The following is a 72,089-nucleotide window of genomic DNA, read 5'->3' on the forward strand; positions in this document are numbered from 1 at the left end:
CGAAAAATTCATTTGAGGTAAACTCCCCACCTCTGTCAGACCTGAGGCACTTAATTTTGTAACCTGATTCATTTTCAACCAAGGCTTTGAAGGATTTGAATTTCTCGAATGCTTCGTCTTTGTGCTTCATAAGTCCTAACCAAACAAACCTGGAGAAATTCTCAATGAATAATATCAAGTATTCTTCTCCTCGAGGTGTCCTTTTCCTAAATGGACCACATACATCTATATGGACTAGCTCAAGAGGCATGCTAGCTGATCCTTCCTTCTCTGGAAAGTTAGTTCTGGTTTGCTTTCCAAACTGACATGATTTGCATATGGTGTTGTCTGGAATTTTGATATCTGGAAGACCACGAACAGCCTGATATTTGCATGCTTTCCTTATTTGTGAAAAGCTTAGATGCCCCAACCTCTGGTGCCATAACCAGTGTTCATCATCCTTGCTCAAATAGCATTGTTGTTGTCCTTCTTCAAATATGTATAGATTATTTGGAGTTCTTCTACCTTTGATCATTGTTTCACCTGTATCAAGATCACGAACACGACATCCGTTTGACCTAAATATCACCTCGGTTCCTTGATCACACATCTGGTTGACACTTAGAAGATTATGCTTCAATCCATCAACATACAAAACATTTCCAGCTTTGACATTTTCTTTTAACTGAGCAGTGCCTTTTCGTTTTATAGCTGCAGGAGTATCATTTCCAAAAGAAACTTTCTTTCCCTTTTCTAAAGCAGAATATGATTCAAGTTTTTCTTTATCACCTGTCATATGTTTCGAACATCCACTGTCAATGTACCATAGATTTTCTTGTCCTTCTGCATAAAATGCTATCCCACATCTTTCTGCTTGTGGTTCCTTTATTCTCCATGTTTTGGTGCTTGAGGCTTGTTCCTTTGTCTGCTGAAACCTGCTCCTGCATTCAGAATCTTCATGACCAACTTTATTGCAAATAGAACATTCAACTTCATTTTCAGGAGCCGAAAAGTTGTTATAGGTCCTTTTTGTAATCCCGATCATACTTCTTTGTTTTTGAGCTTCTCTAGTCATGATTGTTTTATATGCAACACATTGAGCTGCTTTGTGACCAAAGTTATGGCAAGAGAAACATTGCCCATTGAAGAAACTTCTACGATTATCAAATCTACAGGCCAAATGATTGTAATTTCTATTGTCATCCATTATTGAAGCAAATTGAGAATATTTTACCTGTGGCTGGCTGTAGCTTTTGTTCATCCTTAAGACAGATTGCCCCTGGTTTACCTGATAGTCTTTGTTCATTCTTGATGTAATTCATCCCTGCTTTACCTGGTGATCTCCATTGTGCTTTTGCTCATTCCTTCTTGTTGCATCAAGATAACTCTTTGAGGTGGATGCTTAAGATGTTTCTCCATTATACCCCAGACCTGTCTTGTTTAGCGGAGAATGCTGTACATTGATGACCTCATCCAGAGTTTCAGATCCTTTGACAAACTTAATATTAATAGCCTTTGTTTTCTCAATTTCTTTTCTAAGGCCAACAATTTCACCTTCTAACTTTTCAAGATATTTTTCTTTTTCATCAATTTGAAATTGTAGAGTATCAATGATCATATTCTTTTCTTCTATACATGTCTTAAGTCTAGAAATCTCATCATAAAAACTATCCACATCTATAGCATCCATGTAATCATCATCTTCAAATGCCATTAAAAGTTTATATTCATTACCTCATTCATCTTCATCACTATTTGATAGACCATCACTGTCTTCATGAGTGTAGTAGCTTTTCTTATTTGCATTCTGTTTCTTGTTCCATCTAGCAGGTTCCTTTCCTTTGTCAATCTTATCCTTATGAGGACATTTGGCAGCATAATGACCTATTCTTCCACAAGCAAAACATTTAAAAGGTAGCTTACCTCTGAACCTTCCAGTACCCCGTTGAAGATTTATGACAAAATTTGATTCTTCTTCTTATTCTGGCACGTGACTTGATTCATAGTAGTCTCCTTTGCCTGAAGCCTTAAAAGCAGCTTCTCTCCTGTCTAATGGACCTCCTTTTCTCATTTCATAAGCAGTTAGAATTCCGTGTAGCTGAGACATAGTAGGCGTTCGTAGATTTTCCTTTTCTTCTATTGCAGATACTTTAGATTCAAACTTGGGGGACAATGATCTTAGGACTTTTTCAACCACAACAGCCTCTTTTATTTCTTCACCCAAGTTTTTCATACAATTAACAATCTCATCTACCCGAAGGAAATAGTTAGCCACACTTTCATCATTATACATTCTGAGATTCTCATACTGAATCCTGAGGGTTTGAAGTTTTGCACGTTTTACCTGTTCATCTCCTTCGTAGCTCAAAACAATCTTGTCCCATATTTCTTTTGCGGATTTATACTGCATAACCTTCACGAATTCAGATTGAGATAGACATCCTAGAAGAGTATTAACCGCCTTTGCATTTGTTTCATATGTCTTCTTCTCAGCTGAATCTGTAGGAGTAGCTGATGGAAAAGTATACCCTGTTTCTATAATGTCCCATACTTCTGTACCCAAATATTGAAGATAGGCAGTAACTCTTGCCTTCCAATATATGAAGTTTGTCCCATCAAAAATCGGTGGCCTGATTGATGCTTTCCTCTCGTAGTTGCTCATGATGTTAGATCTTCCTTCAAGCGATCAAGCTTATTCAGAATGACCTGCTCTGATACCAATTGTTGGAAATAATACTGAGAGGGGGGGTGAATCAGTATTATCAAATTCTTTTCAATATATCTTCCTTATTTATACTTTGAATAATTCTTCAAATATTGATCATTACTTTGTATGTCAGTATCATAAAATAATGAACAGGAACAAGAAAAGAAAATAGTCACACAAAAGAACACCAGATATAAGGTGGAAACCCAATGTGGGTGAAAACCACCTACTGCAATATGTCTCTATCTTCTTTTAATAAGAAACTCCTTTTACAATGATTTTGTACTGGTGCAGTCCTTTACCAGTACGCAGGCTACAACCTGCAGAGAGCTACAATCCTCTTAGCTCTTGTACTAGCCAAGATACTAGTACGTAGGTGTTGGCCTACTGAAGGCTACAACCTTCTCTTTCTTCTAGGGACCACGTTTCATAAATTTTCAGACTGGATCCATGAACATCAATCAATCATCAAGTATATCTGCATCAAACAATCTCCTTTTCCCAATTAGCACTGAATCAAGTAAACACTTCTCTGACAGTTGTACCCAGAAAACATTAATAGTAACCACACACCAAATTCTGAACCCAGAATATTGCATCAATAGACAGAGGCAGCTAGATCATAATTTAAAGATATACGCTACTTCAACAACCTAAAACCTGCGTGCAGATCTATAAAGGATAATTCCTTCTTTCAAATATTCAGACACTAATTAACCCAGATTGTCAGATTTATAGATCAAGCATGCGCCTCATATAACAGATCAAAATCATGCAAAGATACTATTATTCAAGCATAAAGATTATGACCCATCAAAAGAAATTATCCTTCTTTATGCGCTAAGGTTCCTCCTTCATTCAGATCCAGATCTGCACCATAACCCAATCACAAATATTTCAGATCTAGCACTTATTAGATATTCAATTCATTCGATGATACTTTTCCAAATGATCTCCTTCCTCTTTTATAGTCTTAGGCCTTCCACAATACCACGGTCCAAAACCATAGGATCAAAAAACTGTTGGACTAATACCATGAACCAACCATGAAAGTGCGTGAGATCAACACTTTTGGATGCAATACCACGGGCCAAAACCATAGGATCAAAAACTGTCGAACTAATACCATGAACCAACCATGAAAGTGCGTGAGATCAACACTTTTGGATGCAATACCACGGGCCAAAACCATAGGATCAAAAACTGTCGAACCAATACCATGAACCAACCATGAAAGTGCGTGAGATCAAACCTTTTTTCTACATGAAATAAACTTTTCTCTGCATAAAAGTGCGTGAACTTTTCTCTCCATGAAATAAACTTTTCTCTTCATAAAAGTGCGTGAACTTTTCTCTACATGAAATAAACTTTTGTCTGCATAAAAGTGCGTGAACCTTTCTCTACATGAAATAAACTTTTCTCTGCATAAAAGTGCGTGAACTTTTCTCTACATGAAATAAACTTTTCTCTGCATAAAAGTGCGTGAACGTTTCTCTACATGAAATAAACCTTTCTCTGCATGAAAGTGTGTGAACTTTGCTGCACTGTAATTTATCATCTTAGATTAGTGGGTTGCCATCAAGTACAACATATGTATCATAATGCCAACACAAGGCTCTCCATCTTCTATCGCTTCCGAGGTACCGGTTGTTAGTGATACTGTCCCTGTTATTCCGAGTATCCAACAGCTTAACTCTTGCACTCCGAAAGACGATTTTTATCATATTCATTCGAACCCCATCTGGGAGCCTTCTGAAGAAGATTTCCCCATTACTCCTTCTAGTGTTTCGGTCCCGATGTCTTCCTCTGACATGGATGAGACGAACCCCGTCTCTAGTGAAGAGACCTTTATGGCAAGTGGTGAAATCCCTATACCTACGGAAACTTCACCCTTCTGTGTCACCCCTCTTGGTATCACATTGCCTTTACGCTACAATGCTTTGGCTGATATCATGAGTTCTAGATCTCCCCTTACAAGTTCCATGTGGTCTCGTACCGTCACTCCAACCTCAGAACCTTTTACGCCTCAGATTCACAATGTGACTGTCACATTTGTCCCGACTATTCCGACTGTTTGTGTGGCTTCTTTAGCCCTCGTTGTCAGTGTCATCACTACATCTTCAGTCGTGACCACTGTTGCTAGACCTTCAGCTGGGCCTCCAAGTAGTGGTCCATTAGCATCAACATCTGGGGTTGTCATTCCCACCCATAGTGCCCCGCCTTCTTCTGGTTTCATTCCAGCAGCGGGGCATATGATCAGTGTTTGCAAGCTCTTCAGAATCTGGATCCACAGAATCTCTTTCATTACTATGATTCTTGAGGAGCCCATATTTATCACCCTGGACCCATAGCATCTCAACCTATGGTTGAGGTTTCGGTTCCGTTATTTGTTGCTTGGGGCCCCACCAGTTATCACGGTTGCCAAGCACAACCTTCAAATTTTCAAGGTCCACCCTATCAAGGTTAGCCATCTTATGGGCAACTGTCTCACAAACAACTGTATTACAGGCAACCTTATCCTGGACAGCCTGTTGGCCCACAAGGACAACCCTTTCAGGGAAAACCTTCGACCTTCAGTGGTTCCTCTTTTACTTACTTTGGGTAACCTTCTGGCAACTCAGGACAACCTTAAATCCAACAAGGCCAACCTGGCACCTAGCAAGGTCCCCTCTCTGGACAAGTAGGTCAGCCTCAAATTCAACAAGGCCAACCCACTGTCCAGCCTGGTCAACCTTTTGGACAAGTTGGTCAACCTCAAATCCAGCAAGGCCAACCAACTCTTCAGCCTGCTCAACCATCTGGTCAGTCAGGTCAGCGTTTGGTTCTGCAAGGTCAACCTGTTACCTAGCAAGCTCAAATTTCTGGGAAAATGGGCCAACCTTAGTCTCAACCAGGCCAACCTTATAGCTAGATGGCTCAGCCTCAATTTTCGCAAGGACATCCATCTAGACCCACTCAACTGAGCGCTCAAATGTTCGTTGCTTCTAAAGCTCCACTCGGTTTTCAGGCCCAGTCTGGGCTCTAGACCCAATCCAATCTTCAAACTCAAGTTGGTTTTCAAGCCTAACCTACTTATCAAATGTAGGCTAGACCCCAGGCACAGTTTGGAGCCCGGCCACTTTATGGTTTCTAGTAGCCCCAAGGGCAAACTCAAATTGCCGCATACCAAAATTATCAACAGCCTCAGGTTAACCCTTATCAGAATTTTCAGCAACCATACGTTGCTCCTGTTGGTCAGGTTGGTAATCAAAACCAGGGTCAACCATCCAGTTACAATTATAATCCCTCTGGACAAAATCCTTACAGACAAAACCCTTATGGGCCAAATCCGTCCAGTCAAAATCAATGGGGGCAACCTGGAACTGGATGGAATTATGGTGGTGTTTCTTACCCGTAGCCTCAAATGTCCTTCAACCTTGAATTACCCTTTTTGGTGACATTGGAATTACCGAATGTGTCTAAACTGACAAATAATCCCATTCTTCATAATCCGTATTGGCCACTGGTTCCAACTAAGATTCGCGGTGATTCTCCCAAATTCGATGGTAAGTCTGGAGAAGATCCCCAAGCTCATGTCATGACCTATCACCTATGGTGTTCATTGAATTCATGGCTTGACGATTCAATCTAGCTCTGTCTATTCCAACAGACTCTCACTAGCTTTACAACAAAATGGTATATTGAGCTAGCTCGCGAAAATTTCCAGGACTTTAACTCACTTGCTATGGCATTTTTAACTCATTTTTAGTTGTCTATTCGATATGAAATGGGCACACATCTCCTGACATCCTTGAAACAGGACATGGCCATGCATATCTCCGATCATATCCATGAATGGAGGAGGCGACATCATTTAATTAAGTTCTGGATCCCCGATCAGCTTTTGACTAACTAGTTTACAACCTCGTTCGTCGATCCGATAGCCCAAGACATTGCTATGGGGGCATGTGTAACTGAAGAGCAGGCCATCACATGTGCTCAGTATCTTGACTTGGTTTACTCCTAGTCCGGTATGCTATATGATTATCTGTCAGATGCTCTGTGACCTGGGACTTCCAAAGCTCCGTCAACACCATCCATTGATGGTGTCATCAGTTCCGTTAACGCATCCTCTAGAAAATATTCTGCAAGCCCTACAAAGCAAAAGTCTAATGCTCCAAATGAAAATGCTTCTTAGGCCTCACCCAATTCTAGTAAAACTTCCAAAGTTAATGTTGTCCAGTCCACCATGGTGGACAAAACTTCGAAAGGTAAGAAGAAGGGAAAGGGAAAGAATAAAGCCGATCAACCAAAGCAGGATCCCCCTAAGACTCCAGTGGAGGAAGGTTCCAAGCGCAAGCCTAAGTATCCTTGTCTCATCTGAGACGAGGATCACTATACCGAAGACTGCCCTAGGCGATCAAAGTTAGTCGTTTTCTAAAAGGCACCCCTGTGACTCCTGCTATGCTCAAAGAGCCTTTTCGCTCGTAGCAGACTCAAATGGTGGCTGATCCATCTCAATCCTCTTCCACCTTTGGTTCTCAAGTCTTTATGGCTGGGACGATTCCCATCCATATTAGTACACAGTCAAAATAATACCCTTTGTCCACAGGAAAGGAAACTGAGGTCCCGTCCAGTACTCCTTCATCCAGTACTGGTCCGCTCCATATCGAACGACCTAATACTGAGTCAGTCATCCAACCTCCTCCTAAAGGAGTGCTCCGGAAGTCTTCCTACAACCCTAATTCTTGTGCTGCACAGCACTATAGCATCGTTGAGGACTTAGCCAAGGCTTCTTCAACTATGTCCGCATTGGAAGTCCTCCAGAGCTGTCCCTCCCATAGGAAGTCCATGCTATCGGCCATCGGTGGCATTGACCTGGCCGACTCAGACTTGATCACTTTTGACCAGGATAATCATGTACCGAGACTACCTCACTAAATCGCCTTCCTTATTCAAGTCATCATCAATTCTAAGAATATTCACCACACTGTCATTGATGAAGGCGCTTCCACTTGCATCATGTTTGTTGCTTGTTGGAAGGCTATTGGTTCTCCGACCCTGAGTCAGTCTCCCAATACCTTGGAAGCCTTCGATGGGAGAGATTCCTGTCCTTATGGTATCCTCCCATGTTTACCTATTACCCTGGAGGGGAAGACAGTTGAAGTGGAGGTTGAGGTTTTCGATGCGAACTTAACTTACAACCTCCTCTTAGGATGAAGCTGGACATATGCCATGTGTACTGTGGCTTCATCTCTATTTCGTGTCCTTTGTTTTCGGAAAATTGTCACGGTAGACCAGTTGTCCTTCTTCGTTTCTTCCTCTTCCGATGGCAACGTGCCTTTTGTGGAGCATATCTCTATTCCATATGAGAGTGTGGGTGCTAGGCTTTTTAAAGATCCCGCCCTTATGGGTGTTTTTTCACTCCCACCTCCAAACATTGCTCCCATCAATATGATCTTTTTTCGTCCTGATCCTTGGGTCCTTCCTCCCATTGATCAGGTAGAATCTTGGGGCGATGTCATGCCGTTGAGTCCTACTGAGCTCAACTATGTCGAAATTATTTCTACATCGGCTTCATCTTTTGTACCTGCCCCTTCGAGCAGGGCTCTCGACACGTATATACAATCCCCTTGGCTTGGAGATAATGCTTCTTCATATCCCTTATAGGAAATCTTTCCTACTGATGAAGCGATTATCGAGACTATGTCTTTCGAGGAACCTCCTTGGTCTGATCATCACCATCGTTCTTCGTTTCTCCCTAGCCACGGGGCTATGATTACTTGTCTTGAGCAGTTTGCTTCCTGTATCCCCTCCCAACCCCTTCAGACACCTATTGAAATCCATCAAGTTTTCTCTGAAGGCAATATGGGGAACATTACGCAAACCGTACCTATTGACATCTCTATTAAACCAAGGGTTGTCATGAATATTCACATCAGAGTAGCCTGTACTCTGGACGAGATTCAACTTTATACTGATCTTTTTCAAGAATTTCATGATGTTTTTGCTTGGTCGTACGAAGATATGCCCAGCATTGATCCTAGCATCATGGTGCATGAGGTACCTACATATCCGGGTGCTAAACCTATTCGACAGTGTCTATGCCCTGTGCACCCCCGAAAGGGTGTAGCTATTAAAGCAGAAGTTGAAAAACTTCTTAAAGTTAGGTTTATTTACCCTATCCCACTTACAGATTGGGTTTCTAATATTGTCCTTGTAAACAAGAAACAGGACACTATTAGGGTATGTGTTGATTATTGCGACATTAATCATGCCTATCCCAAAGATAACTACCCCACGCCTTTCATTGACCAACTCATTGATGATTGTGCTGGAAGTGAGATTTATTCATTTATGGATGGCTTTTTTGGTTATAACTAGATCAATATATCATTAGCGGATCAACACAAGACCGCATTTATCTGCCCGTGGGGTACCTTCGCCTATAAGAAGCTCCCTTTCGGACTTAAAAATGCCGGTGCTACTTTCCAACGTGCAATGTCTTATGCATTTCATGATATTCGACATATTGTATAGCCTTATCTGAATGACCTTCCGACTCATTCAGCAAAGCAACATGAACATCCAATCACCTTCGTGAAATTTTTCTTTGCTGTCGACACTACTGTATCCGTATTAACCCGCATAAATGTGTCTTCTGCGTTGAATCTAGTAGACTTCTCGAGTTTGTCATCTCCAAAGAGAGCATCTGCCTACATCCCCTCAAGGTTGAAGCCATTTTCGATCTTCCTCCCCCTGCTTCGTTGCAGCAATTGCAGAGTTTGTAGGGTAAAGCGAATTTTTTACGCCATTTTATTTCGAACTATGCTGAAGTTGCCAAAGGCTATACGTGGTTATTGAAGCGGGATACCTCCTTTGTCTGGGATGCCGCTGCATAAGAGTCATTCGAGAAACTCAAGGCACTCCTTGTTTCTGCTCCATTGTTATGTCTGCCTGATTATCACGGCGACTATACTCTTTATTTAGCCGCCGCTGATATCACCATCAACATGGTTCTTGTCCAAGACAATGATGATGGTATTGAGCATGTTGTCTATTATCTTAATCGCAACCTACTTGACATGGAAACTCGATATGCCTATGTTGAGAAGTTGGCATTGGCAGCCGTTCATGCCGTCCAACGTTTCCGCCACTATATACTATTGTGCACAACGACGGTGATTTCTAACTGCAACCCAATGATGTACATCTTGTCACGTTAGTTACTGGGGGGAAATACTTAAAGTGGATTGTCATCCTTCAAGAGTTCGACTTGGAGTTTACTACGGCCAAGTCTAAAAAATCCCTCATTTTTGTTGAGTTTCTCTACTCGCTACCATCTACAATCGCACCCTCTCGATTAGAGGACCATATTACGGACGAGTCTCTATTTTTGATTAGCACCCTCGATCCCTGGTATGGGGATATTATTGTCTACCTTCAGACGTCCTCCTTTCATCCTGATTTGTCCAAGGATGCTCGACGATGTATTTGCCATCATTCTCAGCCTTATCACATTATTGGGGACACCCTGTACCGTCTCGGTGTTAACTCTGTTCTCCGCCGTTGTCTAATGTTCAAGGAAGCAGAACGAGTTTTGAATGACTGCCACTCTGGTGCCTGCGGCAGTCATATGTCTGGGTATGCTACTACTCAAAAGATCCTCTGCGTTGGTTATTTTTGGCCGTCTATTTTTAAGGATTGCATCCTTGCCGTCCGCTCTTGTCATGGGTGCCAAATCTACCAATGGAAGATGTGTGCACAACTTGCTCCTTTACACCCTGTCATTACCGTCGGCCCTTTTGCCAAATGGAACATTGACTATATGACCTGTAACCCTCACTCGACCAGGGGGCATGGGTATATCATCGTTGCCATCGATTATTTCATGAAATGGGCCGAGGTGATGCCTACGCTATCTAATGACGGTAAGATAGTGGCTCAATTTTTAATCAATCGTGTAATTTCTCGATTCAGAGTCCCTCAGGATATTGTCACTGATCATGGTTCTCATTTTTGTAATCATATGTTGACTAAGTTAACAACCCAGCTGGGCTTGCATCATTATAGTTCGACGCCATATTATCCTCAGGCCAATGGCTAGGTAGAAGTTGTCAACAAGGTTTTGGTCGCAATGCTTCAACGCACAATTGGCATGCACAAGTCCAACTGCCATTTGATATTGTTTTCTACCTTATGGGCCTGCCAAACTTCAGCGAAGGATGCCACTGGCTTCACCCCATTCCAATTGGTTTACAATATAGAGGCTACCCTTCTGATTGAATGTGAGATCCCTTCTCTTAAATTAGATGTCGAATTGCTCCCAAACACTACTCCGGTAGAAGAACGTCTTCTTTACCTAGAGTGGTTAGACGAGACCCATCAGCTAGCCTCTTTAGTCGTTGAAGTGCAGAAGAAGAGAGTGAAAACAACCTTCAACCAAACTGTCAACCCTCGTTCTTTCATTGAAGGAGACTTAGTCTTGCTCTATGATCAAGCAAATGATAAGCTAGGGGCAAGCAAATTTGAGCCTATGTGGCATGGGCCTTACATTGTGAAGTGTGTTTTGCAAAAGGGGTCCTACGAGCTGATCGATTATGAAGGGAATCCTCTAGATAAGCCCCGAAATGGGCTTTATTTGAAAAAATATTATGCATGAATTCCATGCATTTTGCTATGTACATACGTGTGTTTTCAATGTGTGTTTACATGTATGGCTTGGTGTGTAGGCATGATTGCTGCTTATTGTGTCTTTTTACTTCTTGTGCAGATGTCTGGGACACCTTACATTGGTTTCATTGATGGTGCCTGTCATAGTACCCGAAACCTTTCCTCTGTGGCATGGGTGATCTACGATCCTCACGGTGAGTTAGTAGACCTTCATGGTGTTTGTCTGGGTTGCATCGCAAACAATGTCGTTGAATATAGCACTGTCATTGAATTACTGACCGAGGCTATTAACCTCGATATTCGTGCATTGGTTGTGAATCTGGATTCTCAACTTGTTGTCCACCAACTTAACGGGCGTTATTCCATCAGAGATCATCGAATTTTAAGGTTGTATTTATGTGTCAAATTATTGGAAATAAATTTTGATTTTATGACATATCAACACATTCCAAGAAAATTAAACACATTAACTGATGCATTAGCAAATCATGTATTAGACAAACATTTACGGAACATGTAATCAAAACATTGTATAGAAGCATTTAGACAAAATAATAAACCATAGATAGCATATATCATGTGGCGCACCGAGGTGCTAAAAAAATAAGTGTGTATGTAAAAAAATAGAGTCTGTGTTCCCATACATCCGAGACACATGTCTCTCAAAAATAATAGAAAGTAAACCCTTGGTGTCTATAGTGGTGGGTTCTGCTCTCTATAGCAGACCACTACCCACCCATGCAACTCGTCTCAAGAGCCTATGCATCCTAGGTGTCACACTGACTGTATGTCTCTGATACTCTACTGGGACCTCCTCGATCTCCCTATAGTCTAGGATCCCATCGGTCAAGCCCTCAAGGTTACGGGCTATCTCCTCCTTTGTGTTCCCGCATGGGAGAATCAAAGCCAGCTCTCTGTTGCCCTGTCGGTCCCATCGTGCCTCAGGAGCCACTCCCATGGGTCTCTCCGGTCCCACATCTGCAAGTAACATAGAGACGTCATTAAGACATATGCATGAGAAAATCCAAAAACATCATAAAAAACAAAACACATAAATAGTGTGGTGTTTGATCAAGTGTTTTACCTCCCTCATCCCACTACTCACCAGCTGGAAGCAGCATATTGGGGTCTCCATAGAAATCTGTGCCTGCATACAGCCAATCCTTGACGATGACCTTTTGATGGTCCAGCCACTCTCAGAACAGCACTCCCCATGATACTGGGTGACCACCACCCCCTCGTGGCATAACATGTGCCCATCGGGTGATACGAGTCTCCCGTGGTCTAGGCACATACAGGTCCATATCCTGTAGCTGAAGTGATGGCACCTACTCCAGCATGAGCGGTATCAGGATGGATCCATATCCAAACTGTTTGGTCTCCCCTCGTCGGCACTTAGTAAGCTACCTCTTCATGTTAATGGACACTGCTTCGGCCCAGTTATACATGGTCGGAGTGAGGAAATCAAGGGCCAGCCGAAGATGAGTCTTTTTTGCCTCATGTTGTGCTTGAGAGCCCGCTACTCTCGTAACCATAAACAGTACTGAGCGAAGGGTCAAATCCCCCATTGTTGGGATTTGTGGTTTCCCGCTAGTAGATGATTTGCGTGCCCCTGGGCACACCCGCGCTATCAGCATATCAAGGGTCTCATCAGCAACCCGTGTACCCTCTAAGATCGGTCTCTCACCGTGACGAGACAAACCAGTCAAAAAATATATGTCCGTCGCATCAAATTCAATGTCCTTGCCACGGATGATGAACTTCCCCTCCGTCGGGTTCCATGAGTGGATCAGCAGCTCAAGCAAGTCAGGCTGTGCCCGAAGGTGTGGTGTAAGGAAAAATTTCAGCAATCCACAATCACATAGGACTCTTCTGCACTCAGGATTGTTAAGTGCCTATTCATCATTGTCATCGTGGGTTCTCTCTTGCCATACGAATGCCATTTTTCCCTGCGTTGAAGGAAAAAATAATTAAGATCTTTTCCATAAGCTAAAATGCACAATTTATAAAAAATTCAATCTTTACGGCGCCGTCGCGGCTGTTTTTCAAACAGCAACGATGGCTCGAGATCAGAGTTCATTTTTTCCTCTATCATCGCGATAGTACACCTGTTTCTAGCGACGATCCCAACGGTGGTGTGTGTTAGCATGCTCATTCATCGCTAACCCGTGGTGGATTTCCGAGACCACCGAGCGGCGGATTTGGAACTAAAAATCCACCCAAAACCACCTATGGAACATGAAATTGACTGAAAAAACAATTGAAATGTAGCGCAAAAGATGTTCTACTTACTTGGTAAGAGTCTTGGGTGAGATGGTTGATCGCTGATGCCGGAATCGAGCTCGAAACTTCACGCAGGTTTGCACACAAAATCACCAAAGGTAAGAAACTCAAAGGGTAAATGTAAAAGTGAATTACCATGGCCCCTTTTTATAGTGTTTTTTCCAAAAAAATAAATTTTTGCACTATAGGGTTATCATTTTTATCATTTATTTTAGGGTTTTTTGAGTTTTTTAACTTAATTTCCATATATATAATGTATTTGTATCGAATGGATCTTATGATGTGGTGTTTTTGTGCAGAAATAGGGATGTGGGGTACATGTCATGATCTGTATACACTTGGTCCATATTTTCAAAAAGTCCTCTTTAAGCTCTTTTCTGACTCAAAAGATGAAAATATTGATGAGTTTTCCCTTTTAACTCATTAAACGAAACAAAAGGCGGTCCACTTTGAGCTCTTTTCTGACTATATAAACATGAAAAGATCGCCGGACTTTTATCGTTTCAAGTTCGATATTGGTTATGAAACAACGTGTCTTTGATCACTTTTTTACTTTTTCAGATTGGGGCCACTAATTACGAAAAGTACTCCTTGGTCGTAATGGTCACGCAGTTCTCTCGAGTATTATTTTATACTTTTTCAGGCTCGAGAAACACAAAATTACGAAAAAGGACCCCCCTGAAGTTTTCTTTTCCGTGTCTTTTTCAAACTCTCTAAACATAAGACTCTGAGTTTTCCCTATGTCAGACTCGTTAAACCCTGACGACATTGGACTCGTCACCATGATGAGACTCGAACTTCTCCTCCCTAGGGCTTGTTAAAATATTACTAGGTTGGATTCGTCCGAAGTTCGAACTTATATTACAAGCATATGCTATCCCCTTCAAGCTTGTTTCAAAAATAATTGGGGTACTCGCTAGCAATGGTGGGGGAAAATTTGGAAGTCATCATTGGTTATTTACAGTAGCTAGTCACTCTTGAACATCGACACTTTTGCTTCTTGTCGGGTTGGGATATCTTTTCATCGTCATTTGGCCTTCTGGGGTTGTTGGGTTTCCATTTTGCCTCATTCCAGCTGATCCATGTTGTCTCCATCAGACCTCCGATCCCTTGGTACCAAAATGCTGCCATGTTACGGAGTCGTGTCGCCAATATGTTCAAGAGTATAATCCTTCTACAGTTCACACCCTTACCTCCTCCTCTGATACTCTGTTTCACCATCTACCACTTGTTCCTTATCTCGCGTCATTGATGGGGGATACATTATGGCCCTCCTACGACAGATCGTCTCCTGTCGACGCTACCTCGTTATCCAGGAGATTGGTCTAGAGATCCCCTTCAGTACCTTAGAGCTTGCATGCCTCAATGGCAAGTTCTTCACGTCTGATGACAGACTTTCATCATTGGTCTTCGATTGGGTGATTCCATAAGTGTTCGACTTCAGTTCATTTTTCACACTTAGTGGATTGTACTGGACAGTACCTTGAGAGCCATTAGCATTATTGGTGGTTTCTCTCGCACTTGTTAACAGTTTTCATCATTGACCGGTAATCAAGCAACTTTCTATCATGCTCGACTTCAGCACATTTGTTCGCATGCTAGAATTTATACTATGATCGGTTTGGTTTCAAGACCCCAGACTAGGATTACATATGTTCGGGTTGCGTGGATTGGTTCATGATTACATACATGACTCTTTGATGGATGGCTGTGACCATACCTTTATCATTATCATGGTCTTACCAACTGGGTGGCTGCGTCCATACCACAGACCAAGTTTCATATGTCTTTTGGATGGCTGTGCCCATACCTAGACTACATGTATTTCACTATCAGAGATATCCGTTGTACTTGTGCCTACAGGTTCTTCATGGTGGTGCTCTAGCTCAGACAGTTTCGTAAAGCATTTCACCCCTCCCACTCTCTCGGGCTTCATGCTTTAGGGGGCATCTGTTACATAGTAATTTGTCACTGTCCTCATCTCAGTCCCTTTGCTGTGTCATGTACCAAATAGACATGTTCATATCTTCCCACTCATGAAAGAAGATTAAGCAAATGCTCTCTGATGCTGCAAGTTGACCCTAATTCCCTAAGTTTCTGCCTCGTCGCGAGTAAACCCTTAATATACGTGACGATCCATGGTCATAAATAGTCTCATCATGACACCGTCATAGGTGTACATCTGTTTCCTGCGACAGTTGAAATTTAAGGCCCGGTGCAAGGTTATTAGCTATCTATCGCGACGATTGGTCTGCATGCATTGCCTCCTTACGATGTCGTCGCGGAAACTTAGTTCACGGCTAGTGACGATCCAGATTGGGCGAATTTGTTCCAACAATTAGCCTTTTGGATGTCTCTAGACTTGGTTGTTGGGTCAGTTTGGGTCGCCCTTCCTCCTCTAGGAAGGTGGTTCCATCTTTTGTGCAACCTTCCTTGAGGATAAGCTCCCTCTCCCTCATTTTATGGGGACTCCTTCTCCTATAAAATCACTCACCATTGCTATGATCTGCTAGTTCTTTTGGTTGGACAGTGCTGCTAGTGCTTTTGAGTTTGGTAGATAGCTTTGGTGTGAGTGTGACGAGTGTGGGATTGCTAATAGTTTTATGAGAGGTTGTGGAGTGCCCTAACTTTGTACAAAAGCTTGTGAATGAGAGAGAGATATTGTCTATTTGGGAGACCCATTCTTGAGAGTGAATGCTTGGAGAAACATACTGGCTAGACCCTCCGAGAAGGCTTGCGATGTCAATACTTGGTTGTAAGCTTTGTTCTTGATTCATTATTAATACAATCAATGATAATTTCCTATATCTTGTGTACAATTTACTTGATAGCTTATGATTTCTTGACTTTATAAGTAAATAGATCATTGTTGTTTCTTTGTTATGTGCTCTGTTGTTTTCTTGTGGTGTTTTAGGTTGATTGCTCATTGAGGAGAAAGAAATGGAAGCTAGAACAACGCAATGGAACTTCATCAACCACCGGTTTGAGGTAGGCCTCGAATGATGATTATTTAAAGGAATCATTTGTTTTTTTGTCTTTGCTGTGACTAGATCCACTCTAGGGCTAGAGGGGTTGCCTCTATCCGCAGAGGGAACACTTTCCTACTTCACACCCATCTAGTAAACTTTCCTCTTTCTAGAGTGTAATTCTACAATATAATTAAAAATTAAAGGATAAGACGTCTCATAAAGAGCTGACTTACCATGTTCATAGGGAAGTAATAAACTGACATGACCAATACTGCATATCAAAACAGGGTAATGGCTTGAGACTATTTTAATAAAGATAGAAGGATTCTCATCACGAGCCAACTTGTTCAGTTGAGTTACTACTCGTGAATGGCATTGTCAATTTCGGCCACCAAACCAAGACAATGGCCTTTAAGTAGAAAAAATGAACATTTTTAAAAGAAAAAATAAAGTGTTTAGAAAAGAAAGAAAAAGAGTAAGTATATGAATTTGAATTTATCTCTAAAAATTTCACTCTTATCTGGATGGGATACTGAATCATTGCTAGTTAAAAGGTAACCCTATTGAGGATATGGATGTGTACTGGCAGCAGAGGCTCTACCTGTGACAAATGAGTACATATAAAAGATAATTTTCAAGAGCCCCATACTTTATCTTTAAAACCATGTAAAGACTGATGTACACAAAGGAATTTTCATTTTGAAGAGGATAATCAAATGGATGATAATTAGGTGTATTTTGTTTTCTTATTCAAATAAATGTTACTTATCTTTTATTTCATGTATTTCCTATTTTCTGAACTACCTTTATTTTGGAAGTTTTAGAAATTTCAAAAAACTATCGGAGATAGCTAGTTCTTCCAGCGAATTGCCAATTATTGTGCTATTCAACAACACCCCCCCACCCCTCCCGCCACCCAAATTTATTGATTTAATAGTTAATATTCTATTAATAAATGGGGACCCTTTATTAAAAACCCTCCAAGAAAAATTTAGCATTTATGTGCTTTCTTTCAAATTTTTAGAAATTAATCAAGATATCAAGTCAAATCCCTTTAAGACTAGCAACTCTCACTTTTTTCGTATATCGCTGGACCAAGTATGTCAAAGGTTAATTAACAACCAAAATCCACGAATTGCTATGGAAGGGATCACCACATTTAACTTAGGATATTATTAGACTTTTCATTCAAAGCTAAGGCTTAAGGTATTCATTGTAAAATGAAGCACTTATCGCAATCGCATATCAGCTTTCACAAAAGACGCAACTCACAAAGCATGTCGTAATATGTGAAATACGATATTGTGGTAGAGCAAGCCAACACTTATCGCATTGTGAAACTTTACTTAAAAGCTAATCTTATGAACTGCAAGATTTTGCGAAGTGTGATCGAACTGAGAGCCGATAAAAAAAATATTATAAACTATAAGTTATGCCTGGCACTTAGTAAAAAGCACTTTATGAAGTAATTTTTCTTTTAGGAAAAGTACACTCTAAACGATAAAGAATATGTCACTTATCTCGGATCCTACAGAATTCTAAACAGCTCTAGAAAAAACGCACAACCAAAATGCGATAATGCGATTTGCATATTGAGATAATCTTACTGCAATCTCAAAATCAGAATTTTTGTAGTTTAAACTCACCACTGTAAAAGTTTTTCCCTTCCCCTTTCTGATGTGGTAGTTTAATGAGTAATGAAGGCAATGATCAGGGACCTTAGTGGGCAGTTAATAAGTTTAATGGCACTTATGTTGAGAGCAGCTTGATGTGATTCGGTATCTTTTCCTCTGCATTTTGAATAAAAGCTCCTTTCTTGTCACCTTTTGAGGTTAATTATATCATTTAATTCTCCCTATAATTCTCATTTCTGTTTATCTGATAACTTCCATTTGGTCCATTTTAGGAAACCTCCATAGAGAACATCGTTAGAAAGAATCACAAAGAAGGGAAAGGCGACTGCATCTGATAAATCAAACATGGTATCGCTTTTTTCTGATACCACATGCAGCAAGGATGGAGGAAGCACAACATGGGAGGCCATGCATAAGTTGTTAGAAGAATAGAAGCCCAAGCCACTGGTAACAAAGGCCATGACGGATGCTCAGCAGTCATATGACGCCTCCTATTTCAAAACAACATGTTCATTCTGGCACCGAATAGCTGTGAGACCAAAGATAATACCATACATAGATATGGTCAAATGGGTAATTGATGAGGTAGACATCTCAGACAGAACCTTCAAGAATAAAATCCAACAGGTCATGGGGTCTTTCTCACCTAACAACCTACGACTAATGTACCAGTTACCATAGCTTCAAAATCTCTACAACAAACAGTTCCTTGAGCAATTCGCCAAAGAGAACGAGAACCCGTCAGACATTACGCAGACCTAGAGATCAAGCAGAGGCAAAATCAAATGGGATAAAAGTAGTATGTACTCAATGGCATCCATTTCTCGCCCTCATAGTTTCACAGAGCAATGAATGTAGGTTATTCAGTAGACCCGATAGCACAAATTTTTCCATACAATGGCTCTCGTTAATAGATGCAGTAGTTAATGCAACGATTATGAATTGGGCTCAAATTTTATCAGAAAATTCTGCAAAGACCATTGTGGAATATAGTAGGAAAAGAAGTCATTCCTTGAGGATTCCCCCGCCTTTCTTTATGATTTCTTTAGTTATGGATGCAATTTGTTTCAGTTCTCAATTTTCAAATATGGGATGGAAATAGAGTGTAAAGAACCCACTTCCCATCCATATATACCGTAAAATTTTGTGGGAATCCCAATTCCACCCCCATTTTTATAAAATATGTCAAGATCTTATGCTGCCTATTCATAAAGCAGTTTTTGATAAGGCAACCCCTAGGTTTTCTGAAGAGGCCGAAGTAGATATCTTCTTAGTAGCCAGATGGTTTGGGGAAGAAACATTCACCTACATTAGAGATTTTGGGAGCATTACTTCTCCGCATGTCCTCCCATATTATGTCCCTGCAAAATTTTTGGCCAGACAAATAGCCTACGAGACTACAGGGGAAGGTGGCTTAACCAGAGGATTAAAAGTGCAGAAGAAGGCCATTTAGCTGACCTTCCCATTACAATGTGGTGCTTTTGCACTACAGGATTATGGACATGCATTAAAGGAAGCAGAGATTATTATTTCGATAAATTAGCTACAGTTCGAGGATGGCAATACGACTCAAATGGCACTGTTATGGAATTTATTACTATGGTAAAAGTCAAACAATTCACCCATGAAAAGGATGCCTTCGATGACCTATTCCTACAAGATTAACCATTTTCACAAGTTCTATGTATGGAATCACTACTATTGACCCTGGAATATATAAATTCTTTCCGTGTGTACAGAAATAAGAGACTGTCAAAGGTCCCATTGGACCTACTGTAGATTGAACCAATAAGAGAGCCAACTCGTAGCGTATTCTTGGAGGGAAGTTCCAAAGAAAATCCAAAAGAATAAACCCAAGAGAAGTTGTCTCATGAGTCAGAGCACTCAAAGAGACAACCTAAAAATGGAGGAGGAAACACAAATAAAGAGTCTGGGAAAGACACAACTTGAAGTACATAGGAGACGGTTGAGGAAGCCTTGGCAAAGAAAAAGGCAGAGGTTGCCTCTACTTCAAATTAGTCAGGAAAAGCTCCAATCATTGACCCAAAACATGAATGGAAGCAGTTCAATAAAAAGCTCCATACAGAAACAAATCTTCAGCAAACATCTGAACTACAAACTCCCAATCAAACTCAACATAAAGAAAATCCAGAAACAACAGGGGGAGGAGCTACACGTACCTGTTAGCGCTGAGATGCAATGGTGATTTTTTTCTTTTTTGAAGCATGAAGGAAAGGCTCGGTCTACTTTACTTTTCTTAAATGGGTCCAACATGGGCCATCATTGCCCTCCTTCTTTTACGCCAGTCACACTCTACCCATCCCATTTCCTAAATTAACCTTCATACCCCGACAAAACCCTCTTTAATATTAGCCCTAAGCAAATTATCCAAAAACCCCCATAAAACCTTACCCATTTTCCTTACGCACTGTCAGCACAGCTCCTGAGGACGCCTTGTAATTCCACCTCCCTCCGTCGTTGATCTTTTCCCATCGATCTAATGGCCCACATTCCTCCCGATCAATGCATCATGCCCGATCGTTCTCCACCATTAGATCAACCCCGCCAGATCTAATGGTCAGCGCCCATATCGCGCAGACAAAAAGCACGAAAAGTACCTGCCCAATGAGGGCAGTTTTTCTCTTTCCCCGCCGCTATGTGTCATCCATTGAATGGCATCGGGCGAGTTCTGACATTTTCCGCTTACCGTCCGATGCCCACCCGATAAAAGTTGTTTCCACTTAAACTAAACCACCCCACATGTTACCGTCTACGCATCTCCACCACCCGATAACCGTCCGATCTGCCGACCGAAAGATCCAACGGCTTGGACATGTTCCGCTCCCGCCACAGCCACTAGCCTCCAAAAAGCAATCCCCACCACACATCTCCATTGATACGAAAGCCACGATTCACGATCACTCACAACCGTTCATCTGCCCATGCACTCCATACCCCACGTCCTATCTGTTACGCAAAGAAGAAGATGGATGACTCTGTCAGTCTGGCGATAGTCTGACCATGAAACTGAATTAAAAGAAGAGCATGGTTGGAAGAGAAAAGGACACAACACGACTTAGCAACTGAATTAAACAGTCATGGAACTCCACTTCCATGATCAATCTGACCACTTGGAGGATAGCACGGTACCAGAACTGATCAGGTTTTCGCAGTGGGGAAGGCAACTACTTTCAAAGACTCTATCAGATAGTTAATGGTAGTTGGTGGTCAATTAAGACCCCTCCATCCCTAAACAGCTGAGGGCCATTGTAATGATAGATTATAAATATCCAGAAGAAAGATGTAATGAGGGTTGGCAATTGTGTTTCGATTCAACTTTTGGAGACTGTAGATATTCTGTAACTTGTAGCATCTCATCTTCATTTTCAGCCATGCAAGCTTCTTTTGCTGTTAATTGCTCAATGCCCATTTCTCCTCTGTTCTAAGCTTGTGATTGAAGTGTTGTATTCATGATTTCTTCTACGTCTAATGCTAGATAACTGTCATCTTAACTCTGGATTGGACAATTGAATGTATCAGTGAGTAGGTCACTAAGGTTTCTTCTATATCTAATGCAAGATAATTGTAATCTTATCTCTACATTGATAGATTATATTTGCAAGTTTCTTTACTAGTTGCAGCTAGCCATCATACATTCTATATGCATCTGCTGGTGTGGTTAGTATTCTTCGTCTATTCACCTAATTCCCAAATTGTTGAGTAGCGGTGGTCTAAAGCCTTGTAGTCTAAGGGTGTTCATGCATGTCTGGAGTGAAAACAGAGTAGAAGTGGTTATCTGGCTTGAACCAAACCATCACCCATCCCAATAAGTTCCTAGAACCATATTGAAGATTATATGTTACCAGGCATCTCCTAGAAACAACCTAGGAGATTTTCCTGGGGCCCTAACATAATTTGCGTCATTGTCGGGGAGAGGAGATTGAAGCTCAGCTTCCCTGGGAGAACGACACAAATCCAGCTTTGATGATAGACAAAGTCTGGAAACATTTTTTATTGTAATCATCTATCTGGCGACTCTTCTAGAGGTCGAATCTCTTTGTGACTCCACATCATAGTTCTAGCTCAGTTTGTGAGGCATACACAGAGAAATCCTCAGAAGCCACCAGCTGACCTAGTACTTGACCCTAAAAAGATCATCAAAGGAGGAAAGATACCACAGAAAGGAGCATCAGGATCAGGTATACCTAAATAATCCTCTATACCTCTGCAAGAAAAGCTAGTAATAGAACAAATACATGTTGAGAGTATAGACTCTAACACTAGCAGTGAAGGAAAATTTTCAGAGATTCATAAAGCTCCTTATTCTTTAGGTTCTCCTCTTGCTTTAAGCCCGAAGGAAACCTCACCTCCTATCCCTCATATTCCTTTAGTCCTGTCAGTCACCCCTCATCTTTCTATCATCTAGACTTCCAACACTCTTCAATCCACCACAGCCATGGTGGGTCCACAAGCACTCACCAAAATGGAAAGAATCATAGCTGCTAGGTATGGACCTCTAGTACTACCCACTCCTTTGAATGTAATGCCTACTGGAGAATATCAAAAATACATGCCTAAGTTCACTGGGACTGAAGGAATTACAGCTGAAGAACACCTTGAGTCCTTTTATAACTATGCAGATAATCTAGACATTAGTGAAGATGATGTGTGGATGAAAGTTTTTGTCCAAAGCCTCAATGGAGAGGGAAGAAAATGGTTCATAGAATTTACCCCTAGATCTATAATAGATATTGAGGCCTTAGATGATGTGTTCCTAAAGCATTGGGGTGATAAGAAATATCTACTCTACTATCATACTGAGTTTGGGAACCTGAAAAGGGAAAATGGTGAGTCACTTTCTGATTTCAATAAAAGATTTAACCACATGTACAGCAAGATACCAGCTGAAGTTAAACCCACCCCTACCTCTGCTAAACTTACCTATGTCAATGCCTTCAATTCTGATTTCTGTCTACCATTGAGAGAAAGAAGATGTGCTTCTCTGGTTGAGATGCAGGATGCAACCTTGGAGGTAGAATCTAATATTATGGCTGCAGAGAATCTCAAAGGACATGCTAATCAAAGGAGACATAGGGGTGAATCTTCTTCATCTTCAGACCCCAAGATATACAAAATGACCAAGATGATAGAGTCACTAGCCTCTGAAATCTCCGAATTAAAAGTTGAGCAGCATCCAGGGAAGGGAAGAGTTCATAACACCTTTGCTCCTAGAAATCCGAATCCATATAGAAGAGAAAATGAGCAGTTGCAGATCATGCAAAGGGGCAAAGATGCTAACTAAGACCAAAGAGTGAAGACCCCTTTCCAGAATGTAGTCATGGAAGAAGAGCAGTTTGAAGAAAATGATGAGATCCATTACATGGAAGACAAAGGCAATGCTCCCTTTTTGACCTTAGCTGCCTATGAAGAGTCATTACTCAGCAGCCAGACCAACCAAGAGTCGGAATGCGAGGCTGTTCTACAAACTGAAGATCAATGAAGATATAGTCTGAGGTCAAAGATGAACAGTTCCAAGGAGACCCCTATCCAAAGGACTGTTTTTCCTGCAGAGCAGCAAGTTAACAGGCAAAAACGACTAGCAGTTGATCCCATCATTCTCAAAACTGTAGCTCAAGAGGTGAGAGGCCCTGACAAGTTCCCTTCTCCTTTCAGTTTTGAATTAGAAATCCAGAAGCTGAAAATAGCTATACCTTTGATGGAACTAGTAAAGAATGAAGCCTTTAAGAGACCCATCCTTGAAGCTCTTGAGCTTATGGCCACACAAGCATCAAACGACTATATGAATTTACAAGATGACAAACCTGCAGTTGTGCTTAGCCAAATAACTAAACCTTCTAATGACAATTCCCCATCATTCTATGTCTCCTTGACTATTCATGACAAAACCCTTCACAACCATCTGCTGGACACAGGTGCCAGCCATAATCTAATGCCAAAGGCTTTCATGGATGAGTTAGGCCTTGACATCACTAGGCCTTATCACGACTTGTTGTCTTTTGATTCCAGAAAGGTGAAATGTCTGGGGTTGATCAAAGACTTGGCCATCACCTTATCTCAGCTGCCCATGAAGAGCATGATGATGGATATTGTAGTAGCAGATGCCCCCCCAAGTTTGGCATGCTACTTTCCAGAGGATGGATTAAGAGGTTGGGTGGGACATTGCAAAATGACCTGTCCTATGCCACTATCCTAGTTTTTGGGGGAGAAAGCAGAAGGTTATATAGGGAAGACCAGTTGGAATATATCATTAGTGATGAAAAGAATCCCACTAATCATCCCATTTATGCTGTGGACACTAATTTTGGACCATGTATTGTCCAAATTGAAGAATCCCAACTGGCCTCAGTGCAGCTCAAGAAACCAGTATGCCAGGTCATGGAGAAGGAAGGGCCATACATTTGGGATATGTTCTTTGATGGAGCTTGCTCTAAGGAAGTTGCAGGAGCAAGTGTAGTGATGGTATCCCCAACACAGGAATGCATACATCTGTCTTTCAAGTCACCAAAAATATAGAAGAGTATGAGGCTTTGTTATTAGGCTTAAATGTTGCTAAAGAAATGGGAATTAGAGACATAAAGGTGTTTGGAGATGCCAGTCTCATCATTCAACAAGTAAACAAAATGTTCCAAGCAAAGCACCCCAGGCTGAAAGCATACAGAGATGAGGTATGGAGCCTCAAAGATTCTTTTAGTAGCTTCTGTATCTCATATATTCCTAGAGTCAATAATCAACTTGCCGATTCCCTTGCTGTGTCTGCTAGTATGTTTGTTCCTCCTTTACCCCCCAGATTGGCTTATAAAATCCAAGTGAAATATAGACCATCTCTGCCTGATAATGTCAAGTATTGGAAAGTTTTTGAGGATGATGATGAAGTTGATAGGTTTCTAAAAGTCATTGATGAATTCTCTAAAATGAAAATTGATCAAGATAATGAAACAGTGGAGGAAGGCCATCAGTCCCAGCTGAGAAACAAAATTGGTCAGGACAACATTGTACAATTGCCTAGTAACCATATACCTAAAGGGTTGGTGCCTCTAGAGAAGCTGTTTGACCATAATGATGTACCCTATAAGACTGCCCAAAAAGAAAATGAGTCTGCAGTCCATAGACATAACATAGGGAGTCCATACCATCCAAATTATATAAATCTGTCCACCCACTTGTCTACTGCCCAAAGTTTTGAATACTGCACCCTAATGAAGAAATTCGCTAATGTCTTTGCTTGGGAGTACAGTGACCTTAAGACTTATGAAAAAAACATCATTCAGCATAAGATCCCACTGGAGAAAGACACCATCCCTTTCAAGCAGAAGCTAAGACCCATAAGCCCTCTACTACTCCCTTTGGTTAAAAAGGAAATTAAGAAATTGTTGGCTGCCAAGATCATAGTTCCCCTAAGGTATTCAAAAAGGATAGCTAACTTGGTGGTAGTAAGAAAGAAAAATGGGGAAATCAGGCTTTGTGTTGACTTCAGAAATCTGAACAAGTGCTCTAAGAAAGACAACTACCCTCTGCCCAAGATGGAACATTTGCTGCAAAAAGTTTCAGGGGCTAAAGTCATGTCTTTCTTAGATGGATTTTCAGGTTACAATCAAGTTGTTGTACATCCAGAGGACCAAGAAAAGACTACCTTCACTACTCCTTGGGGCACTTTCATGTACTCCAAGATGCCTTTTGGACTGATGAATGCCGGGGCTACCTTTCAGAGGGCCATGGATATAGCTTTTGTGGGAGAGAAGGACAAGTTTGTCCTGATTTACCTTGATGATATAACAATTTTTTCCAGCAGTCACCAGGATCATTTGCAGCATTTGAGGAAGGTGTTTCTAAAGTGCAGAAAGTTTGGGATTTCAGTAAATCCTAAGAAGTCACAGTTTTCTCTAGAAGAAGGCAAGCTTTTAGGACATATCGTTTCTGCTGTAGGTGTTAAGATTGATCTAAAAAGGGTTCAATCAATACAGACATTGTCCATCCCAAGATCGAAAAAGGACATTCAATCTTTTCTGGGAAAGATTAACTCTGTGAGGAGGTTCATTCCAAATTTTGCAGAACTAGTGAAGCACATCACCCCCATGTTAAAGAAGGGGTCAGATATGAAATGGATAGAGGCTGCAAGGAGATGTTTTGAAGCCATCAAAAAAGCTATCATGGAAGCTCCCAACTTAGTCAGCCCAAACTACACCAAGGATTTTTATATTTTCTCTTTTGCTTCTTATGATACACTTGCAGCAGTCTTGTTGCAGAAAAATAATGAAGGTATAGAACACCCAGTGGCCTTCTTCAACAAGACTTTGAGAGATGCTGAATTAAGGTATGACCTCATTGAAAAGCAAGCCTATGCTCTCATAAAGTCTTTAAAGGCATTCTGAATTTACATTCTGCACTCCAAGGTAGTTGCCTATGTACCTTCAGCTTTAGTAAAGGATATCTTAATGCAGCCAGATGTTGATGGAAGAAGGGCCAAATGGATTGCAAAACTCATAGAGTTCAGCATAGAGGTAAAGCCCACCAAGCTTATCAAAGGCCAAGGCCTGGCTAAGCTTATGGCTAAGGAAAATTGCAGTCTACTGGACATAAATTGCATAGGTGCAGATTCAGAGGTTGAACAAGCAGAGGAGGCAACAGAAGAATGAAGGCAGAACCAGTCATTAGCTGAGAATTTGGCTTCTTGTGATTGGTATTCCAGTATAACTCATTTCTTGTTGAAGCTAGAAGTCCCTCCAGGGCTTAGCTCAAGTCAAGCCAGAACCATCAAGCTTAGAGCAGCCAAGTTTTGTATTAATAAGAACCTGCTTTATTGGAAGGACCCAGCTGGAATCCTCTTAAGATGTCTAGACAAGGAGCAATCTGTGGAAGTTATGCACCAATTCCATTCTAGCATCTGTGGGGGACATCATTATTGGAAAACCACAGCCCACAAGATCCTGAGAGCTGGGTATTATTGGCCCACTCTATTCTTTGATGTGTTTTCATTTTTGAAATCTTGTGACAAGTGCCAGAGGTTTGCAGGAAGGCAACAACTGAAATCTTTGCCCCTGAAGCCAATACATACCAGTGGCCCTTTCCAGCAGTGGGGTTTGGATTTCATAGGGGAGATTAATCCCCATTCCAGTGGCCAGCATAGATGGATTTTAGTAGCCACTGATTATTTTACCAAATGGATCGAGGCCATCCCCACTAAGAAAGTTGATCACCAGGTTGTCATGAAATTCTTAACAGAAAACATTTTCACCAGGTTTGGCTACCCAAACAAATTGGTTACAGAAAATGCAGCAGCTTTCAATCTGAAAGAATTGGTGGACATGTGTGACTCAATGGGCATTAAACTAGTGCATTCCACGTCATATTATCCTCAAGGTAATGGCCTAGCGGAATCATCCAATAAAATCCTAGTAAGGATAATCAAAAAGTTGCTGGAAGACAACAAGTGGGGCTGGGATTCCAAACTAATGTTTGTGTTGTGGGCTGACAAGGTCACCAACAAGAAGTCCACAGGGAATTCTCCATTCAAGTTGGTATATGGTACTGAGGTTGTTTTCCCAATCCAATTGATCCTCCCCATGGCCAAATTATTGCAAGAAGATCAGAACGAGGAAGGTGACATGGCAAGGAGGATGAGCGACTTGGTTGAAGTTCATCAGATCAGAGATCAACTGATTGAGAGGTCTGCAATACATCAAAGGAAAATCAAGGAAGCTGTTGACAGAAAGGCAGAGATGGACAATCTTCAGGTTGGTGACTGGGTCCTCAAATGGGATGCACTGAAGGAAAAGAAAGGCAATCATGGTAAATTTGATGCTCTATGGACAGGACCATTTGTCATCTCTCAAGTCCAGGGAAACAATACTTTCATGCTGCAAAGTTTGGAGGGAGAAACTGTTTTTGATGGCCTAGTCAATGGGCGGTTTTTGAAAGTTTATTTTGTTTAAGGCTTTCAGGCCTCAGTATTGTAAATATGTTATTTTTCAAAGTTTTAGTGTAGGCTTAGATAGACTCCATGCCCAATGGAATACTAGGTAATATTTCTAATCTTGTTTCTTATGTAAAAGGCAGTGGTCTATGGTTCTTGAAACCTCACAGGGAGGATTTCATCCCTAGAAGGAGCCAGTGTTAGCCCTGAGATGCAGTGCTGATTTTTTTTTTTTTGAAGGATGAAGGAAAGGCTCAGTCTACTTCGTTGTTCTTAAAGGGGTCCCACATGGGCCATCATTCCCCTTCTTCTTTTACCCCGCTCACACTCTACCCATCCCATTTCCTAAATTAACCTTCATACCCTGACAAAACCCTCTTTAATCTTAGCCCCAAGCGAATTAGCCAAAAACCACCATAAAACCTTACCCATTCACCTTACACACTGTCAGCACAGCTCCTAAGGGTGCCTCGTAATTCCACCTCCCTCTGTCGCTGATATTTTCCCGCCAATCCAACGGCCCACATTCCTTTCGATCAATGCATCATGCTCGATTATTCTCCACTGTTAGATCAACCCTGCCAGATCTAACGGTCAGCGCCCATATCGCACGGATAACAAGCGCAAAAAGTACCTACCCGATGAGGGCGGTTTTTCTCTTTCCTCGCCGCTACATGTCATCCATTGAATGGCATTGGGCGATTTCTGACATTTTACGCTTACCATCCGTTTCTCACTCGATAAAAGCTATTTTCACTTAAACTAAACCACCCCGCATGTTACCGTCTATGCATCTTTGTCCCCCGATAACCGTCTGATCTACCGGCCGGAAGATCCAACGGCCCAGACATGTTCCGCTCCTGCCACGACCACTAGCCTCCAAAAGGCGATCCCCACCACACATCTCCCTTGACCCGATGTCCACCATTCATGATCACTCACAACCATTCATCTGTCCATGCACTCCATACCCCACGTCATGTCTGTTACGCGAAGAAGAAGATGGCCGAATCTATCAATCTGGTGATAGCCTGACCATGAAACAGAGTTAAAAGAAGAGCATGGCTGGAAGAGAAAAGGACACAGCAAAAATCAACAACCGAATTAAACAGTCATGGAACTCCACTGCCATGATCAATCTGACCACCTAGAGGATTACACGATACCGGAACTGATCAGCTTTTCGTAGTGGAGAAAGAAACTATGTTCAAAGATGCTATCAAACAGTTAATGGTCGTTGGTGGTCAATTAAGACCCCTCCATCCCTAAATGGCTGAGGGCCATTGTAATGATAGATTATAAATAGCCGGAAGAAAGAAGTAATCAGGGTTGGAAATTGTGTTTCGGTTCAACTTCTAGAGATTGTAGATATTCTGTAACTTGCAGCGTCTCATCTTCATTTTCAGCCATGCAAGCTTATTTTGTTGTTAATTGCTCAATGGCCCATTTCTCCTCAGCTCTAAGCTTGTGCTTGAAGTGTTGTATTCATGATTTCTTCTACGTCTAATGCTAGATAATTGTCATCTTATCTCTGGATTGGACAATTGAATGTATCAGTGAGTAGGTCACTCAGGTTTCTTCTATATCTAATGCAAGATAATTGTCATCTTATCTCTGCATTGATAGATTAGATTTGTAAGTTTCTTTACTAGTTGCACCTGGCCATCACACATTCTGTATGCATCTGCTGGTGTGGTTAGTATTCTTCGTCTATTCACCTAATTCCCAAATTGTTGAGCATTGGTGGTCTAAAGCCTTGTAGTCTGATGGTGTTCATGCATGTTTGGAGTGAAAAGAGAGTAGAAGTGGTTATCTGGCTTGAACCAAACCATCACCCATCACAATAAGTTCCTAGAACCATATTGAAGATTATATGTTACCCGGCATCTCTGAGCTACAACCTAGGAGAGTTTCCTGGAGCCCTAACAGTACCCAGGACATTTAGGTTATTCCTACAATTCCTACTTCCAAAATTGTCTTAAGAATTGAGGAAATACCTTCGTTAGATATATTCTACAGTCCTACCCACAAGGCTGTAGTGAAAAGACAAAGGAAGAAAAGGAAACTAGACATCACTGCTGTTATGACTCCAGAAAATGAACCAATGGATATTGTGTGGAAGGACATGCCTATTGAGCACTCAGAGAATCTCACAAAGTTGTCGCGGTTTACAGTAGCTTATGCCACAACCACCATCAACAAGGCGACTGAAGTCTAAATGTTGTTGAAGGAAAAGGAATAGAAAATTTTGTTGCTAGAACAACAATTAGCCCAAGAAAAAACTAATCAACAAGCATAATTATAGGTAGCCCAAATTCAAAGAGAATTTGAGGAGATGAGGATGCATCACCAGGCCAGCTTAGGAGAAAATGATTCGCAAATACAAGCCATGATAAATAAATTCAAAGACAACCCACAAATTGACGAATTCATTAAAGAAGCAGTCAGCCTCAGTTCCCTATTAATGCAACAAGATGAAGTATTCTGCCAAAATATTTCGTAAATAAATCCTTACTGCGAAACCAATCATAAATTAACAAACCAAATAATTGATATGAGGCTTGAGTACGAAGAAATTCATAAAAGGGTTTATGACTTTATCACTTGGCAAGAATCAAAGGATGGAAGAAAGGTTGAGCTACCAAAGCTGGAGGAGTCTCACAAAGATATTTTGTTTATGGATTCATATTCTCAGTTGAAACAGGTAGAAAGGGCAACATCAATAGTAGTAGGACAAACAAGTAGCAAAATAGAGGCCATAAATGAAATCGTTCATGGTGCCAATTTTTTCAAAGAGTTTGTACCATGGTTTCTACCAAATGTCAAGAAACTATAGCAGCAATGGAAACAGACAGTGCAGGAAAAGGAAGAGGCTATTAAAAAACTAACCAACCTAAATTGGGAGGCGTACTAACAGTCTCTAGTAAAACCACACAACCAATGGATGACTCTGATGTGTTTAACAACCTCTACAAAGAAAATGGTGCCAGCATTGACAGATTCCATATTTGTTGGGCAGTTAAAATCTACAATCACCCAGCCGCCTCAACTCAAGCCAATGATTGATATTTGCGACCTAAGAGATCAAGTTCAAAGGAGCTAGTCATTAATTTATTTTACTTTTACTTTTAGTTTTCTCATTCTGAGGAAGGTTTTTTGAAACCTCCTCGACTATTTTTGTAATAATCTATTTTGAGACATATGTTTTAGTATTTAAACCCCTCTCATGTATTTAGAGAAGGGTCCAAAATTTTTATCAAAAACACTTTTGAAGACATTACACATCTGTACTTTTGAGGAGGTTGTGATGAAATGAATGGAACAGGATCGATTTTTCTTTAAATATCTAGAATGTTCTACTAAGATTCACTTTTGTACTTGTTGTGACCATCAACAACCCCCCCTTTTTATTAGTGCTAGTAATAACATTAATAAATGGGGACCCTTCCAAAAAATCAAATCTTAGCATTTAATGTTGCCTTTGGTTTTTAGAATAAAACAAGATATCAAAGTAGAACTTGATAAAACATGTAAATTTACCTTTTCATACTCCAAGCACATAAAATATCACAAACTATGAGTTTCCTTATAAAAAGTGCTACATGACCATAAGACCTAAGAAAAACTTTATATCAGAATGTCTCGAACATTAAGGAAAGCTTTAAAAACCCGCTTTGAAAATGATATTATCGCATCACAAAAAGGTCACAACGGGCATCCCTTATAAAAGCCACTCCTTAAAAGTGTGATCCGCGATAATGCGAGATCACAAAGCTTACAACCTCATCGCATCGCAAATTTCGATACTGCAGTGTTACTTTATATAACACAACCAAATATCGCGAAATGCAATAGCCTCTCAGAAATCGCATATCGCAGCAGCTCGACGTAACAATGGTTTTTAACGATAGTAGGTTTTGCGATATTGCGATCGATGATATTGTGAAGCAAATCGCAAAACCGCTTTTATCGTAGATCAAAGGGCTCAAAGTTCTAGGGCAATACTTTCAGGTGTTCGTTGCAAAGTTATGAACATTAAATTTTAGCTTAATGGTCCATTAGTGGTCATTTATTAAAAATGATTTGAATCAAGGTAAAGGACCATTTGATGCAAGATGATATCTTTTGATATGATTTAGAATTAAAGCTTTCCCGTCACCTTATTTTTGTCTTTCTATTGATTTTTCCTGTATTCACTATCATCCTTATCATATCCTTGCTCTCTGCTTGCAACTTTTAGGAAGAATACCCAGAGCATAATATATAAAGAAATGGGGAAGAAAAGCAAGGCTCCTATGTCTGAGAAGACAAAAATGACCCCATTATTCACAGACACTACCTGTAGTTAGGGATGCAGGGATATCTACCTGGGGAGCTATGTACCAGTTTTTAGAGGAGGAAAACCAAAGAATTATGAAAGTTACATTTACAGCAGATGGACACAGCTCTTCTAAAGCATCCCTAACTAAGCTTACATGCTCGTTTCTACACCACATTGCTGCGAGGCCAAAGATACTCCCCTATAATGATATGGCAAAATGGATTATAGATCACGCAGACATATCTGATAGAGATTTTAAGATGGCCAGTCAACAAGTCATGGGGTCATTTACTCCAAACAATTTGAGACGTATGTACCACTTCCAAGAGCCCCAGGCTAGCCACAACAAGCAATTTGTAGAAAAGTTCTCCAAGGAGAACGAAGACTTGGTAGAATGCATAAAGCACTCGTCAAACAATGACGAAAGATTGAAAAAGGATAAAAACGGTATGTATGCCACTGGATCTCTTTCTTCTCCTTACTGTTTTGCTGCTGCAATGTTATCTAGACTATTTGGGAGACCAGACATCAACAAGTTTCCATCAGAATGGTTACCTTTATTGGATGTGGCTACCAATGCCACCATAATGGATTGGGCCAAATCTTATCTAATAATTTAGCCTCTACAATTTTAGGATACAGAACTAAAAGAAGCTTTACTTCCAGGGTTTACACTCCTTTCTTTTTGAGCACCTATGTCATGGATGCTATTTGTTTTGTTTCCGATTTCCCTATTATGGGATGGAAGTGGATAGTACAAAATCCACTTCCCATTCAGGTTTATCACAAAGTATTATGGGAATCCAATTTCATCCCACATTTCTTCAAGATTTGTCATGGAGTTATGCTCCCTATTCATAAAATTCTCTACAACCGAGATGCCCCAAGGTTTTCCCCAGAGGCTGAAGTGGACATTCTCCCTGTGGAAAGGTGGTTTGGGGAAGAGTTGTTCACGTATATCAGAGTGTTTGGCAACATTACTTCACCCCATGTGCTACCTTTTTACGTCCCCGACAAACTAATGGCCAGGGAAATAGCCTATCAGACCTATGGTGTGGGGGGAATGAGCAAGGTACTGAAAGATTCTAAGAAGGCCATTTGGCCCCAATTTCCTATAGTATGCAGAGCTTTTGCATTGTTTGACTTAGGTCATGCTTTTAAAGAAGTTGATAATATGTTATGTTTGCAACTACCAAAGTTCCCTGGGAGGCAATATGATCCCTTTGGTGTTGTAAGTAATTTTACTACAATGGTTAAAATAAAAGTGTTTTCCAATGAAGAAGATCCCTTTGACGATGTCTTTCTGTAGAAGAACACTTTCAAAGAGGTTCTACATATGGCATGAATTCAGTTTGACCAAGAAAAACTCCAAAAGTTTGACATTTACAGAAAACAAAGGTTATTAAAGGTCCCGTTGGACCAATTGCTCATCGAACCAATGAGGGAGACTACTCCCAGTGTTAGCATAAGTGGAAGTTCAAAAGAGAAGTCTAAAACTAGCTCTAAAAAGGAATCAGCTGAAAAGTCCAGTGATCAGTCCAAGAGTGAACACAACAAAAGTGAGTGGTCAATTAAAGACACAGCTCAATCTATAGAAAAGCCTGAATAGCAGGCTTTGTCCCCAAAACAAGCTGAAGTTCCTAATCCCCTTACAAAGCCAACAAAGCCACTTGTAGTGGATCTAGAATGGGAATGGGAGAATTTTAATAAGTTAATCAACACTGAATAACAGAGCGCAGAGCCACTAACAAACCCAAAAGAGATAGCCACAGAAATGGTGGTAGAAGGGACTATCAATACTCAAGAAATGGAGCAATTCCTGTTGCTCCGTCATCTGAAATTGTACTAAGGATAGAGGAAATTCCTCCTCTAGACGTATTTTATACCCTTCAACATAAGGCTGTCATCAGAAGGAAAGGAAAGAAAATAAAGCTAGATGTCGTGCTCGCTCCAGAGGATGAACCTCTGGATGTTCTTTGGAAAGACCCCACTACAGACCCATTGGAAAATCTAACTAGGCTCTCTCAGATCCTAGAGCATACACTTCGACAACAATTGATAAGGCAACAGAGGTTCAGTTACTACTTAAAGAGAAAGAGGATAGGATTTTTTTTTGGAACAATAACTATAGCAAGTCAGCATCAATTAAGAAGCAGAAACATGGCTAGCAAAACTCCAACAAGATTTCCAGTAGATGCAATTGGATCATCAAAGTAGTTTGGCTAATAAAGAAGAATAGTTACAAGCTATGATAAAACTGCATAAGGATGATCCCAAAATTGGGGAGTTTATCACAGAAGCACTTACTCTAAATTCCCAGCGCCTGCAATAGGAAGAACTACTCCGCCAAAAGATCTCGCAATGGAATTCACGTTGTGAAATGAGTGACAATACTACAAATCAAGTCGTATTTATGACTTGATTAAGATTCAATCTTTAAGAAGGTTTCAGAATTCTTGAACTGGCAGAGATCTGAAGAAGGGAAAAGAGCAGAATTTCCCACAATTGATGAATCGTACAAAGAATTTTTTTTCACGAAATGGGATTCCTAGCTTAAAAAAGCAGAACAGGTGATGGAAGAGGCAGCGACAACAACGAACAGTCTCATTGAGTGCATAAATGAAAATCTGCAGAAGGCCAATTTGATAGTAGAGACTACCCCGGGCTTCCTTCCAAAGGCACAATAGCTTCAAAAAAAGTGGAAACAAACACCAGAGGAAAATGAAGAGGCGATTAAACAGGTAAATAAGTTAAACTGGGACACATACTAGCAGTACCTGGTAAAGCCACATAGTCAATGGATGACCCTGAAATGCCTCATAACCTCTGTTGAGAATATAGTGCTAGCTCTTGCCAACGCCGTATTTGCAAGACAATTAAATTCTGAAATCGGCCAACCAATTCTCTTGAAACCGATGCTGGATATTTGCAATCTAAAGGATCAGATGCAGGATTTATCATAGATACAATTTAGTTTTGTTTTATTTCATTTTTGCTTAAAATGAGGCAAGTCATTTAAAACTCCTCATCTATTTTTGTAATATTTATTTTTAGATTTCATAGAGTAGTATTTAAACCCCTCTCATGCATTTAGAGAGGGGTCCGGAGTTTTATAAAAAAAAATTCTTCAGAACATGCATTTTTCCCCCCACTGAGGAGGTTTTGATAAAATGAATGGAATGAGATTTATTTTTATATGAGTTTGATATTTGCTACTGAAATTCACTTTTGTACTCTTAGTGGATGTTGAGTGATTTGAAGATAAATCTATATTGCTACAGCTCATGAGTAGAACTTATTACCAATGGTATTTTTATCTCCTAATAATTTTTACTTATGTGCCAAGTGATAAATTATTTTTAGTTATTGATATATGAATGTTTGAATGTTTAGTTGTCATTATTTCACTTTTGTATGGTGACAACTTACTTTTTATATGCTGAGTATATGAATAACTCTTATGTGATATATTTCTCATAATTGTTTTGACTAACTGTTTATACGAAACAATCATTTTTAATGGTTTCTTTTCTTGTAGTGATTGAATGATTTTCATTATCAATTGCTGTTAGAAATTATTTTAGATTGCATAAGTAAAATTTACTCCCAGGATAGTTTAGAGTTAGCTGTTTTCTTTAATTAAAATAGATTGCATATGATAGTGGAAAGATAGATTAGATTTAGAATAAGTATTCACCGCATAAAACCCAAAAAAGAAAAACATCATCCTGTTAGCACACACACACACATCATAAACAGATTGGGAAACTAGTCCCATCATCCCCGGTCGGAGCCACTATTCCAAACAGAAAAGGAGCTGTGTTAAGGTTCGGACTGAGTGGTTATCCCCCTTGTTGTAGACCCGATGTTTCGATCCTTCAACATATTTGGCGCTAGAAGGAGGACCTGACTGTGAATGGCAAGTAAATCTACATCTTCACGCCATTATAAGAGTAAAACTCCCTCACCATCACCCTCAACTTCTCGTTCGCATTCTGAATCTTCCATCACTAAACCAAAAGTTGAAAAGAAAAATACAGAGCACATTACTGAAATCCCAAACAAGCCAGATCATTCTTCTTCAGATCCCCCTAAGTTACAAACTTTAATTCATAAGTTACAGGGAATTTCTTTATCTCAAGAGGAATCTAAGTTTTCCCAAGGTAGTGTCACTTCTCATCTGACCCCGACTCAACAACTGACTAGAGCACAAAGTGAAAAGTTAGGAATCCCACCAGTTGAGTTTCCTTTACCGAGTCGTAAGAAAGCTAGGAAAACACCAGCAGAATCTCAGAGTGAGGTTTTATCATCATTTTCATCTACCATCCCATCCATATCATCACAAGTTCATTCATCCATCCCTCAACTCCAGATCGTGGTTCACACCGGTACAGGAGCAACATCCTCCTCTACCCAACCACCTTCAACTACTGCAACACCTCCCCCTACCCATACTCCAACGATGGCAGGAAATCCTCCACCAAGGCCATGGGCCAATCCAGGAGCTGTGAGAATGCCTGCACCCTTATCGCAATTACCAGCTCATCCTGAGAAATGGCTCCCCAAGTTCAATCCTGACAATGGCCTATCTGCCGAAGAGCACATAAATAATTTCATGTTGTCCATTAATTTAAATGGAGTAACAAAAGAGGACGCAGTTGTACGATTATTCCCTTATACTTTAAAAGGAGTAGTAGGATCATGGTATTTTTCATTACCATCAGGCTCCATTAATAACTGGGATACATTTCAAGATCAGTTTTTAACAAAATTTGGAGATGACTGATCTACAACAACTTTAATCAATGACCTCTCCAATTTGAAAGCTGAACCAAGAGAACCAATTAAGGATTTCAATTCTCACTTCAACAAATTATTAAACAAAATACCAGCAGCGTCGAAGCCTAGCAACGAAGTCCAAAATGAATGGTATATTTCTGCTTTGCCTTCAAATTCAGCCATCTTTGTAGATAGGGCTGCCAAGCCAACGTTAGCTGAAAATATGAAAGAAGCGATAGCTGTAGAGAAACGTATCCTAGCTGTAGAAAAGAAAAATGTTGTAGATGAAAGAAAGTCTAAAAAGGTCTCTTTTAGAGATGATCCTAAGAAAAAACAATCAAACGACCCATTCGACCTGGAAGGGTTACAGAAAGTTTTAAAAACCATGTCTAATGAGATGGTTGATATTAAGAAACAAGTAGTAGAAACCTCTTCCAAGAAACCTTTTAAACCTTTTAGGAAAAATCCTTCAACTGATCCTAAACCACCAATATTATAACAAACGTGGAACCGGAAGGGGAAGAGGAAGAAGTTTCAAATGAGGAACAAATTGATGATGATGAAGTCATGGAACTACACGGAATGTGGGACTTCATTCTTCCAGATGAAGAAGATCAAGATGTATTGCCTATTGCTACAAGAAGTAGAAATCGACTTGATCCTCCACAATCCAGTTCTAAACAGAAAAACCCAAGCTTGACTCCTAAGGATAAAAATGCAGGTAAGAAATCATCACAAAAGGATACTCAGACAAACCCAGACCAATCTGATTCAACAACTCCATCTATAATGCTTATCATCTCTGATGAAATGGAGTATAACATTTTTGGAGACATGAACAAAACCAGGGCTAATATTACTTTTTATGAGCTCAACAAATTAAAACATCAACAAAAATTGCTCCTGAAAGAGCTGCATACAGTACCTATTACGCCTCTACCTAGCGTTGTAATTTCACAAGCTACTCATGAAATGGGAAGACCTGCGACTGGCATGTCAAATAAATTCGATCCAAATGACATTGCTTTGATTGGAGGAAGGTCAAAATCCCATACTCTGCCATCTATCCTTGCCTTTGAAGTTTTCAATAAAAATTTGCGTAACTGTTTGGTAGATTCTGGTGCTTCATCTAATATTTTGCCTACGACAGTTTGTGCAAAGTTAAATGTCCAACCTCAAAAATCTACAGTACGCATAGTGCAGCTGGATCAGTCTCAAGTCAAGGTTATCAGTGAACTTAATCAAGCAACCATAAGGCTTTCATCAAACCCAAAGGTATGTAAATTTATTGATATACCTGTCGCAGACATTCCTAAATTTTATGGACTAATCCTTAGTAGGGATTGGTCAGTGAAGCTTCACGGTTACTTTGTGATTGACTGGTCTCATATGTGGCTCCCTTACAATGGTAAACCAAATTAGATAAAGGTTGAACAAGAGAGACACCAAAAGTATATAGTGATGGAGTTAGAAGGAGAAAATGAGCCTATAGCATACAACAAAAATATAATTGGAAACTATTATGTTGATTCGTTCTTAGGGAATTTCAATGCTCATACTTCACCTTTTTTAGAAAATTCTGTTTTATCTCAGATAGAAAATTTCTCTCAAACGGACACTTCTAGATGCATTAATTTTGTAGATAGACCTGTAAATAAAACTTTGTTTTGGAAATTATTTTTTGATGGTTCTAAGTCTAATGATGGAGCGGGAGCACAATGTATATTAGTCAACCCAAAAGGAGAGAAAACCATGCTAACATGTAGACTCGAGTTCGATTACACGAACAATACTGTTGAATATGAAGCATTAGTTCAAGGGTTATACAAGATAATCAGGCTTGATATCAAATATCTGCCAGTATTTGGAGACTCTGAGATTGTTATCAAACAAGTAAGAAATATTATACATTGTCTGTCAGGACACTTGAAACACCATCAATCGTTAGTATAAGACCTGACTTCACACTTTATAGCATTTAATATTTCATCCATTCCCAGACTCCAAAATGCTAGTGCTGATCTCCTTGCTAATGTAGCTTCTAAGCTCATTCCACCAGAAGACTATAGCCCAGACAGATTCTCAATTGAATTAATCTTTAGACCCTCCATTCCTGATAACATTAAGAACTAGAGAGTTTTCAACAATGACCCTGATATTGTAAGTTTTCTGACTTCAGAAGGTTCTTACAATAATCAGATAATTGATGAAGACCAACATGACAAGCAGCTGGAACAAGGAAACAACAATTATGCTATACCCAAATCCATTGTCAAGTTGAAGGGCCTATATGACTTAAAGGACAGACTCAAACGATCCACCAATTCAAAACTTCAGAGTTCAACTCTGAGATATGAATTAGTGAATCTAGGGATTGACGTAAAACTATAGAATATCAACCTAGGTCTTGGTCTAACACCCGAGAAAAAATCAGCTTTCATTCGACTGCTAAAACAATACAAAAATGTCTTTGCTTGGAATTATGATGATCTCAAAACTTACGACACTTCAATTAAACAACATACAATTTCGATGATCACTGATGAAAAGCCAGTCCAGCAGAAATTGAGGAGAATCCATCCCAATTTGGAAAACCAGATTAAGTCTGAGTTGAACAAATTACTCAACGCCAAGATTATTTTTCCTGTTAGGCATTTTGGATGGGTTTCCAACCTGGTACCAGTCAGAAAGAAAAACAGAGATATCTGGATTTGTATTGACTTTCGAAATCTCAATAAGGCCTGCCAAAAGGATAATTTTCCACTGCCCCTATGGAACAAAAACTACAATCGATCACAGGGTCTGAACTAATGTCCTTTTTAGATGGCTTCTCGGGGTATAATCAAATCTTGGTCCACCCAGAAGATCAATTCAAGACTACATTTAGAACGAAATGGGGCACTTACACATATCAAAATATGTTGTTTGGGTTCATTAATGTCGGTGCCACGTTTCAAAGGGAAATGGACATTGTGTTTAAAGGATTAGTGAACAGGTCAGTGGTGATTTACTTAGATGACATAACAGTGTATTTGAAAAAACGCAGTAATCACCTCAGAGACTTAAAATAGATCTTCCAACGATGTCAAAAATATGGGATCTCACTTAATTCAAAAAAATCTTTTTTTGCGTTAAGTGAAGGAAAGCTTCTCAGATTCATAGTGTCTAAATTTGGAATCCATATCAACCCTGATAGGATTAAGGAAAATTCTGAGATATCCCTACCCCATAACAAAAAAGCGATGCAATCATTCCTTGGTTAGATCAATTTTGTCAAAATATTTGTCCTCGACTTCTCAAGAATCGTGTCACCTCTCCAAGCCATGATAAAGAAAAGCTCTCTGTTCAAATGGGGTCATGCAGAACATGAAGCATTTGGCTTGATAAAACAAGTGATTATAAATGCCCCATCTCTAGCGACTCCAAACTTTTCTGATCCTTTCACTTTGTATACATTTGCCTCTAAGAAATCATACACTGCAATACTCACACAGGCCAATCAAGATAAAGCCGAAGCCCCAATTGCCTTCTTCAGTTCAAACTTACAAGGAGCTGAATTAAATTACTCCGATGTTGAGAAACAGGCTTATGCTGTATTCAAAGCAATCAAACACTTTAGACCCTTCCTTCTCAAGACTCATATGAAAATAATAGTACCATTTCCAGCAGTAAGAAATCTTTTGGTACAGAAAGATGTGGGCGAAAAGAGGGCAAATTGGGTCACAGCCCTGCAAGAATATGACACTGAAATTAAACCAGAAAATATTGTAAAAGGTCAAGGTTTTTGTAGGATGTTCGCTAGAGTATCGCACATGTTAGAAACACAGTCTCCAGACAGTGAAGTACAAATGTATGAGGTAAGCCTAAATGATTCTGAATCAAGATATGCAGATATCATGTTTTACTTAAAAAGTGGATAGGCCCCTTCACATTTGAATCATACAAAGAAAAGAGCCCTGAGGCTAAAATCTAAACAATATCAAATTGTAAATGATGTACTCTTTAGGATGAATTATGATTCTATTCTCCTTAGATGCCTTGAGAAATCTGAAGCAAAAAAAGTATTGCAGGAACTTCATGATGGACCAGTAGGTGGACACTACGTAGGAGATGCGATAGCACACAAAATCTTGTGCGTAGGTTACTACTGGCCAACATTATTTAGAGATGCACATAGCAGTGTTAGGAAATGTCAAATCTTCCAGACTGCTGTTGGAAGACAAAAGAAACCATCATTGCCATTGCAGCCGATCAACATTGATCAACCATTTGAACAATGGGGATTAGATATAATAGGTGAGATTGTTCCTCACTCTTCTAAATAGCATAAGTACATCCTTACAGCTACCAACTACTTTACCAAGTGGGTAGAAGCAGTTCCACTTAAGACAGCCAACTCTAAGAGTATCATCGAATTTATAGATCAATTCATAATTACCAGGTTTGGCTTACCTTCTGCTTTAATGTTTGATAATGCATCATATTTCTCAGGTAATGCTATGACTGAATTTGTGCTCAAAAGAGGTTTTAAGCTTAAATATTCTGCTAATTATTATCCGCAAGGAAATGGGTTGGTTGAATCAACGAACAAAAACCTTATTAGAATCATTAAATGGACTATTGATCAAAATCATAGAAACTGGCATAAGTCTTTAATGTATGCTCTTTGGGCAGATCGAATAACTTAGAAAACTTCTATTGGAACTTCTCCTTTTAATTTAGTTTATGGGAAAGAAGTGGTCCTCCCAACAAATCTAGTTATTCCTTCTTTAGCCTTAGTTCAATTCATTGAAGAAAACCCTTCCTCATCCTTGCAATTAACACAATTTCAGATCCTTAAACTTGAAGAGGAACGAGAAAAGGCTAGAATTACCCATGCGCATCATCAACAATTAGTTAAAGCTTCTTTTGATTCAAACTTGGTATCTTGAAAAGATTTTCAGCTTGGAAACTTAGTATTAAAATGGGATAAAGCCCATGAAGAGAAAGGCAAGCATACTAAATTCCAACGGATGTGGCTTGGACCATTCCATATTGTTGAAATCAACGGTCCATCAACTTTAATGTTACAAGATTTAGCAGGGAAAAGAGAGTCTTTACCTATTAATGGACAGATCCTTAAAAAATATTTCCTATAGAAGATGATCTCTTCTATTTTCTGTAGATTATTGTTTTTATTTTAGTTTTCTTTTTGATAATAAAATAGGTTGAGAATGTTTACTTTTGGTTTCCATGAAAATAATAGTGTCTCATGTCAATTTTGTTTATCACTTGTATAAGTGGGAGTGGCTAGGAAAATTAATCTTTATTTTTGAAACATAGGGTCGAGTGCTATCATTCTAAAAAAATTTACTTGTTCTTTTGTTTCAACTATACAAGTTTTGGTTAGAATCAACCTTAGGAGGAAGTTTTCCTCATATCATTCATAAAAGGTAACAATAACAAAACAAAGATTCTCTACAGAAAAGCTATTTTTAAACTCTACAATTGTTGTCCAAAAGAATTCTTAAGGAACCAATGACTTCCTCCCCACTTTAGGAAATTACAAGATTCAAAGAGTAATCCAACTATGCACTTCAAACTTAAAGAATAAGAGGTCTCATCAAGAGCCAACTTATCATGATCATAAATATTATAACTAACTGACATTCCCATACTGCATACCAAAACAGGATAATGGCTGCAGATTGTTTCAATCAAAAGACAAGGGTTCTCATCACGAGCCAACCTGTTCAGTTAAGTTATAAATCAAGTGAAAGGCACTGTCAATTTTGGCCACCAAACCAAGACATTGTTCTTTAAGAATTAAAAGAGAAATAATAAAAGAAAAAGCAATGAGTGTATATAAGGATTTATCTTTTAAAATTGCATGCTTCTCAAAGTGGGACACTGGATCATTGCTGGGTAACAGTTAACCCTGTCGAGGCTATGGATGCCTACTAGCAGCAGAGGCTCTACCTATGACAAATGAGTACACCTAAACTGATCTAAGGAGATGTATTTGTTTTTATCTTTACAAACTAAGTAATGACTGATGTGAGTAAAATGACTAACTTTGGGGAGAAGATAATCAGAATAAAGATAGTTAGAATAAAATGTTGTTGTTAATAAATAGCATTATTTACCTTATATTTCTATGATGAAGTTTAATTTTAAAAACCATTTCTATTTTAGAAGTTTTAGAAAATTCAAAAAGCCATCAGAGATAATTAGTTCTTCCAAGTGAATTGCCAATTGTTGTGACCATCAACAACCCCCCCTTTTTATTAGTGTTAGTAATAACATTAATAAATGGGGACCCTTCCAAAAAATCAAATCTTAGCATTTAATGTTGCCTTTTGTTTTTAGAATAAAACAAGATATCAAAGTGGAACTTGCTAAAACATGTAAATTTACCTTTTCATACTCCAAGCGCATAAAACATCACAAACTATGAGTTTCCTTATAAAAAGCGCTACATGACCATAAGACCTAAGAAAAACTTTATAACGGAAAGTCTCGAACATTAAGGAAAGCTTTAAAAACCTGCTTTGAAAATGATATTAGCGCATCGCAAAAAGGTCACAGTGGCCATCCCTTATAAAAGCCACTCCTTAAAAGTGCAATCCGCAAGAATGCGAGATCACAAAGCTTACAACCTCATCGCATCGCAAATTTCGATACCGCAGCATTACATTATATAAGACAACCAAATATCGTGAAATGCGATAGCCTCTCACAAATCGCATATCGCAGCAGCCCAATGTAACGATGGTTTTTAACGATAGCAGGTTTTGCGATATTGCGATCTGCGATATTGCAAAGCAAATCGCAAAATCGCTTTTATCGTAGATTAAAGGGCTCAAAGTTCTAGGGCAATACTTTCTAGCGTTCCATGCAAAGTTAAGAACATTAAAGTTGAGCTTAACAGTCCATTAGTGGTCATTTATTAAAAATGATTCGGATCAGGGTAAAGGACCATTTGACACAAGATGCTATCTTTTGATATGATTTAGAATTAAAGCTTTCTCATCACCTTATTTTTGTCTTTCTATTGACTTTTCCTGTATTAACTATCATCCTTATCATATCTTTGTTCTCTGCTTGCAACTTTCAGGAAGAATACCCAGAGCGTAATATACGAAGAAATGGGGAAGATAAGCAAGGCTCCTACGTCTGAGAAGATAGAAATGACCCCATTATTCACAGACATCAATTGTAGTAGGGACAAAGGGATATCTACCTAGGAAGCTATGTACCAGTTGTTGGAGGAGGAAAACCCGAGAATTATGAAAGTTACAGTTACAACATATGGACATGGCTCTTCTAAAACATCCTTAACTAAGCTTGCATGCTCGTTTCTACACCGCATTGCTGTGAGGCCGAAGATACTCCCCTACACTGATGTGGTGAAATGGATTATAGATCACGCAGACATATCTGATAGAGAGTTTAATACGGCCAATCAGCAAGTCATGGGGTTGTTTACTCCAAACAATTTGAGACGTATGTACCAATTTCCAAAGCCCCAGGCTAGCTACAATAAGCAATTTGTAGAAAAGTTCGCCAAGGAGAAAGAAGACTTGGCAGAATGCACAAAGCACTGGTCAAATAAGGAGGAAAGATTGAAAAAGGATAAAAATGGTATGTATGCCACTAGCTCTCTTTCTTCTCCTTACAATTTTGCCACTGCAATGTTATGTAGATTGTTTGGGAGACTAGACATCAACAAGTTTTCATCAGAATGGTTACCTTTATTGGATGTGGCTACCTATGCCACCATATTGGATTGGGCCTAAATTTTATCAGATAATTTAGCCTCTGCAATTTTAGGATACAGAACCAAAAGAAGCTTTACTTCAAGGGTTTACCATCCTTTCTTTTTGAGCACCTATGTCATGGAAATTATTTGTTTTGTTTCCAATTTCCCTATTATGGGATGGAAGTGGACGGTACAAAATCCACTTCCCATTCAGGTTTGTCACAAAGTATTATGGGAATCCAATTTTGTCCCACATTTCTTCAAGATTTGTCATGGATTTATGCTCCCTACTCATAGAATGCTCTACAACCGAGATGCCGCAAGGTTTTCCCCAGAGGTTGAAGTGGACATTCTCCCTATGGCAAGGTAGTTTGGGGAAGATTTGTTCACGTATATCAGGGTGTTTGGTAGCATTGCTTCACCCCATGTGCTACCTTTTTATGTCCCCGACAAACTAATGGCCAGGGAAATAGCCTATCAGACCTGTGGTGTGGGGGGAATGAGCAAGGTACTAAAAGACTCTAAGAAGGCCATTTGGCCCCAATTTCATGTAGTATGCAGAGCTTTTGCATTGTTTGACTTAGGTCATGCTTTTAAAGAATTTTATAATATGTTATGTTTGCAACTACCAAAGTTCCCTGGAAGGCAATATGATCCCTTTGGTGTTGTAAGTAATTTTACTACAATGGTTAAAATAAAAGTGTTTTCCAATGAACAAGATCCATTTGACGATGTCTTTCTGCAGAAGAACACTTCTGAAGAGGTTCTACATATGGCATGAATTCAGTTTGACCAAGAAAAACTCCAAAAGTTTGACATTTACAGAAAATAGATGTTATTAAAGGTCCTATTTGACCAATTGCTCATTGAACCAATAAGGGAGCCTACTCCTAGTGTTAGCATAATTGGAAGTTCAAAAGAGAAGTCTAAAACCAGTTTTGAAAAAAAATCAATTGAAAATTCCAGTGATCAGTCCAAGAGTGAACACAACAGAAGTGAGGGGTCAATTAAAGGCACATCTCAATCTACAAAAAAGCCTGACCAGCAGGCTTTGTCCCCAAAACAAGCTAAAGTTCCTACTCCCCTTACAAAGGCAACAAAGCCACTTTTAGTGCATCTAGAAGGGGAATAGGAGGATTTTAATAAGTTATTCAACACTAAAGAACAGAGTGCAGAGCCACTGAAAAACCCAAAAGAGACAGCCATAGAAATGGTGGTAGGAGGGACTATCAATACTCAGGAAACGAAGCATATTCCTGTTGCTCCCTCATCTGAAATTGTACTAAGCATAGAGGAAATTCCTCCTCTAGACTTATTTTATAGCCCTCAACATAAGGCTGTCGTCAGAAGGAAAAGAAAGAAAAGAAAGCTAGATGTCGTGCTCGCTCCAGAGGATGAACCTCTGGATGTTCTTTGGAAAGACCCCACTACAGACCCATCGGAAAATCTAACTAGGCTCTCTCAGATCGCAGGAGCATACGCTTCGGCAACAATTGATAAGGCAACAAAGGTTTAGTTACTACTTAAAGAGAAAGATGATAGGATTTTATTTTTGGAACAACAACTACAATAAGTCAGCATCAATCAAGAAGCAGAAACACAGCTAGCAAAACTCCAGAAAGACTTCCAGCAGATGTAACTGGATCATCAAAGCAGTTTGGCTAATAAAGAAGAACAGTTACAAGCTATGATAGAACTGCATAAGGATGATCCCGAAATTGGGGAGTTTATCACAGAAGCACTCGCTCTTAATTCCCAGCTCTTGCAATAGGAAGAAATACTCTACCAGAAGATCTCACAATGGAATTCCCTTTGTGAAATGAGCGATAATATTACAAATCAAGTCATATATTTACGACTTTATTATGATTCAATCTTTAAGAAGGTTTCAGACTTCTTGACCTGGCAGAGATTTTGTTGGGTCCCTATAATACTATTGATTACCCCATTACTATTGTAGTTATACCCCTTATTAATATTGTTGTGCCCCTATTGCCCCCATATTGTTATTACTGTGCCCCATAGAATCCCTCTATTGTTATTTTTGTGGCTTTATATTATTATTGTTAGGTCGGCTGGATTATATTGTGACTCCTTAGACTCCTATATATAGAAAGGAGGTTTTTTCATTTGAATCATCCAAGAATTGTTCATTTATGTAATGTAAAGAAGGTTGCCCCCTCAAAGATGTTGAATTCTAAGCCGTTGATCTATCATTTCTATCTTTTCTTGAGCTGGTTTCATAACATTTGGTATCAGAGCTTTGGATTCTAGGGTTTCGCTGCTCCAAACAGGTCATCGTGGAATTTTCGCTATAACTTTTTTCTGCGATGTTTCAAAAGTTGAAAAAAAAACCCATTTGAGAAAACATTGCGCTAAACCTCAAATCCGAACTTCAAAGCTTTTCACGCTATATTTGCAAAGATATGATCTGAGGAAATTGGTCTTTTTGAGACTCCTGAATTACATTCCAAACAGGTGACCTGGGGAAAATCGTCATAACTTTCTTTCTGAGCATCGAATTGAAATTTCGTAAGAAGGTACAGAAAGAGGACAGACTGGAGTTTTCTTGTATACATTTTTCAGAGTCAAAGGTGAAACAGTGACACGTGGAACTTCGTACAATTTCACTCTACTGAACTAGTCTATAATCAGGTCACTGCGGGAGATTGTGCATAACTCTTTCTTGGAGAATCCAATTTGCATCAAACTAGTGGCATTGGAAAGAGGACACAGAAGGCTACTACAGGTCACAATTTTAGAACTGGATGATTCGAAATTACAGAGATACATCAGATTCAATATCAGGCTTCTACAAAGTGAAAAAAGGTGTGTAGTTTTTTTTTTAAATTTTTGCGTAAGCTTGGTTTGAAGGAATTCAAAGGGCATAGTAAAGCATTATTATCCATAATTGATGCCCCGAGGAAAGAAAATGCAAACACCTAGTAAGAAACCTGAAAGCTCTAGCATGACTTATGAAGAAGAGGAAGAAATGCAACATGATATAACAAAATTACGAGACCAAGTGCAACAAGTGTCACTTGCACAAAAAGGAACAGAATCTAAGATGGATGGTTTAAAGAAAGATGTAGAAGCTAAGATGGATGGTTTAAAGAAAGGCATAGAAGCTAAGATGGATTGTTTAAAGAAAGACGTAGAAGCTAAGATGGACGATTTGAAGATAGATTTGAAGACAAACATGGAAGAATTGAAGAAGTTGCTACAAGAAAGGGTCATTAATGGTGAAAGGGTAGTAAAGGAAACTCATGATGAGAACAAAAGAAATGTTAATCATGATTCCATAGACTCTAATGTTGGATCAAAGACCCACCATATTCCAAAAATCGATATGAGGAAGTTTGATGGCAAGGATCCCGCAACATGGATATTACAGATGGAGCAATTCTTCGATCTCAATAATGTGCAAAACACACAAAAGGTACGTATGGCAACTTTATATTTGGAACCAAATCAGTTTGTATGGTATCAATGGCTTTGCTCTCGTAAACAATTTATCACTTGGGCAATTTTTACAGAAGAATTGATAGCACATTATGAGGATACAAAAAGCAACACTTTTTTTAGCCAATTGATAAGTCTCAAACAAAAGGGTTCAATAATGGAGCACATTGAGGAGTTCCAAAAATTGAACATAAGGGTAAAAGATATTCCAGAGGAGCATAGGATTGATGTGTTCATAGGGTCTTTAAAGGATAATATCCAACATGATGTTCGCCTTTGGGAACCTGATTCATTAGAGAAGGCATTCAGGTTAGCAAGAAAAATGGAAAGCAAAATTATGGCAACCAGGAAGCATACCACTCACAACTATAAAGACGGAAGTGTTGTTGCCCCTAGTCTTCCACAACCTATAAGGTTGACACCACAACAATTGGAAGAAAAAAGAGCAAAAGGGCTTTGTTACAGTTGTGATAGCAAATACACTAAAGGTCATAAGTGTGCTGAGAAGAAATTATTCTACATAGATTGTGAAGAGGAAGAAGAAAAGGAGCAAGAAAGGTCAAAAGAAGAGGATATACTCCAGGAACAAAGCCTAGATGAAGAACAAATAAATCCGACCATATCTTGTAATGCATTGGCAGGAATTACCACTCCTCAAACCATCAAGATAGAAGGACAAATCAAGAAGAAAAAGGTAATAGTGTTGATTGATTCAGGAAGCACCCACAATTTTATTCATTGTAAGGTAGCAAAAGAATTGAATTGCTTCCTATATCCAGCACCAGAGTGTCAAGTGATGATTGCAAATGGAGGAACAATAAATTGCTCTGGAAAGTGCCATAATATCAAGCTATCCATGGGAGAATATGTATTGACTAGCCCAATGCTTTCCATTCCAATGGGAGGTGTTGATGTTGTACTAGGAGTCCAATGGCTACAATCCTTGGGTACAATAGCTTTTAATTTTCAAGAACTTTTCATCAAATTTTCTATGGAAGGAAAGGAAGTTGAATTAAGGGGTATTGCAGGGAAACCAGGAAAGATAATCAGCTCTAATGGTATGACAAAGCTTCTAAAAAAGGAGCAAAGAGGTGTAATTGCACAATTATGTTCGCTAGATGTTTCCACATCGGAATCATCTATTTCTCCAGATCTCCAAAAAGTCCTGGACAATCATTCCAAGGTATTTGAGACTCCCAAAGGTCTCCCACCTATGCGTGATCATGATCATGCTATTCATCTGATTCCAGGAAGTGTTCCTCCAAACATCAGGCCGTACAGATATCCCTATGTCCAAAAGAGTGAAATTGAACGTATGGTTGCAGAAATGCTAGAGGCTGGTATAATTCAACCGAGTCAAAGTTCTTTCTCTGCTCCAGTAGTATTGGTGCACAAGAAGGATGGATCATGGCGCATGTGTCCGGATTATAGGGAGCTCAACAAGCTCACTATTAAAGATAAGTTCCCCATTCCTGTCATTGATGAATTACTGGATGAATTGCATGGATCAATTTACTTCACCAAGTTGGATCTTCGTTCAGGATATCATCAAATCAGAATGAAGACTGAAGACATTTCGAAAACAGCATTTAGAACTCATGAGGGTCATTATGAATTTTTGGTCATGCCTTTTGGCCTTACCAATGCACCTTCAACATTTCAAGGTTTGATGAATTCAATTTTCAAACCATTCCTTAGAAAATTTGTGTTAGTATTTTTTGATGATATACTAATCTACAACAAGTCTTGGAAGGATCATGTTGAACATGTTGACAGGGTGCTACAACTATTGGAGGAGAAACAATTATATGCAAAAAGATCCAAATGTTTCTTTGGAGTCCAAGAGGTGGAATATCTGGGTCATATTGTATCTCATGAAGGAGTTAAGGTAGACCCTAGCAAAATTAAAGCCATTAAGGAATGGAAAATCCCCACATCCATAAAGCATCTGCGAGGATTTCTCGGGTTGACAGGGTATTATCGCAAGTTTGTTAAGAATTATGGGAGAATAGCAGCACCTCTAACAACATTATTGAAGAAAGATGCATTTTCATGGACTTCGGAAGCAACAAAGGCCTTTGAACATCTTAAAGAGGCAATGTGCCAAGCACCGGTCTTAGCTACACCAGACTTCACAAAAACCTTTATTGTGGAATGTGATGCTTCAGGAAATGGAATTGGTGTTGTTCTAATGCAAGATGAAAGACCCATTGCTTTTGAAAGTCGTCCAATCAAGGGAAAGTTTTTAAGCAAAGCTATTTATGAGAAGGAAATGTTGGCAATACTCCATGCACTTAAGAAATGGCGACCCTACCTAATGGGAAGACACTTCAAGGTAAAAACGGATCATGATAGCCTTAAATACTTTTTAAACAAAGATTATCCTCTGAAGAGCAACAAAAGTGGGTCACAAAGATGTTGGGTTATGACTTTGAAATCATCTACAAAAAAGGGAAGCAAAATGTGGTGGCAGATGCACTCTCAAGAAAGGATGAGGATGTGGAAGCATTGTTGTGCGCCATTTCTATTATCCAACCAGATTGGATAAATGAAGCAAGGGAGGAATGGAAGAATGACGAAGAAGTGTGGGCACTTATTCGAAAGTTACAACAAGATTCCAGTACGTCTGATACATTTAGCTGGCAAAATGATTCGTTATGGTACAAAGATCGCTTATACCTCTGTAAGAATTCCCAACTAAAACAAAAGATTCTTATGGAATTGCACACTTCTCCCTTAGGAGGGCACTCAGGATTTCTAAAAACTTACCACAGGGTTAAGAAGGAATTTTTTTGGGATGGCCTTAAATCAGATATTCAAAAGTTTGTGGCAGAATGTTTGGTTTGCCAACAAAATAAAGTTGAAACAATTAAGAGACTGGGTCTATTACAACCTTTATCCATTCCAAGCCAACGTTGGGAGGAGGTTTCAATGGATTTTATCACAGGTTTACCCAAGTCTGAGGGAAAGAGTGTCATCATGGTGGTAGTTGACAGACTTACCAAGTATGCACACTTTTGTGCATTATCACATCCATTTAAAGCCAGTACAGTTTCTACTGCATTTATGGAAACAATTCAAAAGCTACATGGAAACCCAAAGATTATTGTAAGTGACAGAGATCCCATTTTCACTGGAAATTTTTGGACATAATTATTTTCTTGTCTTGGTACTCAGTTAGCTCATAGCTCATCTTATCATCCTCAATCTGATGGGCAAACTGAGATAGTAAACAAATGTTTGGAAGGATATCTTCGTTGCTTTGTATCTGATAAACAGACACAATGGGTCAAATGGTTGCCTCTGGCTGAATGGTGGTATAACACTTCCTTCCATACAGCAACAAAAATGACCCCATTTATGGCACTTTATGGGTATCAACCACCATCCATCACATCATATTTAAGAGAAAATTCTAAGGTTCAGGTAGTGGAACATCACATTGAACATCAACAAGTCCTCCAACTCTTAAAGGATAACCTCGTGTTGGCACAGAATAGAATGAAACAACAGGCAGATCAACATCGTAGTGAAAGAAGTTTTGATGTAGGTGATTGGGTATTCCTACGGCTACAACCATATAAGCAAATGTCCCTCAAGCAAGCTAAGAAGGATAATAAATTATCACCAAAGTATTATGGTCCGTACAAGGTGTTGCAAAAGATTGGTACTATGGCATACAAATTGGAGCTTCCTGCAGCTTCTCGATTGCACCCAGTTTTCCATGTTTCATGTTTAAAGAAGGTTATAGGCGACAAGCTCCGAGTTCAAACAATATTGCGAGAACTTGACAAGGAAGGAAAAATTATATTGGAACCGGAAGCAGTCACAGAAACAAGAACTCGACAGCTACGAAATCGATCAATTTCAGAGTATCTTATCAAGTGGAAGAACTTATCTGCTGAAGATTCCACATGGGAGGATGAAAATTTTATGCAGAAGTATCCAGAACTACTCAAGCGTTGAGGAAAACGCTTTTTTGAAGGAGAGGGGCATGTTGGGTCCCTATAATACTATTGATTACCCCATTACTATTGTAGTTATACCCCTTATTAATATTGTTGTGCCCCTATTGCCCCTATATTGTTATTACTGTGCCCCATAGAATCACTCTATTGTTATTTTTGTGGCTTTATATTATTATTGTTAGGTCAGCTAGATTATATTGTGACTCCTTAGACTCCTATATTTAGAAAGGAGGTTTTTTCATTTGAATCATCCAAGAATTTTTCATTTATGTAATGTAAAGGAGGTTGCCCCCTCGAAGAGGCTGAATTCTAAGGCATTGATCTATCTTTTCTATCTTTTGTCGAGATGGTTTCATAACAGATTTGAAGAAGGGAAAAGAGCAGAATTGTCCAAAACTAACGAATCGCACAAAGAAATTTTATTTGCGAAATGGGATTCCCAGCTTAAAGAAGTGAAACAGGTGATGGAAGAGGCAATGGCAACAACGAACAATATCATTGAGTGCATAAATGAAAATCTACACAAGGCCAATTTGATAGCAGAGACTACCCCGAGCTTCCTTCCAAAGGCATAATAGCTTCAAACAAAGTGGAAACAAACAGCAGAGGCAATTAAATAGGTAAATAGGATAAACTGGGACACATACTGGCAGTACCTAGTAAAGCCACATAGTTAATGGATGACCGTGAAATGCCTCGTAACCTCTGTCGAGAATATAGTGCCAGCTCTTGCGAACGTCGTATTTGCAGGAAAGTTAAAAGTTGAAGTCAGCCAACCGACGCTCTTGAAACCGATGCTAGATATTTGTAATCTAAAGGATCAGATGCAAGATTTATCATAGATACAATTTAGTTTTGTTTTAGTTCATTTTTTCTTAAAATGAGGCAGGTCGTTTGAACATCCTCATCTGTTTTTGTAATATTTATTTTTAGATCTCATAGAGTAGTATTTAAACCCCTCTCATGCGTTTAGAGAGGGGTCCAGAGTTTTATCAAAAACAATTCTTCAGAACGTGCATTTTTCCCCCCACTAAGGAGGTTTTGATAAAATGAATGGAACGAGATTTATTTTTATATGAGTTTGATATCTGCTACTGAAATGCGCTTTTGTACTCTTAGTGGATGTTGAGTGATTTGAAGATAAATCTATATTGCTGCAACTCATGAGTAGAACTTATTACCAATGGTATTTTTATCTCCTAATACTTTTTACTTATGTGCAAAGTGATAAATTATTTTCAGTTATTGATATATGAAAGTTTGAATGTTTAGTTGTCATTATTGCACTTCTGTATGGTGATAACTTACTTTTTTATGCTCAGTATATGAATAATTCTTATGTGATATATTTCTCATAATAGTTTTGAATAACTTTTTATACGAAATAATCATTCTTAATGGATTCTTTTCTCATAGTGATTGAATGATTTTCATTATCAATTGTTGTTAGAAATTATTTTAGATAACATAAGTAAAAGTTACTCTCGAGACAGTTTAGAGTTAGATGTTTCCGTTGATTAAAATAGATTTCATATGATAGTGAAATGCTAGATTAGATTTAGAATAAGCATTCACCCCATAAAACCAAAAAAAGAAAAAATCACCCCGTTAGCACACACACACACATCATAAACAGATTGAGAAACTGGTCCCATCATCCCCAATCGGAGCCACTATTCGAAATGGAAAAGGGGCTGCATTAAGGTTTGGACCGGGTGGTTATCCCCCTTGTTGTAGACCTAATTTTTCGAGCCTTCAATAGTACTCTTAGAATGTGTTGGATTGAATGAAATTGGGTCAATATTTCTGAAGCACATGAGAAAGAATTATCATATATGGTACTTTTAATGTATGATTATGTTTTTTTATGTATTAAGCAATACTTCTTCTTTCAATTGTTTTATTTTTGAAAGTTGGAATTATAATTTTGCATTATTGCACTTCTGTATGATGTTAGCTCTGATTTTGTTTTGAATACATGAACGATTTTTATATGTGATATATTTCTCTAAATTGATTTGTCTAACTATTTATTCAAAACAATTATCGTTAAACAATTTCATTTCTTTTGGCATTTGTATGATCTTTATTACCAATTGATGTAAGACATCATTGTATATTGCATATCATATTTTATTCTCGGGTATATTTATAATTAGATAATGTCACATTAATATATGTGTGTGTGTGTGTGTGTGTGTTTAGTAGTTAGATTAGATTACACTTAGCTAAAGCATTTCCCATTACATCCTATATCATCCCATCAACATTATCAAATCATCCCTTTATGGGAATCTGGTCCCATTATCCCTAGTCAGAGCCACTATACGAAATGGAAAGGGAGTTGCTTTCAAGGTCCAGACCATGTGGTTTTCCCCATGTTGTCGTAGCGATTTTTGAGACTTCAACAAGTCCTTCCTCGGATATCCAGTGACCTAGAATAGTCCCTGCAGTCATTAAGAACTCACATTTTTCATGACTCATGGATAAGTTCATTTAAATGCATTTGTTCAACACCTTACCCCGTTTATAGAGAGCCTCATGGAAATCACACCCATAGGGTGTAAAGTCATGCATATAAATTTCTACTGCATCATGGACTAGCTTTGCAAAGAAACTCAGGATTGTCCTCTAGAAAGTCGCAGTGGCATTGCATAGACCAAAAGGAAGGACCCTATAAGTGAAAGTACCCGAAGCATAGGTGAAGGTGGTTTTATTGTGGTCCTCTAGGCTAATCTGGATTTTATTGTACCCATTGAACCCATCTAAGAAAGAGAAAAATGTTTTCCCTGCCAGGCCATGTAACACTTGGTCAATGAAAGGTAGAGGGAAATGGTCCTTCTTTGTTTCTTTGTTTAATTCTTTGTAATCAACACAAATCCTCCACTTTCCATTATTCATTGGAACCAACAGTAAAGGAGACGCCAATCACTATCTGATATAAGGTAGATGAATCCTACATCCAGCAACTTATGCAACTCTTCTTTGACTATATCCTTGAGAGCTAGATTCATTTTTCTTTGGGGTTGTCGGAGTGGTTTGCAACCTTCTTTGATATAAATGTGGTTAGTACACACTGAGGGGTGTGTTAGGGCCTAAATCTGCCTTAGGCTGAAGGAAGGAAAAACTCAAGGTAACCACAAACCACGCTCAGTCTGGTAGCTAGCCCTACCAGAATAGGAGAGGGCTCTCTCTGGGTCACACTCAGGAAAATAAACAATAGGGTCTGAGATGACTCAAAAATGAATACTGATTTTAGGCTAGGTAAATAAATCTGATGGAGGTATTTTGATAAATGACTGAGTTTTCTGGGATGTGTGGGGCCAAGGAACAGCATGAGCAGAGAATTTAACTCAAAGACGTAGGTTATTTCGTGAGGCAAGACAGGTGAAAAGTCTAGCAATTAGATTTGAAATAATATGAAGTGGAGAGATTGTTTGAGAGTGTGAAAAGGGCATAAATCCATGAATCCTTTTCAACATAAGAAAACATAGAACATGAAAACTATCCCAAGGCAGAGAAGTACACTGAATTCTACCTTTTTTACTTAGAAAGCTTTCACTGGAAATGAATATGAATGAAAATATGAAACATAATGAAATACATGTGAAACATAAAGAAGATACATTTGCTAAACTCACACCACAGGAATCTCATGAACCAGAACTGCAATCATTCATTAATTCTCTGTTAAAATGTGCAGTGACTGACTGGGTTTCTCTCCCACAGTTTCCCAGAAATTCCAACCCTTTACAAAATGACTCTCAATACAATAAATAAGCTTTGCCATGAGAAAGTCGATCAACCCAGGAAATGAAGAGCCAACCATCAGCAGTTACATTTAATTTTCTATGAAGACCAATTAGAAAAAAGCAAATATGAGCGTAGATTTTTTGGGTGGCTGTTCGCCTTCATTTGGCCACTTGAATAGAAGCCAAAAATGTTTTTTAAACTTTGCCTTTGATGCTGGGAAAAATGTATTGTAAATGAGCGGGCCCACTTGGAGAAAATTGCGAATCGAAATTTCGCGAAGCGGGAGTGATTTTGGCCTTTGGGTCTCTGTGCGCCGCGCCAAAAACTGTATGTGTCACGCTAATTTGGAGCTGGTTTTGAGGCACTTCCTGAAGTCCAAATTGAGCCCAAGTGTGCTTGTTGAAAATCCCTACCTGTATACTTTCCAACCCAAGTGGAATTTCTGAATTTGGTGCCCATTTACCCCTCCAAAACTGCAATCTCCCAAGACTGCTTCCTGTGTGTCAAAATAGGGGTAGAGAGGTCATTTTTAGGGTGTTTTTGACCTCCTGAGGACTCAAAACTTGCCCAAATTTCATGGAAATGCACTAAAAGTCATGATTTTCCATGAAAAATCCAAAACTATAAGCTTTTTTACATTTTGAGCCTCATATTGTAAGCGCGCGCCACGTGGCGCGGCGCACAGGGAGAAAAACCTTGTTTTTTGCTCAAAAATTTCCAAAAATACCAAAAATGCCCCAAATTTCTTGAAATTTGGGATGGAGCTTCCTTATCAAGTTTTATGATGGGCTAAAGAGGCTTCGGCCAATATCTGAAGTCGATCGATCTCCCTTTGCCTCTTTTGCTTCTTGATTGCCTTCCTCAATTTCGCCTTCAAATTCCTTATTCGGGCATTGCACACTTTGTTTCGCGCCATGTAGTGGAAAGCCATGTGTCTCAGCAATGCATGGTCCTTGTCAGCCTTGTCCAGTGGTCTCTATAAGTGCATGTTAACTCTCTCGAGATTGGCCTCCCGATCCTCATTAATCTCTTGTTTCAATGACGTGAGATCAACTCTTCTCCTTTGCATAGCTTGGCGATTCTCGCGAATGTTTTGTAGCTCCATGATTGCCTGATAATCCTCAAGCTGTTTGTTCCTCTACTCCATATATTTCATGTTCCACTTAGCCCTCTCCAAGTCAAGGGATAAGGCTTAGATCTCTGATTGCTGCTCCTGGATGATCTCTCTAAGTTTGGCGCTTTGTGGACCCGTATTTGTATCATCATCATGAAGGAGAATGAAGTCGGTCTCTCGTTCACCTGATGGCTCACTTGAAGGCCCCTCATCCTGCATTGGCTCCTTTCCTTTGTCATGTTCCTGTGATGCTGATGGAGGAAGCGAGGCCCCTTCCACCCCGGGTGGAGATAACATTCGCTTTGCTGCTGCAAACAAATTTCTGGTGCCTTTTGGATATGTGATGAAAACTGGCACACTAGCAATCTCATGGTGCTCATACTGATGAGAAGGTTCACCCTCATGCTTAACCTCTGATACTCCCCATGAAGCTCTGAAGAAATCACACGAGATGAAATCATCCCAAGTGATGCCCTGCAATCCAAGCTGATGAACCACCAAAATCTTAATAAGAGCAAAATGATAGACATTGTTAAGTTGCTGCTGAGGTGTTTTGCACTGTATAAAGGTGGTCATCCTCTCTATGTTCCAGCAAATGAAATACGGAATGTTCATCATCCGTACCCTGGTGAAATGCATGAGCAACCTGATGTGATAAGCATAAAGACGAGAGAATCGTCCCTCACAGCTGAAATATTTCATAATCAATCTCATTAGTGGAGCATATTCATCTTTCAGATATCAAAACGGGAACACTCTCTTGAGTTTCCTTAAGAAACTGGTTTTGATGTATGGCTCATAATGCTGCCGGTCAATCTTCTGTTTCTTGTGCCATGGTTCACCAATGTTCGGTATACCGGTTGCTAATGAGACAGATTCTGGTGTAAGTGTGAAGGTTACACCAATCAATATAGCTTGATCTCCGTGCAAGTGTAGCACAAAAAGATGAGCCAACTCATGATGAAATTGGATACTAGTCACCTTTTGACAAAACTCATAGCATGACTAATGCTGAAAACAGGACATAGTAAGAGGGCAGGCCTGCAATTCTGTAAGGGTGGTCGGTTATTCTCTAACATGTCTGCCACTTTTATGAGTCCTTCGAGGTGCCTGTTCTTCCAAGGGAGAATCACTTTGGGTTTCCACCTCATAGTCCGATGAATGCTCAGATGCCATGACTGTTATACAAAATACCTTGAAGAAAAGATGACTGCTGTGTATGAACTGTGCTTGAACTGCTCTTTTTGGTGTTGTATTTCAATTTCTGCCACCAAGGGAAAAAGCAAATGCAACAGGGACTGTTAGGGATTGTTAGGAAGGGGAAACAATATTGAGGAATGAGAATTATTGGGATAATTTTAATTAGGGAGAGGAGGGGGATTCTATATATGGGAATAAGGTTTAGGGTTTGGGATTAGTTATATAGGGTTGAGGAGATTTTAATAAGGGCTAGGGTTTTGGGATGTTGAATGTAATGTAGGATTGATCAACTTGGTGGGGGGGTAGGAAATGAGGCAACAAGGGAGGATGGTGAAGGAGGAGAGTCCTTGGTGACAAAACTGTGAGCTCCGAAACCCTGGCAGCAAATTTGTTTGTGTTGGGTATGAATTTTTGTTTCAACCTTTATTCACCCTTACACCACCATCTCTTATCATAAAATCTGAGGCAATGTCAAAATAGAAGACCCTACCTGACAACTCCACGCAAGGGATGAGCAATTTGAAAAGATTTGACACAATTTCGGGCTCTAAACTATGTGACCCACGCCAAGAACCCAGTGCACCATGCCCTCTATGTGTGTCGCGCCCGTTCAAATTAACACTGGGCGGGAATCCCCAATGCACCGCGCTCTTCCACCTATGCGCCGCGCTCCAACCTTTGACACAGTCGCGGCCTTTCAAAGCGCGATTTGTTATTCAACCTCCAAATTCGACTTTGCTATAAGATTTCATGAATATAACTTGGTACAAATGATTTATATACTTGGAGAAATATCTTGCAAGAGTTGGATTTGACTTTTTCTTTCTCCAAAACCCATTTTGTAATGTTTTCACTTTGGCACTTTTTCACAATTAATACAACTCTTCTTTTCACACTTCCTTTTGATTTCTTTGACTAAAATGATGAACTTTTTGGCTATTTTTTGCAGCGGTAGCCAACATGGAATTTGGCTAAGGAGACTAGGGCTGTGCTTGGAGAAATCCACTAAGAAACTTTTAAAAATTATTACAAATGAAAAACTGTTGACTTTTCTTCAAAACAGAGTTTTGAAGAACAGTCGTAATCTATCGATATGACGATGAAAATCTTTAAATCACAACTTTATAAGAGACTCCCTCTGGCCTTGCTAGATTTATTGGACATTCTTTGAAGACCAAATGACTAATCCTTAGACTTAATGACCGAAATGACTCTTGTCCATTAAAAGATCAAACATTGATTGTCATGGACTTTAATACACATTGATGAAAAGATCTAATCCAACAGGTACAAGACATGAGGGGAATGAATGATAAGGCCCTTCCATCAGATAATGGCATGCCCCTAGCGGAATGCAGCTGAGTGAATGGAGCGAGACACCTAAAAATGAAATGCAGAAAGAGTTTTGATCTCTGACGGAGGACTGACAAGACCGACTCTAACGTTACCTCCAATGGGGGATGGAAGCTCCTTGGAGGTGCCAAGAAAGGCAGATCTTTGGGGGAGCAGACAGTGCCTTCATCCGTTGGGCTATGGAGTCCTTATTTTGACAAACAACACCAGACTCTGACTCATTTATTGACTAAAACCTGACTCAGACCGACTCGATTATGAAACCAAAATGACTGAAAAATTCACTCAAATTTGATCTTAAAATGACTCGAAGACTGACTTGAAAAACTCTAACCAAAACTGAAATAAAATGGTATTTACAGTGACAATGGATATAGTAGAAACAACAAAGAAGTGGTACCGCTTGAGCAGCTGACCATTGATCGGCCCTCCTGGACAATCTTCCCCATTCATTTCCTTCAAAAGAAAGGCATTCTGACCCCGATATGCTGCAATCTTGAAGGGACCTTTCCAGAGATTCTCGAACTTACCGTGCTTACCCTTATCCTCATCCCTTGCATCCCACTTCAGCACTACATCATCCAGCTGAAATTTGTCTGCCTATGCTTTTCTGTCATAAATTTTCTTAATCTTCTCCTACAACTTGGATGTGTGTTGGAAAACTTCTTCTCTGGTCTGCTGCAAATGGATCATTTGATTCAATCTTCTCTACATAGGATCATCTTCACTGCTGGATTCCTGAAGAAGTTTGACTACCGGGGCTGCGAGAGAGGTAGGAAACAAGACATCAACTCCATACACAAGCTCAAAGGGGGACATACCAATGGATTTCTTCTGACTGACCCGATCTGCCCAAAGTGCATTAACCAACTTCTTATGGCAGCTCTTCTTGTTGATTTCCAACAGCTTTTTAATGATGTTGATCAAGGATTTGTTAGAAGACTTCACCAATCCATTTCCTTGAGGATGATAGGCGGTTGAGTGACCCAAAATGATGTGATATTTATGACAAAACTCTACCATCCTTTTCGATTTGAAAGTTGCTGCGTTATCAATGATTAATTTATTCGGGCAACCAAAGTGAGACAAGATGTTATTTTCGAGGAATGAAATAATTACCATATATGTAGCTTGTATGGTGGGAATTTCTTCGATCCATTTCGTGAAGTAATCTCTTGCCGTGAGAATCCATCGATGCTGACCGGAAGAAGCGGGATGAATTTCACCAATGAAACCCAACCCCCATTGCTGAGAAGGGGCACTCACCTCAATGGGCTTAAGTGGCAAAGGCTGTAGTTTCTGCCTTCCTTCAAAAATCTAGCATTTATGACAGCTCTTGACAACCTTATATACATCAGCAAACAATGTTGGCCAATAGTATCCCACTCTCAGAACTTTATTTGGTGTTGTTTTCCAAAAAAGGTGACCACCAAAATCTCCTTCGTGGAAATCCTCCATGATCTATTTTGCTTCTTCTTCCACCAAACAATTCAAAAGAATGCCACCGGGATCTTTCCAATAAAGTGTAGAATTTAGAATGCAAAACTTGGCAGCCTTTAATTTGAGAGTTCTAGCTTTGTTTCTAGTCATGTCGGGTGGTGGTGACCAATTTTGAAGCACATATATGATGTCTGAATACCACGGAGAAAGAGCAAACATTTCAGATAACTGAATTGATGAACCTTCCTCATTCTCATCGGACATAGCAACGATCAGATTTATGTCTAAGGTGTGCAAGTTTGATTTGGCCATTAACTTTGCCAATCCCTGTCCTTTAACCAGCTTTGTGGGCTTTATCTCCACATCATATTCCAACAAAGCTGCAATCCACTTGCCTCGTCTTCCTTCCAGATCGGTCTGCACTAAAACATCTTTGACAACAGCGTTAGGAACATAAGACAAAATATGAGAATGCAAAATGTATACCCAGAAATATTTCAATGCTTTCACAAGTGTGAGGGCTTACTTCTCAATGATGTTGTACTTTAAGGTTGCATCTCTTATAGTTCGGTTGAAGAAATCAATTGGTCTTTCGTGATCTGTTGGCATTATGTTTCTGGTTTGGCTCTATGGTACAGGTGTTGTACTTGATGGCAACTCTCTCAAATGGCAAAACTCTGTTCAGGCTCGCAAAATGATGAAAAATAAGAGGTTCGCAGGTGCATCGTTCAAAAGTTGCGGACCCGCAGGTTCTCCATTCAGAAGGTGCGGTCCCCCAGTTCACTCACTCCAATGCAGAGAAGCGCGCTCACATCAGGTTTCTTATGTTTGGCCCTTGGTATTTAGCCCGTCATTCATGATCCTATGGTTTTCGCCCGTGGCATAGGATCTAAATTATTGAACCCCATTTTGGATCCCTTGTATTGGTTCTCGATGGTTTTGTCCCATGGTTTGAATAAGGGCTTGCCTATGAAAAGGAAAGGAGATCACTTGGCTAGACACTTGTGAAATTTGAATATCTTAAGATCTGAAATTTTGGGTGATTGGTTCTAAAAGCTAGATCTAAATCAAGGAGAAAACTTAAGGCGAATCTATTGATAAGTCGTGATATCTCGGGTGCATGATGAGATCTGTGGATCTGACTGTCTGTGGCACATTGGAGGACTGTTAACTTGGCCCTAATCATAGGTTCGCAGGCGATCCACAGCGTGAGTGCGGGGGTACGCAGCGCAGAAGAAGGCGCAGTGCGAGGGTACGCAGCGCAGCAGAAGGCGCAATGCGAGGTACGCAGCGTAGAAGAAGGCACAGTGCAGAGGTACACAGGGAAACAGAAGAACCAGTTGCGGAGGTACGCTGTCTGGAAGACAGTGCAGGTGCAGATCTGAGCAGAAGTACGCAGGGCAACAGAATGAGTGGTGTGGAGATACGCAGAGAAGAAGACCGACTAGTGCGGATCTGTGCAGTTTAGACACAGAAGAGCTGTGGATATTTGCAGGCCTCTATTGGTGAAGTTGCGGACCTATCTTGAAACATTTGTTGGTTATCTTTTATCTATTGCTGCAGAGTTCTGGGTTTAGATTTCTGGTATTACTTTTCTGTTTACAGCATTCTGAGAAGTTGGGTGATTCGTTGGTTGATTGTATAACGAGATTGGGTGATTTACATGTACTTGATGATTATTTGATCTTCTTGGATCCAGTCTGAAAATTAATGAAACGTGGTCCTTAAAGAAGTAGAAGAGCAAAGGGGGTTGTAGCTCCCTTCCAGGAGAGACTGGAAAACGAGATAGAGTTGTAGCTCTCTGCAGGTTGCAGCCTGCATACTGGTAAAAGACTGCACCAGTACAAAATCATTGTAAAAGAAGTTTCTAATTGAAAGAAGATAGAGACATGTTGCAGCAGGTGGTTTTCACCCACATTGGGTTTCCACCTTATATCTGGTGTTCTTTGGTGTGACTATCTGTTTTTCATTGTTCTTTCTCATTATTATATAGTATTGACATACAAGTTAATCATCAATATCTGAAGAATAATTTAAAGTATAAATCAGGATGGTATATTGAAAAGAATTTGTTAATAATGATTCACCCCCCCTCTCAGTATTATTTCCAACAATTGGTATCAGAGCAGGTCCTTCTGAAGAAGCTTGATCGCTTTAAGGAAGATCTATCATCATGAGAAACTACGAGAGGGAAGCATCAATCAGGCCACCGATTTTTGATGGGACAAACTTCGTATATTGGAAGGTAAGAGTTACTACCTATCTTCAATCTCTGGGTACAGAAGTCTGGGACATCATAGAAACAGGGTATACTTTTCCATCAGCTACTCCTACAGATCCAGCTAAGAAGAAGAAATATGAAACAAATGCAAAGGCGGTCAATACTCTTCTAGGATGTCTATCTCAATTAGAATTCATGAAAGTTATGTAGTATAAATCCGCAAAAGAAATATGGGACAAGATTGTTCTGAGCTATGAAGGAGATGATCAGGTAAAACGAGCAAAACTTCAAACCCTCATAATTCAGTATGAAAATCTCAAAATGTACAATGATGAAAGTGTGGCTAACTATTTTCTTTGTGTAGATGAGATTGTTAATTGTATGAAAAATTTGGGTGAAGAAATAAAAGAGGCTGTTGTGGTTGAAAAAGTTCTAAGATCTTTGTCCCCTAGGTTTGAATCTAAAGTTTCTGCAATAGAAGAAAAAGAAAATCTACAAAACCTTAAAATGTCACAGCTGCACAGAATTCTAACTGCTTATGAAATGAGGAAAGGAGGTCCATTAGACAGGAGAGAAGCTGCCTTCAAGGCTTCAGGCAAAGGAGAGTACTATGAGTCAGGACACGTGTCAGAAGAAGAAGAAGAATCAAATTTTGTCAGAAATCTTCAACGGGGTACTGGAAGATTCAGAGGTAAGTTACCTTTCAAATGTTTTGCTTGTGGAAGAGTAGGTCACTATGCTACCAAATGTCCTCATAAGGATAAGATTGACAAAGGGAAGGAACCTGTTAGATGGAACAAGAAACAGAATGCAAATAAGAAAAGCTATTACACTCATGAAGACAGTGATGGACTATCAAATAGTGATGAAGATGAATGAGGTAATCACTATAAACTTTTAATGGCTTTTGAAGATGATGATTACATGGATGCTATAGATGTGGATAGCTTTTATGAAGAGATTTCTAGACTCAAGACATGTTTAGAAGAAAAGAATGTGATCATTGATACTCTGCAATTTCAACTTGATGAAAAAGAAAAATTTCTTGAAAAGTTAGAATGTGAAATTGTTGGCCTTAGAAAAGAAATTGGGAAAACGAAGGCTCTTAATCTTAATTTTGTTAAAGGATCTGAAACTCTGGATGAGATTATCAATGTACAGCGTTCTCCACTAATCAAGACATGTCTGGGGTATAATGGAGAAACATCTCAAGCATCCACCTCAAAGAGTTATCTCGATGCAACAAGGCGAAATGAGCAAAAGCCCAATGGAGATCACCAGGTAAAACATGGATGAATTACATCAAGAATAAACAAAGACTACCAAGTAAATCAGGGGCAATCCACCTTAAGGATGAACAAAAGCTACAACCAGCCACAGGTAAAATCTTCTCAATTTGCCTCAAGAATGGATGACAATAGAAACTACAATCAGTTTGCAAGTAGATTTGATAATCGCAGAAGTTTCTTCAATGGCCAATGTTTCTGTTGCCATAACTTTGGCCACAAAGTAGCTCAATGTGTTGCCTATAAAACAATCATGACTAGAGAAACTCAAAGACAAAGAAATATGATTGGGATCATGAAAAGGACTTATAACAACTTTTCGGCCCTTGAAAATGAAATTGAATGTTCTATTTGTAATAACTTTGGTCATGAAGATTCTGAATGCAGGAGCAGGATTTGGTAGACAAAGGAACAAGCCTCAAGTACCAGAAGATGGAGAATAAAGGAACCACAACCAAAAAGATGTGGGATAGCCTTTTATGCAGAAGGACAGGAAAATCAATGGTACATCGACAGCAGATGTTCAAAGCATATGACAGGTGATAAAGAAAAACTTGAATTATATACTGCTTTAGAAAAGGGAAAGAAAGTTTCTTTTGGAAATGATACCACTGCAGCCATAAAAGGAAAAGGCATTGCTCAGTTGAAAGAAAAGGTCAAAGCTGGAAATGTTTTGTATGTTGATGGCTTGAAGCATAATGTACTGAGTGTCAGTCAGATGTGCGATCAAGGAACCGAGGTAATATTTCGATCAAATGGATGTAGTGTTCGTGATCTTGATACTGGAAAAACAGTGATCAAAGGCAGAAGAACTCCAAATAATCTATACATATTTGAAGAAGGACAACAACAGTGCTACTTGAGCAAGGATGATGAACACTGGTTATGGCACCGGAGGTTGGGGCATCTAAGCTTTTTACAGATAAGGAAAGCATGCAAATACCAGGCAGTTCGTGGTCTTCCAGATATCAAAATTCCAGACAACACCATATGCAAATCATGTCAGTTTGGTAAGCAAACTAGAACTAACTTCCCTGAGAAGGAAGGATCAGCCAGCAGGCCTCTTGAACTAGTCCATACAGATGTATGTGGTCCATTTAGGACAAGGTCACCTCGAGGAGAAGAATACTTTATATTATTCATTGATGACTTCTCTGGGATGGTTTGGTTGGGACTTATGAAACATAAGGATGAAGCATTCGAAAAATTCAAATCCTTCAAAGCCTTGGTTGAAAACGAATCAGATCACAAAATTAAGTGCCTTAGGTCTGACAGAGGTGGGGAGTTTACCTCAAATGAATTTTTCAATTTCTGTGAAGAACATAGAATAAGAAGTGAATTCTCTACAGCTAGGACTCCTCAGCAAAATGGAGTGGTGGAAAGGATGAATAGAACGGTTCAACAAATGGATCATGCTATGCTTGATGAATCTGGAACTCCGGCAACCTTCTGGGGTGAAGCTGCATTTGCTACGGTTGTTATTCTCAACAAAACAAATTTCCGAGTGAACAGCACTCAAACTCCTCATGAGCTCTGGTATGGTGAGACTCCTTCGGTAAAGCATTTCAAAATTTTTGGGAGCAAATGCTATATTAAGAATAATGATGAACAGCTTGGCAAACTTGAACCTCTAGCAGATGAAGGCATTCTTCTTGGTTATTCTCCCCACAACAAAGCATATAAGTGTTACAATAAAAGGCTTGGAAGAATTGTTGACAGCATTGATGTAGTGGTTGATGAAAAAGGATACATTCCTAGGCAAGTAAATCATGAAAATATCGAAGAGGATGACGACTACCCTCAAAAACAGACTGATGATGAAGAAGAACCTCAAGAGGCACCAAAGGAACAGATAAGGATAGAAGAGAAGACTCCATCTAGGTATGTTTAGAAGAATCATCTAGAATCTCAGATTTTGGGGCAGAAAGAGGCAGGTGTACAAACAAGAAGAACAATTGCAGAAGCCTCAAGCTATTTGGCATTGCTCTCCTCCACTGAGCCACAAAATGTAAAAGAGGCATGCAAAGATGAATGCTAGGTCAAGGCAATGGATGAAGAACTTGAGCAGATCGAAAATAACAACACTTGGGAGTTGGTTCCTAGACCAAAAGATAAGAATGTCATAGGGACAAAATGGATCTTCAAAAATAAGTTAAATGAAAATGGGGAAGTAATTAGAAACAAGGCCAGACTTGTTTGTAAAGGGTATGCTCAAAAAGAAGGAATAGACTTTGAAGAAACTTTTGCTCCCGTTGCTAGACTTGAAGCCATCCGAATGTTCCTTGCTCTCTCAGGCTTTCAGAAGTTCAAAGTATTTCAAATTGACGTGAAATCAACCTTTCTGAATGGAGACTTAGAAGAAGAAGTGTACATTGAGCAACCAGATGGTTTCATCCTTGGGAATGATCCAAATCTTGTATGCGAACTAAAAAAGGCTCTCTATGGTCTTAAACAGGCTCCAAGGGCTTGGTGCTACCGTTTGGACAAATATCTTCATCAACAAGGTTTTTCAAAGGGATCAGCAGATAGAAATCTTTATATAAAAATTGAAAATAACAAATTGCTAATACTTGTTGTGTATGTAGATGATATTATCTTTGGCAGCAATGAAGAAGCTATGAGTCAAAGCTTTGCCTTGGTGATGCAGAAAGAATTCGAAATGTCTTTGCTTGGAGAACTGACATATTTTCTTGGATTGTAAATCCAACAAAATGAAGGTGGGATCTTCTTGTCTCAAACCAAGTACCTCAAGCAGATTTTGAAGAAATATGGCATGGAAGATGTAAAACCAGTATGTACCCCCATGGTCACAGGATGTAGCCTCAGTGCAAATGATGAATCAGCAGCAGTGCATCAACCAACCTGAAGATCTATGATTGGAAGTCTACTTTATTTGACAGGTACCCGACCAGACATCATGCATGCAGTGGGAATAGTTGGAAGATTTCAGGCAAATCCGAAGGAAACTCATCTTCAGGCAGTGAAGAGAATTTTCAAGTACCTTCAAGGAACTCAAAACTATGGCTTATGGTATCCTAGAGATACAGATCTCACACTTCATGCTTATACAGATGCAGATTGGGCTGGAAGCGTGGATGACAGGAAGAGCACAAGTGGTGGTGCATTCTTTATGGGTTCCAGATTAGTATCTTGGTTCAGCAAGAAACAGAGTTCGATTTCTTTATCTATAGCTGAAGCGGAATATGTGGCTGCTGCATCTTGTTGCACTCAACTCCTTTGGATGATGCAGACCTTGCAGGATTTCCAAATCACTTGTACATCACCTATCTCCATCTTATGTGATAATACAAGTGCAATCAACATTTCAAAGAACCCAGTCATGCATTCAAAGACCAAGCACATACCAATCAAGTATCACTTTCTCAGGGAACAAGTGCTTGAACAAAAGGTCAAGTTGGAGTATGTTCCTTCTAAGGAACAAGTTGCTGATATACTCACCAAACCATTGCCCAGGGAGACCTTTGAATACCTCAGGCAAAAGCTGGGGGTTGTTGATGCATCATCTTGTTGTTGAATCTCATTGTTGGTTGTACGCAAGTTTCATATGGGGTATACGCATACATTTTCTGGGTTGCGGATTGGTCGAAGATTGAATGGCAGAGGTTCAGGGGGAGCATATAATGCATTGTTGGTATTATGGTAGAAGATCTTGGAGGAAGTACAGAAGGAGATCATGGATGCTGATCTAAATATTGTTGCAATATGTCTCTATCTCTTTCATGGTCATTTATGGTGTTTGGTGGATTATGGTTCTTCTTGAAGAAATTTCTTTCCTTTTGCAAATCTGGTTTATAGTCAGGGGGAACATGTTCTCACGGGGAGCATAACCCTTTGCCCTTGATGTCAAAGGGGGAGAATGACGTTGAGGATCTTGAGGTTGCCATCAAGTCTAAAGGGGGAGATTGTTGGCATTATGTTTCTGGTTTGGCTCTATGGTACAAGTGTTGTACTTGATGGCAACTCACTCAAGTGGCAAAACTCTGTTCAGGCTCTCAAAATGATGGAAAATAAGAGGTTCGCAGGTGCATCATTCAAAAGGTGCGGACCCGCAGGTTCGTCATCCAGGAAGTGCGGTCATACCCGCAGGTTCTCCGTTCAGAAGGTGCGGTCCCCCAGTTCACTCACTCCAATGCAGAGAAGCGCGCTCATGTGGGGTTTCTTATGTTTGGCCCTTGGTATTTAGCCCGTCGTTCATGATCCTATGGTTTTGGCCCGTGGTATAGGATCTAAATTATTGAACCCCGTTTTGGATCCCTTGTATTGGTTTTCGATGGTTTTGTCCCATGGTTTGAATAAGGGCTTTCCTATAAAAAGGAAAGGAGATCACTTGGCTAGACACTTGTGAAATTTGAATATCTTAAGATCTGAAATTTTGGGTGATTAGTTCTAAAAGCTAGATCTAAATCAAGGAGAAAACTTAAGGTGAATCTATTGATAAGTCATGATCTCTCGGGCGCATGATCAGATCTGTGGATCTGACTGTCTGTGGCACATTGGAGGACTGTTAACTTGGGCCTAATTAGAGGTTCGCAGGTGATCCACGGCGTGAGTGCGGGGGTACGCAGCATAGAAGAAGGCGCAGTTCCGGGGTATGCTGCGCAGCAGAAGGCGCAGTGCGAGGTACGCAGTGCAGAAGAAGGCACAGTGCGGAGGTACGTAGGGAAACAAAAGAACCAGTTGCGGAGGTACGCTGTCTGGCAGACAGTGCAGGTGCGGATCTGAGCAGAAGTACGCAGGGTAGCAGAACGAGTGGTGCAGAGATACGTAGAGCAGAAGACCGACCAGTGCGGATCTGTGCAGTTTAGACACAGAAGAGCTGTGGATATTCGCAGGCCTCTATTGGTGAAGTTGCGGACCTATCTTGAAACATTTGTTAGCTATCTTTTATCTATTGCTGCAGAGTTCTGGGTTTAGATTTCTAGTATTACTTTTCTGTTTACAGCATTCTGAGAAGTTGGGTGATTCGTTGGTTGATTGTATAAGGAGATTGGGTGATTTGCATGTACTTGATGATTATTTGATCTTCTTGGATCCAGTCTAAAAATTAATGAAATGTGGTCCTTAAAGAAGTAGAAGAGCAAAGGGGGTTGTAGCTCCCTTCCAGGAGAGACTGGAAAACGAGAGAGAGTTGTAGCTCTCTGCAGGTTGCAGCCTACGTACTGGTAAAGGACTGCACCAGTACAAAATCATTGTAAAAGAAGTTTCTAATTGAAAGAAGATAGAGACATATTGCAGCAGGTGGTTTTCACCCACATTAGGTTTCCACCTTATATCTGGTGTTCTTTGGTGTGACTATCTGTTTTTCATTGTTCTTGCTCATTATTATATAGTATTGACATACAAGTTAATCATCAATATCTGAAGAATAATTTAAAGTATAAATCAGGATGGTATATTGAAAAGAATTTGATAATACTGATTCACCCCCCCTCTCAGTATTATTTCCAACATGATCATCTCTTTTCTACATCAACACCACTGCCATAGTATGCTCCAAAGCGAATGAAAACAATATAAAATCCTGAGTGTATTCCAGGCTGATTAGAATTGGAGCTGAAGAAAGAGCCAATTTGACTAAATTGAAAGATTTTACAGCCTCTTCTGTCCACGTCACTTGGCTGTCCTTCTTAAGCATGTTTGTGATCTCTCTTAGGTGCTCAGCAAGATTAGGTACAAAGTGGCGTAAAAAAATCATTTTACCATTGAAGGACTGAATCTCCTTCTTATTCTGGGGAAGATCGATTTGCTGAATAGCTTGTACACGTTCAGGATCGATACGAATGCCATCTTTTGAGATAATGTGCCCAAGTAGTTTGCCCTCCTCCATGGCAAACAAGCTCTTTTTCGAATTCAGCGATAGACCATATTTTCTTCACTTTTGAAAGATAGTTTTCAGATGAAACATGTGTTCTTCATCATATTTGGAAAACACCATCAGCTCATCAAGGTATACAACCAGAAAGACATCCTTCTCATTTGCGAAAGCCAATTCCATTGCCCGCTGAAAGGTGGCACCCACGTTCTTTAAACCAAAAGGCATTTTAGCGTAATGAAAAGTTCCCCACGGAGTGGTGAATGCTATCTTGTCTCGGTCATCTTCATGGACAGAAATTTGGTTATATCCAGAATAACCATCAAGAAGTGACATACGAGATGTCCCAACTACTCGCTGAAGTATATGATCCATTTTGGGCAATGGATAGTAATCTTTCAATGAAACTTTATTGAGATTCCTAAAATTGATGCACAAGCGAATCTCACCTGTCTTCTTCCGCACGGGCACCAAATTGGAGATCCAATCCGAAAAGCTGATGGGAACGGTGATTCCTGATTTGTACAACCTATTTATCTCCTTTTCAATTGATGGCAGCAGTTTTGGATTTAGCCTTCTCAACTTCTGTCTAAAAGGTTTCTGATTAGGCTTAATGGGTATAGTGTGCTGAATTATATTGGTATCGTATGTCTTCAAGTCAGAATAGTCCCAAGCAAACACGTCAGCAAATGAAGACAACAAACTGATATATTTGGCTTTCATCTTTTGTGGCAATGCTTTAGACAGTTTTACCATTTTAGGATTAGCAGTTGTTCCGATATTGACCTCTTCAACACCCTTCTCTATTGGTTGCAATGTTGGTTTGCGGGCTACGTCATCTTGATCAAAGAGTTCTTCTAAAGGTATCAAGCCTTTAGGAATAATGTTATCCTTTAGCTGCAACATGTCCATTTGATTGATCTGCACCTCATCTTTGCCATCATCATTTTCTTCATCAGTTGAGTTCTCTTTGAACTTACCTTTGTTTTGCAGAAAATCATCAATCTCTTCATCATCTTGGAAAACTTGCCAATACCTCTGATTGTCGGGGACAGTTGGATGATGCTTGACATGGATTTCAAATTTATTACTGGAGTTCATTGGAATCTTCAAACTACTGGCTGCCTTAGCAAGAGCATCAACAATGCTATTTTGAACACAAGGCACACATGTCAAGGTATATTATGAAAATAATTTCAGGATGTCTAGGACTGCATTTCGGTAAGCCTGCATCCGAGGATGTTTTGCTTGATATTCGCCTCTGACCTGCTTAATCACCAATACAGAGTTGCCATATACTGCAATCCTCTTAGCATTCATCTTTCTTAGAATCTTTAGGCCATCAATCAGATCTTCATACTTAGCCTCACTGTTCGAACAATCAAAGGCTAATTTGTAAGAACATACCCGCACATTACTAGGACCTTGTTCGGGGTGGAGAAAGGATTGCGTACCCAAATACC

Source organism: Pinus tabuliformis, chromosome 8, assembly GCF_031772625.1.
Source record: "Pinus tabuliformis cultivar Carrire ecotype Pingquan chromosome 8, CPIR1, whole genome shotgun sequence".
Classification (NCBI taxonomy): domain Eukaryota; kingdom Viridiplantae; phylum Streptophyta; class Pinopsida; order Pinales; family Pinaceae; genus Pinus; species Pinus tabuliformis.